This window comes from Juglans regia, chromosome 6 (genome assembly GCF_001411555.2).
Source record: "Juglans regia cultivar Chandler chromosome 6, Walnut 2.0, whole genome shotgun sequence".
Lineage (NCBI taxonomy): Eukaryota > Viridiplantae > Streptophyta > Magnoliopsida > Fagales > Juglandaceae > Juglans > Juglans regia.
Genome location: NC_049906.1, coordinates 38209660 through 38281748, shown reverse-complemented (window position 1 = coordinate 38281748; position 72089 = coordinate 38209660). Strand labels below are relative to the sequence as shown.

Below are 72089 nucleotides of genomic sequence, written 5' to 3'. Positions count from 1 at the left end.
ATACCGATACGTGAACATCTTCCATATGTTCCTCAACCTCGTTTTCCTTATTCAAACACCCCCATCTCTTGTCATGACTAAGAAATTAAAGCTCTGGTCCGACAATAACAATCACCTCTTCATTCGTAATACAATAAGTTCCTACGATTTGAGTTTCAGGAACCGAAGAGTTCTTCAAGTTCAATTTGTTCCCAGTAATCTCTTTGGCCACAATAGTCTCTTCCTCCCTATCAAGACAAACCTTAGAAATTTTAATATTCTTCAATAACAACACGAACTTTTCAATCCAAACAAGTTGCGTAACCCTCTGGAGAAAAGATTCCAAGGTCTCTTTCGCAGAAGCATCAAGTTTCAAAAAACGAATCATACTTGGCAAAAATAAGCGTAAACACGGACATGGTAAAACCAAGGGCAAGCCTTTTGGTACTCATCACCAATACCAAAACCACCATCACCACCACGAAAACCACTCGAGACTAATCGCAATGATTTTCACACGGACACTCGATACCTTCATCTTCGCTACGATGATCTTCCTCCTTGATTTCATTCCACGGCACTGGATCATTGTCTATGCCAAAGCTAGGCAACCCATAAAGTGTCAAATCATCTGGAACCAAAATGGAGAGAGAGAGAGAGAGAGAGAGAGAGAGAGAGAGAGAGAGAGAGAGAGAGAGAGAGAGAAATTAGGTAAAAGTAAAAAGTTAAAACGGTACGTTTTTAATTTTTTCCACGTCAGACATTTGCCCTGTGCTTGCACCAGCCGACTGCTTATAGCATTTTTCATTTTATATACAGTCGTACTTCTCTGTCATGCATGTTTTGACCCCTAGTCTTTTGTTAGGCGTATGAGTTTCATGCATAGCCATAGGTGCATCATGTAATGCCAAGTTTGGATTGCAAGAACATTCCATCTTATCTTAATATTGAAATACTACAAATACAAATATTTTTTAATTTCAAATTTTTATCAATTTTTTCATCTAATCGTTACAATTTTTTCAAATTTATAAACAAAACACAAAAAATAATTCAATTTTTTCAAATACCAAAACAAAAATAATATTAAAAAAATATTATAACAATATTATAACTTTATAATATTTTTTTTTCTCTCATTTGCTAAAACCCCAAAAGATATCTTAATTCAAACTATTTTATTACTATTCAAAAACTATTTTATTATTATTCACATATCATCTCATCGAATATTCAAACCATGCCTAAATCTCACAATTTACTTTCTTCCGAAGATTTTAGGGCTTGTTTAGAAATAGATCTCATTCCAAAATTCTCATCTCATCTCATCTTCTTCTCAAACATAATTCAAATACAAGATTTTCAAACTTATTACAACTTTTTCAAACTAATCATTACAACTTTATAAAAATTTTAAACAAAAAATAAAAAACAATTCAACTTTTTAAAATCTCTAAACAAAAATTATATGAATAAATTATATTCTAACAATATTTTAATTTTATAATATTTTTTATTCAATTTTTTCTTTCTCATTTTCCAAAATCTAAGAAATACTCAACTCAAACTATCTCATTACTATTCACAAATTATCTTATTACTATTTATAAAATTATCTCTAAAGGAGTCCTAACTTGTCAATTAGTTTTTTTTTTTTTTTTTTCCTTTTATCTCAAGAACTATTGTCATAATTAATTGCATGCGGATGAATGATATACGCCAATCTGCAATCTGCGGCCCCTCTTCTAAGCGATTGCTAGATCAAATGCGCTCTCTCTCTCTCTCTCTCCAGAGCACTAATGTTTGCTTCTCTAATAACAAACAATAATATCCTTGACTTTGGTCTATATATATATATATATATATATATATATTTATATATAATGTGCCACCACATTCGAATCCGGCCTTTTTGTATAGTTCACAACTGAATTCGAAGCCAAATCTTTCTTGCTACAAGAGCCACCAGCACAAGAAAATGGCCCTCATCATATGATCAACATTTCTGGATTTTCCTATATATTGCAGACAGTCCATGGCAACATCTTTTGTTGAAGGCCAGACATCGCCACATGATGAGGATGTGATACATGATGCATCATGATCTCCCTTCCCAGCTTTCACATGCATATATAACTTTTTATCAATACGTAATACTCCGCGCGCTTTAAAAGATTTTCTCTGTTTGCATGGCAGTAGTACCATATAATTCCCAAGTGTTCCATAAGAACATGATTTTCACATCGCCACGTTATCCTCATACGTACTCCATGCTGTCACTGATTAACAAAATCGGTGGCTGTTTTCGGTGGCCTTCATCTGTGGATTAAGCATTATCCATATAGGAATAGCTAGCAGCTTGAACAATATCTTTAGCTTTTTAGATAAAAACTGATCTTTACCAGCAAATATATATATATATATATATATATATATATATATATGCGACAAGAAGTACTTTTTCTTCCATTTATTCAACCTACTCGAAATTATCTCCTTTGTGATTTTATACCATAAAAGTTGTCACAACATTATGTGGAAGATCATGCACCCACATGGGAGACAATCCACGATGACTTTAGCTCTTTAATTAAGTGGATTGTTTGAAATTATCGGTTGCTCACAACATGCAATAACTTGAATATTATGATATAATAAAATTTGTAAATAATATATCATATATCTATGTATCATGTCTTATGACAGATTCGAGAGATCTAACCGATGCATATGATCTAATCTAATTAAGATTAAACAATTAATCTTTTGGTATAAGCTAAGATTATATAAGTTGTTGTTTTGAGGGTATATATAGGCCGAAATGAAGAACTTAGAGCACCAGTATTGGTTTCTCTATATGCATATTCAAAATCACATCTTTTAAAGATTGATTTTGCATATCAAGAAAAACTCTCACATTAGATTATACATTTTTTAACTAAATAATAAGAAAATATTATTATTTTAAATTTTTTTTCTTAAAATTATTATTTTTTATATATTTTACATTTAGTATCACGTGCTCAAAAAATACAAATTTCATATATCTAAATATTATCAATTTCATATACTAAAATGACTAATTTTATCAATAAATATTAATATGTATTAAAAAATATTTTGTATCATGCATCAACTAAATACAAATTTCATATATTAAAATTATCTTAATATAAATTTTATAAAGTTAATTTTAATGAGTAAGAGAAAAAAATATTAAAAAAAATATTTAAAAAGTAAATAGTATTTCTTTAAATTTAAAAAAATATTATTTATGATTATGTAAAAATTTAAAAATGTATAAATTAATATAAATAAATTTAAAAATATATTGTATAAATATAAAAATAAAGATAAAAGATGAATAAGCCATTAGTGCTCTTGATTATTAATTTGTAGAGAGCACAGTCAATTCAGGGGAAGTACGGGTCATGTGAGACAGACACAGTATTTATTATTGAATCGAAAGGGCAAAGCAAAGTACGTAACACCTGCGCCCATATATCGCGTGTTGTATAAACGATCTGGAAATCATAATCCACTGTTGATCACCGACAGCATGCAATAAAAGCACCTTTAGATCGATATATACATACTTAATTTATATAGTTTCAGAAATTAGTCATATCAACCAAAAGTGGTACGCATTAGAAAATAAAATAAGATGAAATGATACAATTTCTCAATCAAAAAAACCTAATTGATGGATATATATATATATATATATATGTTACTTTCAATCGGTCCCTGTTTTAATAATAGTCTAATGTCTCGTTAGTTTTTATAATTATTCTCATCTTATTTTATTTCATTATTTCATCTCATCATTATAATTTTTTTAAATTTTTATACAAAATATAATAAACAATTCAATTTTTTTAAATTTTAAAATAAAAATAATATTAAAAAAATAATATTTTGTTTAACTTTTAATAAAATATCTCATCTCATCTGAAATCATAACTAACCAAACATAACTTAAGGTTACGTTTGGTTGCAAGACTCATCTGAGTTCAGTTTAATTTTAAACTGAGCCTAACATTTAAACATTCAACTCTCAAATTACTAAACACATCTCAACTCAAAATCTCTTAACTTACACGTGAGATCCACCATTAATATTTTTTTAATTTAACACATCTTTATACTTATGATCCATAATCTTTTTTAATTTTTTATAAAAAATATTAAATTTATCTTAATATTTAAACACATTATAAATTTAATTTAGATAAATTCTATATAACTCCTACCGCTACTTAATTTACCATTATTCATAAACAAATTAACTCATTTCATCATCCTTACGCAGCCTATAAAGTTTTTGGGTTTTCAAAGCTAAATTATTCATTCATATTGCTGCATGGTGTGGGGGCATGCATGCTAGCTAGCTGCCTGTTAGAATCATTCGAAGTGACCGCCCTAGCTAACCTATAAATATATGGTCTCCTCATGATCTAGGACGTTACTTTTCCTTGTTACTACTATATATATATATAAATATATGTTCGTCTTCCCGGATCGAGTTTGATTCTTACTAATTGGTATCCGTCACTGACGTTCGGTCGACGGATCATGATCTTCTGATCGCTTTTGTTCTCAAAAGTTAAGAAACTTTTTAAAGCTTTGATCAGTACTACAGCTACTACTACTTTAACATGATATAATATACATTAAGAAACATTAACGTCCCTAAATTATTTTTTAATTGGAGCCACATGCATGCAGCAACCAAAAATAAAACATCACTTCTCCAAAAGTAGTCGGTACCCTATAGCTAGCTAGCTAGCTGTGAGAAAAAATATCATCAACATGCTAGCTAGCTAGCTAATTGTGTAAAAACTGTACGTTATAAATATGCATGGGATGCATATAGGGATATTCATCATGATCATGATCTACTAATTACTTGAAATCCCTTTTTTTTTTTTTTCATTCAAGATATTTAAGATTTTCCTCCAAATTAATATATATATTGTTAAATATCAATTTAATTGTGAATCGTAGCTCCTCAACAATATTAGATAGCTGCTTCAAATATCAAGCTTGTCTCTTACAGTCACTTTTATTATTTGTTTATCTCCTGAAGCTTCTCCTATAAAAAGAGATCATATTGTAAACGAAATAGTATCTGTGAGACATAAAAGAGGGTCATTCGTAGAGATATAAATAATCTTATTGGAGTTTATATATTTGTTACAAATACTTTGAAATCTATTGTTTTCGCTACAGTAGATGTAGACAAATTATCGAACCACTTATATGAGATTCGATACAACATATATGGGGTCTTTTATTATTCTATTAATTAATTTGACTTAGTTTTAAACAGTCATTACATGCTATATATCTAAGTTATATGGAGACCGATTTTTAACTAATTATTTATGAGAAAAATATATTTATTTTAACAAAAAATAATTATTTTTATAAAAAATAATTGATCATAAATAAAAAAGATTTTTTGTAGTGAGAAGCCTAGCTATAATATTTAACGATGCCCATCTAATTCAAACATGCAATTAATATATATTTTATGAGTACGTAAAAAGATTATCATTCATTCATTAATTAAGCGTCTACATGATCATCTTTGAGGTAATAATGCAACCGCAATAATAATGCCAACGACGAAGTCGCCATGATAATGATGCCTAGGGAAAAATAAACACTAGGAGAAAGTGACAAGAAAAAAAAAAAGAAAAAGAAATAAGAAATAATAGTACGTATGAAGATTTCAACAATATCCATGTTTGGTGGGGGATCTGCGACCGTATGTGCCAGCCACTGAACTTTGGGGCATGTTTTTTTTTTTCCTTTTAAACGGAATATAAAGTGTTGGCCTTTCTTCTATAATCATAGAAGTGCACGTCATAATTCACTAAAATATAGCAAGATATATTATAAAAAGAAAAGGCTAACAAAATTATCTAACAACAAAAGTATATATTATTGGGTTTGTGGAGTCTGTTTATTTGTTGTGGCGGCCCACAATGATTCATTATTATTTTTTAATATATTTTAAATATTTTTGTTATTGTTTTTTACTCAACAAGCACTAAAACAGAAAATTTGCTCGACTTTCAATTTGAGAGAAGATCAAACAAAAAGTTCGGTCGATAGTAGGCTCGAGTGAAGCTCAAATAGAGGGTTCACTCGACAATCACTTGAGCGAAAACTAGATAGAGTTCACTTAATGCGTGCTTGACACTCTGCTCGAGCAAATATTGTAAAAAAATGAAAATTAAAGTTTCTGCCGTGTAACCTTATAAATATGCTTATTTTATACAATATGACTATTTTTGAACAGTGAGAAATTGTCCCAAAAGTGTATATTGTGATTCCTTAACATAATAAAATCCTCTGCAATTTTATGAACGTAGTAGCTTCATGAACGTAGGCACGTTGCCGAATCACATAAATTTGTATCGTGTGATTGATTGTTTGATTATTTATTATTTACTTTTACTTTATTGTCATTTTTTTTCGCAAAATATACGTAACAAAAGTATGTTAACATCCTCCCTCAATTTTTGGGATCAACATGCTAGCTATATATAGTTGGAATAAGGTCAACTGCTAATCAGCTGGAAGATCCTAATTGTTTGCTCTCTACATATCAATTTCTAGACTGAAACAAATCAATACCTTAGAGACTATGTGATTGTGTTTACTTTCAGACCAAGTGTATGTTAATGCATTCTTCACGTATAAACTTAATAGAAACATATACTGGTTTGTAAAAACCAAACCATTTCTATCCAATTCTTTCAATAAGAACTTAGACGCTTGTGTTTGATGAGAACTATTCTGAGTCCGAGTACATGGACACACCATGCATATATACTAATAGAGTTATGTTATACAACCTCTCCATTGTAGCACAATCTCCACACACAATTTACGTGTATTTTTTTTTATAAAAAAAATCAAACGTGCGTTTTAACATTTGCAGTAAATCAAAATCTTGGCATTTTCCCCCACTCACTCACCCCCCTCCCCCTAGCATTCTCACCCCAACTCGGTTCTCTTCCGTACGCCTTCGTCGCATGGTCCGCGGTGTTGCTTCTCATCGTTCATCTTTCGAACTGCATCATTAGTGGCCGCCGACAATGGTCTATTTAGAAAGAAGGGTTTGTGTTTTCCACTCTTTCTCTCCATTCTGTTTCCATTTCCTAGCATCTCGTATCTAGTATGTTTTTGTGTTTCTATTTCCGTATCTCGTATCTATCTAACTACTGTAAATTGCTTTCATTAATTTGCCTAACCCCATGACTGCGAGAAGGTGAAAAGAAAGAGATGTTTGCTTTCATTAATATGCATAATGTTGCTTCATGGGTGAAGAATGAGGAGAAGAGTTTCCTTACAGAGAAGGGAGAGTGAGGATTGAGGAGTGAGGACTGAGAGAGAAGGGCAGCCCGTGACGTGGGCGACGAACCGGATTCGCCAGGTTAGGTGTGTGGTGTGTGACACGGTGATAGGCAGACTAGAGGTTGAGTATAATTTCTTATACTAATATAGTAATGTCAAAATGGGTAAATGAAGACTAGGCGCGAAACTACGAAAATCAGTTAATATATATAACATATGTAGCAAATGATTTGGGAAAAATGTGAAAGATTTACATTAATATTGACTTCATCAAAACTATTTTTAAAATTTGATAAAAAGTATATATTTTTCATAAATATAAAATCTTCATAACTATAATCCCATATTAGATTAGTCAAAATAATAATATAATATTATTTTTTTAATAATAATATTTTTATTTTATTTTTTTATATTTTATAATTATACTAACTATATGTTAATTAATAATTTAATTTGATATTTAAATTATTATTTCTCAACTAATTATTTTTCTTCAACCTAATTAATCTTAATTAGTACTTAAATCGTGATGACATTAATTTGAAAGTTGGAGAAAGTGGTTTTCTAATAAAATAATGGAAATATATCATAAACAATATATTTTTAAATATAAAAATAAAAATAAATATACTATAGCTCAAAATTGAAATTGGGTAGCTGACAGAATCCAATGCACGTATCTAAGTAGCTCACAGAATTAAAGTCAAACTTTCTTGAAAAATGACTATTATCACTTGATGGATCTATAACAAAACCCTGAAGATACGGAGGATCAGACAAATCTCATGATCATGTTGAGTCACGTACGTACAAGACCCTCGCCCTTGATCGAGATCTACAAAAACTGTACGTAGTATATATATAAAGATTTGCTAGATATATAGCAGAGATCATGTGCACGTACACATGCAAATTCTATATAAGCACGTACAAGAATAAATTATAGATATATATATCTCCAACACGTACATACAACTTAGACGTGACTACTAGGAAGTTGTTAATCACAAAAATTAGCAGGTCCATTATCATCATCGTCGACATCATCTCATAGCCCAAAAAAATAAGACATTTAGCACCTATTTGGATTTGAAATTCATCTCAATTCATCATTATAATTTTTTTAAATTCTCATGTAAAATATAATAAACAATTCAACTTTTTCAAATTTTAAAATAATAATAATAATAAAAAATAATATGATGATAATATTTTATTCAATTCATCTAAAACTATTTTAACTTATCTTAACTCATCTTTAAATCCAAACAGAGATTGTTGGCTTCCTCTCATAATTTATAAAATTAATTTATCTATTAATGACAGTTTCATCAAGTATTAATAATCAATTTCCATTTTCATTTATTTCCCAGGCCCATTGATCAAATAATCTGAGTTTTATTTTACCAACAGGCCGTCTTGGGCCCTTCCAATTTTTTTAAAATAATCCTCATCCCAAGATGCAGATACAAATACCCAAAACAACGCTTGATCTCCCCACTACCCCTTATAAAATTTCTAAAATCTTAATCTCCTAAATTTTGAAACATTTAGAAATTTTTTCATCTCATCTCATCTTATTATTATAATTTTTTTAAAATTTTTATATAAAATATAATAAACAATTTAACTTTTTCAAATCTTAAAATAATAATAATAATATTAAAAATAATAATGTAATAATATTTTATTCAACTTTCATCTAAAACTATCTAATCTCATCTCACTATCCAAACCGGGCCTAAAACAAAAATGGGTCTGGATCAAGAATAAGTCAATAATTATAATTGTCTAATAACTCTTTTGGTATGGCCTGTTAAAAGCAGAACAATTTTGGAACATAGAAAATGACCCCTCTTGATCTATGAATATATATATATATATATATATATATATATATGAAAAATGCTAAATGTACTTAAAGAAAAACTTACTTCTTCATATGTCAGTTATTGATATGTTGAAAATCATGTAATTTGAAATTTAAAATTTAAATTTCCAAAGAAAACTAATAAAATGAATCTTGTAAGTACTCATATATATATATATATATATATACACACACACATGTATACATATGTATATATAAGTACATGCTATGTGATCTGCTCAAATATTGGACATAGGCGGCCATGTATACCTTATTATAAGTACATGATCATCACGAGCAGTAGGAAGGTTTGGATAAGGAATGGTCTAATTTTAAATGTTTGTGTTCTCTATTTCAAATTGCCTAATTCCATGGGCGCAGTAAGTGTCACTTTCGAAGCGGATCATAAGGATTCTTTCTATTTTAAAAAACAAAACATCTTATTATATATAATTAAGTACCCCCAATTGATCTTATCTCTTTCACCAAGATTAGAAATATATAAATATGTTACGTACAAGACAACTTAAGTGACACGTTCGTCGGTAAGTAGATCAGTTTGGACGTCGTTGCACTTTTATGTAATTATATATATATATATATATATATATACATATAAATATATATTTATATGTATTGCCATATTGGGTTGAAGGCAGAAAAAGGAGCTAAGCTGTCCTATTGGTTACACATGCAATAGGATCCATAAACAAAAAAAGAAACACCGTTACAAAAAAATTACTTATTTGTAACATGTTATTTCTAAAAAAAATAATTATTTTTTATTAAAATGAATTTATTTTTATCGTAAATAGTCGTTATCATTACAAATGATCCGTCACAAATACTTGTTGATCTTAGGTACTGTATGCATCTATGGTTGCAATTAATTACTTGACCATTTTGTCATATATAGTTAGTCTTGCACTCGTGATCATCATGCTCATGATGTCAAGATCATATATATATATATATATATATATGAAGTCCCTAGTCATGTTTCCCATAAATTTATTAAAAATTGTAATTAATATTTTGAGGAAACCGATCACCCTGGTTAATAACTTGATTGGAAGAGTTATGATTTTAAATAAAAGTGCATACTAGGGTGAAATAGTGCAGATAATTAAAGTGTGCAAGGGCCTATGCTACATAAATTAATAAGAACAAAATGATCAGTAATGCAGCTGATATCAGACATGAGAAGATCATCATGATAAACATCATTTGAAACATGTTTTTTCAATATTTTTCTTAGTGATCATAAAATGTCTGCACTTCTAGATCACTTTCGAGAGGCGCTGTAAACGTCCTTAAGTTTCTGCATAAAGAGAACAAGGATTGATCATCTGGATCTTTGGATGATCTACCAGTAAGCTGATCTATTTCAGGTGGCAAAACTTGGACCGAATCTGGATCATTGAAACGTGCTTTTTAGTTTTTGTAAATTAGGAAATTAATGAAAAGCACAAAGTGGGTCATGATATGGGTGCTACCCGCATGGTGAGCGGAGGGTCCTCCCCACCCCCGGCCCGGCCAGCACCATGTGGGGGTGGGGTGGAAGAGGGCGGGGTAGCGGGGGGCGGGCCCTTGCTGCCCACCCCTAGGTCAGGATACTAACATTAATGACACTTTTTAATGGTTCTAAACGTGGCTCGTTTGTTTTCACAATATATCTTATCTAATTATTATAATTTTTTTAAATTTCTATACAAAATAAAATAAACAATTCAATTTTTTTAAATTCCAAAACAATAATATTATTAAAAATATATATTTTAACAATATTTTATTCAAATTTCATTTACCTCATCTCATTTCATTTGCAAAAATAAACGAGTCTCGTTTGGTTACACAGATCATGAGATGAGATGTGATGAGATGAAAGTTGAAAGTTGAATAAAATATTATTATAATATAATTTTTAATATAATTTTAATTTTAAAATTTGAAAAAGTTGAATTGTTTATTGTATTTTGTATTGAAGTTTGATAAAGTTGTAATGATCATTGATCCCGTTTAGATTCAGAGTTGATTTCAACTCATCTAATCTAATCTTATATCATCTAATTATTACAATTTTTTTAAATTTTAATACAAAATATAATAAATAATTTAATTTTTTTAAATATCAAAATTTTAATAGTATTTTATTTAACTTTCAACTCTTATCTCATATCATCTCAAATTACTATGATCCAAATCTCACATAAACGAGATGAGAAGAGATAAGTTTGTAAAACTAAATCCAGTACTTAATTATAAATAGATAAAGAGTATGTTTCTCTTTTAATAAATTGAACTTTTTGTCCCATCCCGCGTACAGTTGAGTTTGTCTTGCATCAACATGAAATTCATGAGTCAACACGTAACAGTTCGATGTGAGTTCGAGAGAGAGAAATTACTTGGTAACAAAAGGGTCATTGTCGTTGCAACTTGCAATGACGTACGGCTTACTTTTTAATATTATCATCAAGGTTTTCTTCAATGACTCCTGTTCTGTTTGTACCTACGAAGGGATTAGGCATCTAGCTTCTACGCCAAATTGCATAAATATATATATATATATATATATATATATATATAATGGTCATTGGCTGATCAAGATGATGATGATCAAGATCAATTTAATATTATTACCATAGAAATGAAATATTCAGACGTTGCTTAATTGATTTGAATGGAATTCATGCATGTAAAAGTACTCCCACACCCCACCATGTGGGAATCCAATAAAGTTTGGAGTCATGCAGGATAGGATGCTTCTAATTTTCCAGTCAAGCTGGTGCACATGCATGTCATGTCATGTCATGATATGTATTAATCAGCATTACCATTGGCTCTTTGGATTTTGAACGAGTCTGAATTTCGTCTCACAGAAATTAGTTCTTGGATGAAGGACTTGGTCTTGATGAATTTGTTTTGCATGGAATTATTGATCTCTTTAATTTGGGTAGAAAAATCGGCTGGTGTTAGATCTGAAACTGCCAAGCATATGCTAATTGGCTTGCTGTCTGTATCACTTTTGAGTCTTTGACTACTGGTTTGGTTACATAAAATTAAACTATCTCATCTCGTATAATCATTACAATTTTATCAAATTCTCATATAAAATATAATAAACAATTCATCTTTTTCAAAATTTAAAATAAAAATAATATTTTATTCAATTTTTAACAAAACATCTCATTTCGACTCATCTGAACTGCGTAACTAAACGATGCAATTCTCTTAACATAGGCTTTATATATGTAAATTATAATCATTGGGATAACAAGTACTGGAAAAGAGTGATTTAGGTAAAAAGTTTATCACCCAAGCATGATTGAAGCCCAGTTTCTGAACTTCACAAAAAGATAAAAAAAAAAAAAAAGGAGCTAAAAGTGCAGAAATGGCTGATCTGCAAGTACCTCTGCTATAATATTATCTTAACATGTTGTGATGCTGCCTATATCAATCCAATCTAGGGTTTCTCCCACCTTGCAGGAGCATTCCCGATATTAAATTCTTATATATGTCGCTTGCAACATTAGTATATAAGAGAGCTAACACCTGCAATTTTGCCTATAATTTTTTTTCCTCAAGTTCCTAGCTATAAGCAACCAAGCTACCATGAAGGGCATCTAATCTCACTTGCTAATCGTTGGCAAAATTCAATAAAAAGAGAAATTACTAAGCGATTAGGTATCTATCATATATAGATCGATAGAAAAAGCCTTAATTTACAAATATTCCTCGATCCTAAACAAAAACTAAGCTCTTCTGATTAAGATCTCTTTAATTTGAAGCTATGATATTCATGATGATGATCATCAAGAAACTGCAACCCCATGAGGAGTGCGATTTTTATTCATCAAGCAAAACCTGCTAGGCTTGGGCTGGAAATTCCTCCTCCTCTGGAGATCATGGCTGGAGGGCTTGATTATATGGAGGAGTAAGGCTCTCAATGAATTTGCCTTTGCAATCACAGCCACCTCCCACCGAATAGGTGAAGAAACACGTCGACTGGTGGCAGCCCTGTGGGGATGACAGCTCCGGTGAAAACTGCACCGGAATGAGCCTGGATGCGTGGTGGGTGCACACAAGCATGTCCTGGTTGTGGCCTGTGACGTCGTCCTAATCGGATGTGGAGCTACATTTTTTGAGGCCATGGAATGGTTCAACTCCTAAGAATCTGGTGTGAATGTGGACTTCTCTCTCTCTCTCTCTCTTTGTGTGGCGAATTAAACTATCTAGTGGGAGAAGGACATTTTATACCTTCTTTTGGTTCGTAATTCCGTTAATGACCTTTCTTCCATAGCTGTATATAGACTTAAATCATTGGGCAAATCGGTCTATATATGACTCGATGTGAACGATTACCAAAGTTTATATTTTTTTGGAGTGTTTATACGAAATTGCCTGGAAAACACCAAGAAAGTTACTTTTTATGTAAAGTAGATATAATACATCATATAAAATCACATTAATTTATAAGTTTACTTTTGTATAATCTTTTTTGTATCTATAATAATTTATATATATATATATATATGTATGGGGAGGAAAGGACTCTAGAAATTGGCAATGTGGTCCAAATGACAATGACATGTACACCAACTTAACAAGGAAGGTCAAGGTTCCCTCTTGCTGTCTATCAAAGAACTCGCCCACAACGTGCGTTGGGGATACGTTTTAGGCAGGTACGACCTGTCAAATATCAAAACCCCTATTGAAATGCAACATACAAAACAGAATATGTAGGACAAGATGTATAATATGTTATAAATAGTAATACGCGTGCGTGAGATTATATGAAAGAGTATATACGTGGTTGTACATATTTCCTGTGTCTCTGCACCAGCCCCTTGATTGGTCCCTGTTCATGAGTGCAGTAATTTCTTAAGACGACAATCACCAAGGATACCAGAAAGGCCGGTAATGGGGCCGTTTTCTTTATGGGGTAGGTCTTATTTTTTCAAAGTTCATATTTATTCAATTATTTTAAAAAAATTATACGATATTTGTGCAATTCATGACTGCAAATATTATTTATCTGATTTCTGGATTGCTTTCTAGTCATTGAGGTGCCTATGTCGTTTGGATTTGAAGATGCGTTGAGATGGATTGTGAATAGTAATGAGATTTATGAGTTAAAATTGTTGAATAATAATAAATAGTAATCAGATTAATTGAAATGAACCATGAATACAAATTAGGCTTAAGTGATATATTGACCTTCTCTTCTGGGTTAGACTTGGAGTATACAGTGCTCTCACTGAACCTTCTGAGATCTCAATGATTTCAAAGGTAGTAAAGTCAGCATGAGATTTTTTTTTTTTTTGGGGAGGGGGAAGAAACCTGCTAGTTGCATGTCCTTCTCACGGATGAAGATAATGAATGACAGCTTACCAACCTTGACATTTTGTATGTAGACACATACGTATACTTGTTCATGGTTTTACAGCCTCACCAAAATTTTACAAAGGGTTAGTAGCGTAAGTGAATGATTACTATAAAACTAATATCATCTATCATGCTTAATTAATTAATTAATTAATTAATGCTATCTGTTGGTTTCAGCTTGTACTTAACTCCAATCTTGATGCTCTGAAATTTTCTGGGATATATGGAGCTTTTGCCCCAAAGCCTAAGCAATTTTATTCACTTAATAGATGTGTAGGTAAGAAGAATCCATGATTACTTCCAACTTTGCTTAAACGAGCCAGCCGGCCTGCAAGCAACGCAACCTGATAATCAAGATTATAGTCAGATCCCCCCCATACGTTAAGATATTTTTTGTTGCTTCAATCGAAAGATTAACAAGATCGATCAGCTTATCTATTATGACGAATCAAATCCTAGATTCACAATACTCACCCGATTCAAACACAGCATTATATGCAATGAATGCGCCAATTCTTGCTTCTCTTACAAGGAAAACTCACAGGAACTCATCTAAGAACTGAAATTCAGATTGTTCTAATATTATCGGTAGTTGGGACACTAGAAAATGTAATATCTGCTAGTACAATCAAATAAATACCATCGAGTGCAATGACCTCTGCTTCAAGTTTATTACAAGAGTTGCAACAAAGATGTCAAATATTAAGAGAAATGATAGTAGTACGCAAACACTTTAAAAAAAATTGAATAAATACGAGACCCATATTTAAAAAAAATTAATTTTTTAATAATAGATCTCACTTTTTTCAAAATAACTACATCATACTTGCGTACTCTACAACTATATGTAACTTGAAAGAGTCATTTTCTTGTGTTTGAAGAGTCAAAAGCTGGCCCAAAGAGACCATTTCTCCTGGAAGCGGCTATTAAACATCAATAATAAAGTGCAATTTAGGAACAAATACTACAGCGCAGAGTCGTCAAACCTAAGGATCACTAGCATAATGTACAAAACTTTTACAGAATCGCTCATTAACTTTTTCACAAATACGTACATGAAAAGAACTTTTTTTGCCTAAAAGGGATACACCAGGATATCTCTATCTGGCCTTGCCTTCTTCTTCCAAGGATCTAGGCATGTGCCGTTTAGTATATACGCGATGGCGTCGCTCTCTAGCATAAATAACCCAGAAGATCAATGAGAGCATTACAGCAGCAGATACCATCACCAACCCAACATAGATCCATTCACTATATTTTCGCAGACCAGGGCAATGATCGTTACTGATTGCTGTGAATGTTTCTCGTACAAAAGTGCAGTCTTGCAAACCAACCAAGAATGGAGCGTAACGGTACAAGCCATAGCTCACATTTACAGAAGCTGCCATCTGATTGTAGTAGGTTGGGGTCACCCGGCCAGGCGTGGTACAAATACCGGATGCTGAAACTTTACAGGTATATTTCTTCCACACCTGCTTGAAACAAAGATTGAAACTCTCATTCGTTTACAATAAGCAAACAAGTGTTATGTGTGAAAGACAAGTAGATACGCTTCTGCCACGAGAGAGCAGCAGCGGGACTTTCACAAGAAAATCATTATTTTTTATCGGTAAGGAAATCCCCACAAATTTTATCTATTAGTTTCCAAATCCTTAAATAAATGGAAATCCCAAACTGCCAAAAGTTTCCGTCGACAATTATAGTGGGATTGTAGTCTATAAGTGTATGTGCATTTAAATGGAAATCCAACTTAGGCAAAAACCAGGGCATGAAACACCGTTTCTTTAGTACAGGCATTCAATAAAAATCTATATCTTATAAAAAAAATTCAAATACTTCCGTTATCTTACCTCTGTAGCATTGTTAAACTGCACCTCACCAGCAGCACATTGCCGATCCGTAAGATCAGCATGAAATGGGTTGCAAAGAACAGGCATCAATGGACCAGATTGATTGAAATACAAGGGCCCAAATGGGTAATTAATATTAGAGATATTGTTGATCATCGTGTCAACCACAACGACAAGCTGGTAGGTGACATTTTTGGATTGTAATAGAGTTTCTTGGGCAGTTGCATTGTCCACGCAAGGGAGTATATCATCTAAAGCTGTATGTGCAGTGGGGTTCTGGACCCACTCATCCATTGAGACACATGTATCTGCAGCCACACTAATGCATTTACAAAAAGAAGTTAGATCTAGAGATTAAATGTGCAACATGGAGCTGTTGCAAAAGAGTCATGAGATATGGTAAATAGTGCCGTAACCAATCCATCGGCTAATTGATTGAGCTGTGATTAGTGTTGATCTTTGGATATATTTCAGATTACTTGATGGACTAAATAGCACAAAGTTAGCTATAAGTAAGCTAGCCTTTGAACTCTGGACACTCAAGAAATCAACAAACAATTGAGAATTTGGCAACTCAATTAGCTGGAGAAAAAGGCTCAAAAAAATAAAAACAGCCGAACTAATTTTATGATAAAAGAAAGGTTAAACTTAAAATCACAACTTTCCAATTCTCATACAACTAGGTCTTGCTTTTCAAAAAAGGTTCTTTTGGCATGAATTTTTAATGCTTTTCTAAAATATATCTTGATGTTTTTGCTTCCTAAACTTCACTAGCTTAATATTTCGACAAAATTGTAAGGATAGTTACAGTCAAAACGGCTGGTTATAGGGAAGGGGTGGAGATGAGAAAAAAGCAGTCATTCTCGGGTCTATCAATTACATTGTAACACAATCGAAGGTATTTTACAGAATCCTATGCACATTAACATATACTAAAGTTTGGACATCCAACATTACAATCAACAAAATACCATAATCGTATGAGCTATTCTTATAGAATTCAAAAGGGAAGGATCATTAGGATGTCAGAGTGTCTATGTGATACCCCATATGATAAGGATAAGGGTAGGTGATGAATGAGATCCCACATTACTTGAGAAGGAAAAATTCTTGCTCTTTATAAGATTCCAATGGGACACCAATTGTAAGGTTCCAATTGTGTCATATGGGGTATCACGGTCTGAGGACCAACAAATGAGTCAAAATGGAAGTTTCAGGACTGCCTTATAGGCATTGACAAGTATAACTAAAAATTGAGCCACAATTACATGTTCGGAGCCCCATCTAAAAAATTTAACAACCATTGACTTCTATGAACCAACTGCAACACCAGTTGCCATTCAGAGTGGCTACTTATAACTCACAGCATTTGAGTTTAAATAAACAGAAAAAATGATAAATGACCAGAAATGCACTGGGTAAGGACTCTGAAAATCTCAGTGCTTGAAGGTGAACTGACTATTTGTGCATATTATTTGAAAAAAATAAAACGCTATTAAGGCCAGTAATGTGTTCGTATGCATGAGAAGACATGTCAGTCACAGGAAAGAAAACTGAGCCAAAAAAGAAATGTGGAACATTTTGCTTGTTTATGTCTCAATCTATTGTCAAGGCAATTCCATATTTGTTGCTAAATTATAGACAGCTCAATGAAAAAAAAAATGTACACGATTGCCCTTTTCTTGCAGAATGGAAACTGAAATGTCTGGTCCCATTCGTTTGTGAAAAGAAGTATTAAAAAAAGAGAAAGAATAAGGAAATGTCCCATTGTTGGTTCATAAAAGCCAAACATCAGCTGAACATATTAAAAACCAATACATTGATGAGGCAGCATAGATAAGAAAAAGAAAATAATGGACAGAAAACAACCGTAGCCAAGCAGAACTTACTTATGGAGCAGGAGAAAAACGCCACACAAAATGAATGTGCCAGTAACAAGAATCCACCCAATTATCACCAAGCTGTAGGCATCACATGGAAGTGTTCATTGACAAGAATAAGATGACTTGAACAGAACTACTTCCAAAATTATAAATTAACATGAAAAATTTTAATGTTGATATCACTTACAGGTATACCAGAGGTCGCATCCCAAAAATGGAAAATACTGCAATGAGTAGGCACAAATACAGTAGTAAGAAAAAGCCACAATTATTATAAGTCAAATATTGAAAATAGTCTGCCTACAGTCCAATAGAACAAAAGACTTACTAAATCCGATAAATACCAAAAAGAGCATAACAGCCGCAATAATAATAAGATCCCGTCTTCTGCAGAGCAAAGGAACAGATAAATGTTAACCAAAATCATTTCAAGTACCAGAAAAAGTTGATGAGATTATACTTACACACTATCCAGGAGATCTTGTATATCCTTTGAATTATCTGAAGTCTTCCGAGAAAGAGTGGAAGCAGAAGAGTTGATCTTTGTCCTAATATCGTCGATGTTCTTCTTGGCATCTGATGGCAGAAATATTGAATCCACCGTAATTCCCTTGGCTGCATCAAGATAACCTGACACATTCTTGAGGTTTTCGGAAACGGTATCAGCTTGATTCACAATATATTCAAGTGTGTAGGTTGTACTGCTGTGAAACTTCCCCTGACCAGTGTACAGAACTATGCATCCAGCTCTGTAATTGGACAAGAAAACATTGTGGGAGTTGGAAAAGATTAGTTTCAACAATTATATAATGGAGCATAAGAGTTTAATGAGTGTGCTTTATAGAGGGAATACAAGAGATATACATTGCTGAAAGGGTGAAGAGGATGAGAAAAATAAGGGATAGAGCATAGGCGATTCGAGAATAGCCATAAGGCTCTCTTGGACAACAGCAATGGCGGAGACAGGCGATGAACAAGGTTAGCGCAAAGAGGACAAACCAAACAACAGCAATGACAAAGAATGGCGCCGCAGTTAAACCCACAGACTGCATTATCAGAGTTAAAAAAACAAAGTTAATTGAACAAACTAATGACTAGAAGATCAACACAGGATTTGAGATAAGAATCCACAATAGTATAAGCAAATTCAAAGCAATAAGGCTAATGCAATACTTTTAACACAGTATACAATGGACAAAGGTCAGAAACAGAGTTTATCCAAAATAATAGAAATGCAAAGCACATAAGGACCCAAATGAGACATAGGCCATTATTGATTCTAAAACGACAATATCAATGATAGAAAAAAAAAAAAAAACAACAACAAAAGAATCCAATATGCACTCAAAGTGGGGAAAGGGACTAATATTTTTTTTCTGCCATGACGTATGGTGTGGGGATTCAGCTCTCAAATCTATTTATCCTAATCTCTTTAGGATAGCTAGAAACAAAGGGGCTGCAGTGGCTGAATCGTATCAGATCTCTAATAATCTTCTGCACTGGAATGTGGATTTTAATAGAGAATTACAGGATTGGGAAGTGTGTGAAGCTGCTGATTTCTTTGCAAAGTTATATGATATGAAGATCGATTAGAATAGGGAGGATAGGCTGCTGTGGATACATGATTATAATTCCAGATTTTCAGTGAGATCTTACTACAAGGTGTTAAATAGTCATGGTGACTCAGCATACCCCTGGAAATGTATCTGGAAAACAAAGGTCCCTAGTAAAGTTGCATTCTTTTGTTGGCTAGCATCACTTGAGAAAATTTTAACCGCAGATAATTCGAGGAAAAGAGGATTATTTGTAATGGATTAGTGATTTATGTGTAAAAAAGATGGTGAATCTGCTAATCATCTTTTTCTCCATTGTGATTTTGTGCCAGCCTTGTGGAATGAGATATTTGCAAGGGTTGGCATTGTTTGGGTTATGCCATTGCGAGTGGTGGATTTTAGTTGGCATGGTACAGTGGGTTGTAACTTGTGGAGGCAGTGCAGATTTTTGGAGGATGATCCCCTGTTTGTTTTGGTGTTTATGGTTAGAGAGAAATGGAAGGTGTTTCGATGATCGCGAACGTACTATGGGAGAATTTAGGGAGTTTTTCTTTAGCTCTTAAGTTTTTGGGTGAAGAACCTTGCAAGGAATGGGAATACTTGTAATGTTTTGTTTTAATTTTGTTTTTCTTTAACTTGTATTGAGGTATAATCACTTATATATTTCCTGTGTACATGGCTATGCCTATTTACTTGAAATTAAATTTCTTATTACCTATAAAAAAAAAAAAAAACTTGTTCCCGAAAAGAAAAAATCGGATAAAATTATGGAATACTAATTCAAGGAAATAAAAAAACCCAGATAAGAAAATATATATAAGATTAAAAAAAAAAAAACTCACAGCCCAATAGTGTTCATTACTGATATTCCAGCCACCAGTGTAACGCTTAAAGTGATCAAGAGGATCCTTCCTGTGCGTCCTCGTCTTGGCCAATATCAGAGACGAGTTCCCTGCACCCTCTTCCGCAACAGACCTCCTTGTGCTCCATTGCACCGCCCCGGCATATTCTTTTTCAATAAAAACCTCTATAACATCCAAAACCACACACATATGAAAAAAAAAAAAAGTCACCTTTATGAAACAGATTGTTAAAAAAAAAAAAAAACAGAGTTTCAGAAAACTGAAAATGGAGATAATAGCGAAGCGAAGCAAACTCATTAGTCATTACCTCGACTACGAAGCGTATGGTGGACCCAAGAGCTTCCAAAGGCAGAAGAGATGTAGAGGAAGACGAACAAAGAAAAAAGGAAAAACGATGGGCCTGATCTGAAGCATAACATTGTGGGTACGCTTTCCTTTGTTTCCACTAACTGACGCTGGAAACTCTGGTTTTTCAGATAAGAGAGATGGAGAGAGAGAGAGAGAGAGAGAGAGAGGGGGTCTGTATGGGTGTGATATTATTTCCTTAAAGAGCTGAGATATATGCGGCACAATGTACGGGAAATGGAGCCGACCATTACCATAGAAATGATTCGTGAAGAAAGGGTACCGACGTGGTGAAGGTTTGTCCACATTGTTGTGTAAAAAACCTTGATCTGGTGCTTCTGTGAAGGAGAAGATTTCCTATCGAATAATCTTTTGTTTTTATACAACAATATATTCTCTTCCAACAAACATTAATTAATTTAAAAAAAAAAATGAGTTTATATAAAACAAAAATTCAATTGCTTTAACATCAGGGATTCAGGATAGATTTGGGATGTAAGATAAAATATAAAAATTTTATTTTTTTATTTTTTTTTATTATTATATATTTTTTTAAATTTTTATATAAAATATAATAAATAATTTAATTTTTTCAAATTTTAATATATTTTTTTTAATTTTAAAATAATAATAATATTTTTAATTTTAAAATAAAATATAAAATTCTCATCTAACCTCCAAATCTCCAAATCTGTCCTAAGCAGTCTACTGGTCATTTTACGTTTTCATGAAAAGAAATGCCAAGAAAATGAAGTTCTAATTAAACCTAAAAATAACGGATAAAATCATAATAACGTTTGGAAACAAAACAAGTAGTCTTTTCATTTTCTCTCTTCAATCATGGGACTGTCAAAGTTCACGAGGCATATAAAAGAGGGTCTTTAATTCCATCAATATATACCCACATTTTAAACCTTCTCTTTTAACCTAACACAAAAAATTAAATAAAATATTATTATTTTTATATTTTATTTTAAAATTAAAAAAAATTATAATAATAAAATAAATTGAAATAATTTATAAAAATAAATTAAACAATTTATTAGGGACTATTCTCGTATATTATTAATTATTTTATTACTATTTATTATTATTTATAAATTATTAATTATTTTTTACTATTATTCATAAAGAATTAATAAATATTATGAGATATTGTAAACGAGGCTTAAAGATAGGCGTTTGGTTGGTTGATTCAGCTGGCTAGTACTTTACAAGGATAAGAAGCATATAAAGTAGATAGAGGATGGTCCACCTAAAATTCAAAGCTCATAATGTTTGATTTATGATTGAAAATTAGACTAAAACGGGTTGGGAAATTCATGATCTTCTTTCTGATCACTACAATAAACATATAAAAAAAAAAAAAAAAAGGCATGAAGTTGAGTTGGTGCGTGTCACATCCAAACAAGGAAACGATAATAATGAATTAATTAATATGTAATATCTTGCTGCTTAAGTTTTATTACTTTTAGCCTGATTTAGAACGTGCAAGATGGATGCTTTTGCTTCTTATCGATATGTAATAATTTAATTGTTGAGAATTAGGAGAAGCACATAAAATTTAAAAATAAAAAAATAAAAAGATAAAGGGAGGATGGACCAGCAAAAACGTGGATAGCTAGCTGGCTGTCCGTCCTGCATGAAAAATGAATTTTGTTTGTTTGAGGTGCCTGAGTTGTCAATCATTCTGAGACTGTCATGCAGTCGGCCAGCCTGCGTTCCCGTTTCCAATATTAATAATCACCTTATTTTTAAATATAATTTAAATATTAAATTTTTAATATAATTATTATGATTTTTTCAAATTAATTATTATAATCTCAAAAATATTTTGAATTCCAAATTCAAAATCTAAATAATATTTTGATTGATTTTTTTAATTTAGTGATTAAGTAAGTATTTTTTAATGATATTATAAATTTTATTTAAATATTTATGATTATTAAAAAAATATATATATAAAAAAAAAACTAAAATATACTATTCGGTAATCCTATTCAAGACATATTTTCGGTGACTCTATCACTATTCTTACAAATTTTTTAAATTTTTAAATAGAAAAATAAGAAATAATTACAATTTTTTTTCAAATTCTTAAATAAAAATATTTTAACTTTATAATATTTTTTATTTTAATTTTTTTTTCTTATTTTTTAAAATTTTTAAAATATTTAACTCAAACTATCTCGTTACTATTCATACACTATCTTACTAATATTTCATACTTGTGTTTGTGTTTGAGTTTTATTGGATTTCTTGTACTGTGATTTTGTTGATGCCCGGTGGTGACAGCCTTGTAAAATCATGCTAGCTACGTACATGTTCATAGTCAAAGATTAAAACAAGAAATAATAGTAATAACAAAACAAAACAAAAAACATTATGGGTTTTGAGATTTAACAAAAAATAAGAACAGATCATTACGTACGTTCTGGACATACACGTCGATCAATGAGATCATAAACCTGTTTATGTTACGTCTACATGGATTTGGAGTGATCCACAAAAAAACCTTGTCATGTCTGGCATTTGGCTGTTTACCTTTTTCTTTTCTTGTACGCTCATGTTCTCATGAATAAGCAAAGTCTTTGCTTTAAAATATTATCATAAAAATCTTAGAAGATCATGATCTTGGAATCTAATCACAGCAATGTTTCAGCCAATCCAATCCAGCCAAATTTCATTAATTTTTAAAAAAAAAAAAAAAATTTGAACTGGGATAGTTCCACCTGTTTCAGATATAATTATATTGTAACAATAGACACGTATTGGGAATTGGTGATTAAGTTCATTGACCAGCTTGGATCATCATATTTCCTTTTGCAGCACATGGCATGCATAGCCTTGATCAAGAATTATTAAAACTTTTTTAATTTATTCATACTGATAATAATGATGATAATAGAGGAGCTTTAAAAGGGTTTTGAAACAAGTGGGTGGGCCACTCATGAGGAGCCATTTGGCACTGTTCTACTGCACAATTTAGTCGGCAGCTTATCTACTTCAAAATCAACAGCATTTGACACCTTGCATGGCCTTTTGTCAACACTGCTTTTGACATATCTGTTTCTGTCTGTTCTATATTTATCAAAGTAGAAAAGAAACAAAAATCTACTCTCACCGACAGTTCGGTCCCATTTGCAGGAAACTTTGATTACTTAACTTTTTTCAATTTATTTTAATTCATCATTATAATTTTTTTAAATTTTAATATCAATTATAATAAATAATTTAATTTTTTTAAATCTTAAAATAATAATAATATTAAAAAATAATATTCTAACAATATTTTATTATTTCAACTTAACTTAACTTAATATCTAAATACAATCTAAGAATATCAATCTATGAGTCATGGTGATCTTTTTTTTCATCTCTCTTATTAAATAATTAAATAATCTATAATTTAATATTATATTATAAAAAAAATAGATAATAAATAAATTTTTTCATCTGTGTAAAAGAGTCAATTTCCTAGAAAGTGCACGATTATACCAACTCATAAAAAAAAAAAGGAAAAAGGAGAAGCGTTTGCTTTAAGGCTTGGGTTCTGACACAATATGCTGATCATGATGGTGTCTTAGATTTTTTAGGATTAGCACTTGTATGAATGCTTAGTTTAAGATTATGTTTGTGTTTTTTTTTTTTTTTTTATATATATATATATTTAAAAATAAGATGATATCTTAATTTTATTGACAGTTCTAATTTATAACAAAAGAAAATTATAATTACAATCAAATACATAAGAGTTACATATATACAAGAAAACCGAACCCATCCATAAAAAAAGATAAAACAAACCGACCACAAAACAAAACAGTAAAAAATATTCATAAAAAATTATATGCCCAAGAAAAATAAAAAGAAACGAAAGGCACCTGCAAAGAAAATAACCAACAAATATCAACTCAAATGAAACAAATAGAATTAACCAATAGAAACTTACTTGAATTGCAAGTAGGAAAACCCATTCTATCTATACGAAGAAGATCTTAAATGTGATTGATAAAATTCTCATTGTTTATGGTCCAATCCATATTCGAGCTCTTAGCTCTCTGCTTGGCTAGAAAATCGTCACAGTATTATCCTCGTAGAAAACATGGTTCAACGATACTCCACACCGCCTTTAATTTAAGTTGTATATCAATTATTTACTTAAAAACAGAGCTTATTTATATATGATTTTTTTTTTTTGGGTTTAGGATTATGATGAAATTCAAATTAATCTTAGTTAATGAACAATTGCAGCAGTACAGATGATGATTCCAAAACAGTAATCATGAAGATGAAGTACTTTAGTTGTCATTAATCTGCAAGTAATTCAAAATTCTGGTTAGTGAAAAACAAAGGAGTTTTGAGGAAAACAAGGGTAAATTTGGCTATTGCCCATATCTAATGAGTCAACTGACTAATCGATTACACAAGAAATTGGAGCAGAACTTGACTCATTTTTCAAAGCCTAATTAGTCAGTGTTAGGAAATTCAGTGCATCAAGTTGCTGTCAAATCACACTGAAACTAACTTGAAAAAGTTTTCATTTATGTAATTATGTAATCTGTGTATCTAAACTTTTTAAATGTCTCAGTTTCATATAAGAATTACAAAAGAAGAAAACAGAGTGATCAGATCCGAATCTTACCAGCAAGCTTGCAAGTTTGCAACTGCAAATCAAGGACTCTGGAAATCCAACCAAGCCAGCCCATGACTATAGCCATGGATATAAGATAAGCCCACATTCAGATTTCAAGTAAAATAGCAGCCAACATGGCCACCTGATCCAGTTTCAACCCAAACATCTACCAATATTCATAGCCCAAATGGCAAGTAGGAAAAGTAATCATGTCTTATCAGTCCAAAACGAGTGTTTTGTCTTTTGATTCAGAGTTAAGATCGTGCTCATGGATCGCTATGATCGATTCCTCTGATTCTTGTTCAAAAGAAAAGAAAATAAAATGCTAACCAGAAAATTAATAAATAATAAAAAAAAATGATATTTACAGTTATAGAGTGTACAAGCGCCGTATAATCATTTTAAAAAAAATAAGTAAATATGAGATATATATAGAAAAAAAATTAATTTTTTAATAGTAAATTCTACTCTTTTTTAAGGCGATTGTGCGGCGTTTATACATTTTTTACAACTGCATGTAGCATTACTAATAGAAAAATGATAGTTCTTAGCTAGATGTCAACCACATTTGAGATAATACTGTATCCTTGTATGAAAATAGAGCAAGACAATATGAGAAGCTTTCTTTTACTCAGATGTATTTCTTGAGAATTTTTCTGAACATAACTCTTTTCGTAGCAAGCTCTTCGATCATTCTTCCGCATCACGATCATAAGGTTGAGGCTATAGAAATCTGAATTGCAATTAGTCATAATTATTTTCGGCTCAAGGAAATTAAAATCTTCCTATTAAAGTAAAGTAAGATATATATATATATATATATATATATATATATATATATATAAAGGTTTCAAAACAGAAATGGAAAATTGAACTTACCCCCACATGCATGATCATCTATTATTTTGCAACATATCAAAGCTATCAGTACTTGTTGAGGATAAAGAACATTCACTGAAGCAAACCACTACACAAGAGTGGAATAGCAGCAATACAACAACAGAATATTTGCATGACAGATGAATGACAACAAGAGAGCAATGTAGCAGGACCACAAACTTAGATGATTCTAAAAACACAATACAGAGCAATGAAGAATATTCGTGTAAAGGTACAGATGTCATAAAATCATAGAATAGGTTGTTGTAAATTTTGTCTATATATACTGATTGTAAATGCACTGAGAACATTATGGAAAAACAGAGGAATACAACATACAGGTTTATTTCTGGTCTTTTGTCAAACACATTGTGGGCATGAATTTCTATAACTCAATATGGTAATCAGAGCCTCATAAGACTCACGTTTATAATTTTTTTTTCTCTTCTTCTTTTCATTCAATCCCTCAACTTCTTCATGGCTAATTTCGACTCTTCTGATATTTCTTCCGCTACCATGAATTCCACCACCATTAATCCCAACATCCCTAACTTAGCAAATCATTTTATAAATATAAATTCATCCATTGATAATTACCTCTTGTGGAAGGCTCAAATGGTGCATTTCCTCAAAGGTCATCAACTCTTTCATCATGTGGATGGCTCGTGTGAAATGTCTCCCTATGTTGTTGATAGACTCGAAAATTTCGATTATGTCAAATGAGTTTTGACTGACCAGCTTATTCTTTCTGCATTAAACTCCTCCATGTCCAAGCAAGTTCTAGCACAGGTGCTGGACTGCTCTACCTCACGTGAAGTCTGGTCACTTCTTCATAGTTTGTTTGCAGCACATTTCAGTGCACACATAATGCAAACACAGTATCAACTTGCAACTTTGTAAAAGGTCCCAAGTCCATTACGGCTTACTTTCACAAAGCCAAAACTTTAGCAGCCTCCATGGGAGCTATTGGCCAACCCCTCTCGGATTCTAAGTTCTCAGTGTTTTTACTTGTTGGACTAACCACCTAAGCTGATCCTCTTACTCCTCATCAAATATGTAGTTTCCTTCTTAACCATGAGTCTCGTTTAGCTCACCAAACAACTACACTTCTTAGTGCTAATCCTCTCACAGCTCATGTCACCACTACTAAATCCTCAGCCCCATCTTCACCATCATATTCACCTTCACATCGTGGCAGAGGGGGTCATTTGGAGGAGACGAGGCCATGGTTGTGGTTTACCATCCTTCTCTTAGAGACGTGGTCCCTTGTGTCAAGTCTACCACAAACCTGGGCACTCAGCTTTCAGTCCACCAGTTTTGTGAAGATAACAGTGTCTATTTTGAATTTCATTCCACTTTTTTCTTTGTGAAGGATTCTCACACCAAGGTGGTTTTATTCCGAGGCCTCGTTAAAGACGACTTGTATGTCTTTCTACAGATTTCATGCCTTCTTCCGTTCCTCTTCAAGCAAATATTGGTGAGTGCACATCCACTTATCACTGGCATACTCGACTAGGCCATCATTCCTCTCGCATCACCAACCTCACACTTCGGTGTTTTCAACTTCCTGTCAATTCCAACAAAAATATGCAGTCATGTACGACATGCTTTCAGTCTAAGTCACACTCTCTCCCTCACCCTTTGTCTTCTTCAAAGTCTAAGCAACCTTTTGATTTAGTGTTTCTAGATGTACGGGGTCCGGCCCCAATGTTATCCTTAAATAGTTGTAAGTTTTATTTTGCTATAATAGATGACGATACCAAATATATGTGGTTGTTTCCCATTCAGTCCAAATCGGATGTGTCGGCTATTTTTCTTGCTAATTTTATGCAATTTTTTTAAAAATTACTTTTCAACTAAAATCAAAGTTGTTCAATCCGATTTTGGAGGTGAATTTAGACCTCTTCAAAAAATTCTTCATAATCATGGAATTATACATCGCCTCACTTGTCCCTATTCTCATACTCAGAATGGGATAGTTGAGCGACGTCATAGGCACATAGTTGAAACGAGGCTTTCACTTTTTTCCCATGCTTTAATGTCATTTAAATAATGGTCAGAGACTTTCCAAACCTTAGATTATTTAATTAATCGAATGCCCACTTCGGTTTTACAAAACAAATCACCGTTTCAAGCCTTATTTCATAAAATTCCTGATTATAAATTTCTTCGTGTTTTTGGGTCCGCATGTTAGCCCAATTTACAACCATTTAATAGACACAAAATGAATCTCCGATCCAAACTTTGTATCTTTATGGGCTATAGTCCTGATCACAAGGGCTATGTGTGTCTTGATCCTTTAATGGGTCGGACCTATATTTATAGATGTTTTATTCAATGAAAATCAATTCCCTTTTGCAAATTAAACACGTTCGGGCCAATAAATTCTACTGACTACCCATATTTTTGAACCTCTCAGTTTTGTCCTCATTTCATTCCATTCATCTAACTCGGCCCGCTACACTTAGCCCATCACTAGTTATATATTCACTAAACTCGGGAACCCCTAGTTTTGATTTAAATCTCACTAATCTTGGCCCACCTCACTCCAGCCCAACCTCTTCACCGTCTCACTTAAGTCAACCCAACCCATCCCTCATTCAATCACCTTCATCTTCTAGGGTTCCCGAGTCTTCTCCCAATTTTAATGCGGCACCCATTGCTCCAACATCTTCCGTAGCACCCATTCACTAATCTTGGCCCACCTCACGCATTTCTACACAGTGATATCGAATAAGCTGTTTATATGCAACAACCCACAGGGTTCATGCACCTTGAGTATCCTTAATATGTGAGTAAGCTGAGAAAGGTAATTTATGGTCTTAAACAGGCTCTTAGAGCCTAGTTTTCAAAACTAAGCAACAAGTTGTTTTCATTGGGTTTTCAAGAATCTAAATATAATACATCATTGTTTGTTTATAGAAACACTTCTCATGTCATTTTTGTTCTCATTTATGTGGATGACATCATTGTTATGAGTTCAAATTCTAGCTTAATTTCAGAATTCATTTCGGCTCTTCGTGCTACTTTTCCTGTCAAACACTTAGGTCAATTACATTATTTCCTAAGTATTGAAATCTGTCGAAATAATGAAGGTCTGTTTCTTTGTCAATCTAAATATATCTTGGATCTGTTACAAAGAACAAACATGCAAAATGCGAAATCCGTTTCAACTCCAATGTCTATCACCACTAAACTTTCGGCCTTTGACAGTTCCTCATTTGAAGATCCTCTTACTTACAGGAGTGTAGTAGGTAGTCTTCAATATTTATCTTTTATTCGTCCTGACATATCCTTCACTATCAACAAATTCTGTCAATACATGCACAATCCAAAAAATTTACACTGGCAAGCAGTCAAAGAATCCTTAGGTATCTTAGACTTACCTCTCACTTTGGTTTGTTTTTCTCCAAATCTTCTTCATGTAATATCTCGATTTTCTCTGATGTTGATTGGGCTAGATGCCTGGATATCTAGATAGAAAATTCACTGGAGGATTTTGTGTATTTTTTGGTTCTCATTTGGTTTCTTGGGGCTCCAAAAAGCAGCCCACTATTGCATGTTCTTCAACTAAGACTGAATATAAAGCCATTGCTAATACCACTTGTGAAGTATTATGGATTCAATCTCTTTTATGAGAATTATGATTTTTTTTTTTAAAGATCCACCAAAGTTGTGGTGTGACAATTTGGGGGTGACTTATTTAACTGTAAATTCAATTCTACATGCACGAATATAACATGTAGAATTAGATTATCACTTTGTAAGGGATAGAGTTGCAACCAAGACTCTTATTGTTTCATTTTTGTTTCGCAAAGATCAGCTAGCAGACATTTTGACCAAACCTTTGTCTACTGCACGTTTTAATTTCATGCGTTCAAGCCTCACTCTCAACCCAGTGCCGCTTGAATCGTGGGGGGCTATTGAGGATAAAAAACACTCACTGAAGCACTCCACTACACAAGCGGAATAACAACAATACAATAACAAAATATTCGCATGACAGAGGAATGATAACAAGAGAGCAATACAACAGGACCACAAAGTCAGATGATTCTGGAAGCACAATACAAAGCAATGAAGAATATTCGTGTAAAGGGAAGATGTCATAAAAAATCTAGAATATGTTGTTGTAAATTTTGTCTATATATACTGATTGTAAATGAACTGAGAACATTATGGAAAAACAGAGGAATACAACACAAAGGTTTATTTCTAGTCTTTTGTCAAACACATTGTGGGCATGAATTTCCATAACTCAATAGTACCCTCAATTTGAAACATAATTACATTAATTTGCAAAACTCTCGATTGTTATCATGAATTGACTGTTGATTGCTGAAAATTAGATGACATTAGATGCTCTTAATGGAGAGGATCACAAATTAAGTAAGAGTCATTGTTTGGGGATAAAGTATAATTCCCATGCAGTATGAAAAAAGAAGGAATTAAGAAAGCTTCCGAGGCCTGGCAATTATATTCATAAATGATATATATCACAGCTAGGTGCCTTAGTTAATTTTCATCCTATTTTCAAGTCCCTAGCTAAAGTGTGGAGGTTTGACCGGTCAAACCAGTTTTCAAACTCTCTAGCTAGGTTATATACATGATCTCTTCCACCACCCCTTTCTCTCCCTTCAAGAAGATTAATTAATGGTGCTATATATGGCAGTCAAAGTCAAAGGAAGCATCATGAGAAGGCCGTGACAAAGATTACTGCAGGGTTTAGCATTTACAATATTAGTTAATATATCTCAGTTTCAGTAGTACTGTGCTCAATATGATAAACACACGCAGGGAAATTCACGTGTGTCCTCTAGCTACGTACTTGTATGTTAATTTGGCTGGCGTGTAGAAAATGCCTTGCACTTGTGTGTATATATGTATATAAACTTGTGGAAATGAAGCTAGCTAGCTAGGCAGCTTATTACGAGTCATGTGGGACAGGAAGACAAGTACTCTAAATTCACGACCCCTCATGAATTAAAAATAATTAATGTTATTCGTATACATATATGATCATAAGATATATATATATATATATATATATATATATATATATATATATATATATATATATATGAAGAAACCATAGAAAAATGTAGAAACCCATAAGTACTTGGAATTGGGAATCACGTGATGCCATTAATTAAAGACAAAACCCCCCGACCAAGTGATTATATTAACTTCAACTTTCCGAGAGAGAGAGAGAGAGAGAGAGAAGAAGTTTGTAGTGCTAGCTAGGATTCAGTCAAAGCTATCAAAACCGAAAATATTAATGTAGTGATAATTAATAAGAAGTTTGTTTTGTCTAACACAAAGGAGATCTATGAGGGATGCCCTTTCTTCTACTGATGCTGGTAGCCATGTCCTCGTGATGATCAGAAACCCTATTAATGGCAGATCTTGCACACAGATATAGCCCACTTCTTTTCTTCCTGACAATTTGGGTACTAGTCATGCAATATGCCACATTGTTCTCTGACCCTGATGAGCCAGAAGAGGAGCTCATCATCTGCTCTTCACAGTCTACGATTGTAGAATGAGGTGTACTACTCTCATTAGTTATCTCCTGATCCTCTCCTGTCATGTCTTGCGGCATCATTAACAAGTGATCTGGACTTAATTGTAAAGTGTTGCATGATCTTAGGTATGGAGAGATGTCCTTATGGTGTTTTAGCAAATAATCCACCTGCATCATTCAGAATACAAAACTAATTAATTTACATCTAATACTAATTTCACTAACAAAACTTAATTTCTTGGAACTTTTATGATATTTCTAGTACATATCGAATTATACATTAATATGATCATCATGTGCATGATCCGATCTCATCAGTTTGGTCTTGTACGGATCCATATACACTAATATTATAAGAAAATTATTTATTTATGGATCAGTTATTTTCTACGAAAATGATTATTTTCTGTTAAAATGAGTCTGTTTTGATCGTAAATAGTTATTATTATCGCAAATAATACGTCACAAATACTCTTTTTCTTACTGTGATAATTCTATAACTGAGCATCTGATCATGTTTATATATCCACTGCATGCACTAACGTTTGTATATATAATCGTTGTATATATATGTCTCAGAAATCACGAAAAACTTCAAATAATCTAGGAGTCAATATCAGACATGAGATAATTACCTTACACCCTAGAGAGCAATGGATGAAGGGTTCTTGGAGGCTTCTGTCGCAAGAAGTGCAATAGTTTCCGGATCCCTTAAATTGCCTGTTTTGAGGTCTCTTCTTGATAAACACCACTTTGGCACTATTGATCGTATAAGCCTGTTGAAGAATATTCAGCAAAATTATCAAAACATATTGGAGATTATAATAATTATAAAAGAACATGAGAAGTACTTAATTATAACCTTGTTTATTAATTTGTGTACGTACGTACGTACTAACCTGAACATTAGAGCAGTCTATGAGCTTCTGAAGATCTTCGAGCCGAACAACATCATGATAAACGTACCGACGAACCTGAAGAAGCCGATGGAATCGATGTAATGGTAAACAATGGGGGCAAATACTTGTACAACAATCCAAGCAGCAAATATTTTTTTCATTCTTCTTTGCTGTTTCATGGTAGGAGCATCCAACAAAAAATTTTTGCGTGTAGAGGGCTTCCAACCATGCAGGCTTCGGAATTCCCTATTAATAGACCATCATAAACAAATCAAAACACATAAATTTTGTGTATGTATGATGAGCCAAACAAGTATATAATTAAGATCTTTGTTAGAGAGAGAGAGAGAGAGAGAGAGAGAGAGCATACCATGATCACATAAACGAACAGTACTTCAGAGTAAAGGACGTACAGACCCCCTTTGGCTTTGAGCTTTTATCAAAGTATAGTGGTGTGAATCAGAAGAGAGGAAGAGAGAGGGACTAGGGCATGGAGATAAGAGTATTTATGGAGGTTCACAAGGGAGGAAAGGGATATATTTATTCCTTGGAGAGATACACAATATTTTATCATTTTTGTCATATGAGAGAGAGAGAGAGAGAGAGAGAGAGAGATAAATAAAGGAAGATATGAGGGGAACGTGGGCGCTGTTCCGTGTCTCCCATTGTTTATAACCATTTTCTTTTTATAATCTCCTAGGCTGGAGAGCTCTAATGCTAAACTAACGAAGCTCTCCTTGGAGGAGATGCCCTACACCATTTTTTTTTTTTATTTATTTACCACCTCCCTTTCTAATAATTTAACTCGTGAAACATTTTTTTGGAGCTAACAACTTGCATTTGGACTTTGAAATTAGGAACAATACATGGCTGTAGATATACGTTGTTAACCGGTATCACGAGCCAAGTTATATAAAATGAAAGATCCGCGTGTATTATAAAAAAATTACTTATTTACGATCGTTATTTTTAGTTAAAATAAATTTATTTTTATTATAAATAATTATTTTTATCGTAAAAAATATTATAAATATCTATTTTTCTTGTAGTAATGCTTGATTGTCACTCTGCCTTTTTTTTAATTAGTTACTTCTCATGATCTTCAGTTTCATATATTCAAAGCTGCAAAGTGTGGATGGAGTCAAGCTACTTTTACTGGCCACTTGTTCTTTTCTTTATTTATTTTTTTTATTTTTTGAAGTCCCACCTGCTAATTAATGTTAGTAATTAGTCCCCCAAGTTAATTAGTTAATAAAACACAACTTACAGAAATAAGAAGAGATAAGAAGAAGTTGCTGGGGGTCGGATACCTCTCACGTACTGAGATATGAGTGCGAGCCAGCATTTAGTTTATGTGTTGATGATATGTCAAAAAGATTAATATTTAAAAGCTTTTGTTTTGGGTCTAATTTGTACCCAACACAGCTCATGAATTAATATAGCTAGGCTAGGTTGGGTGTCCCTAGGAACCACTCCCCTACTTAATTCAGGCCTGCCCTTTGCGGGGCTCGATCATTAATTTGGTAGTACTGCAAATGCCATTGCCATGGTGCCTGCAGGTTCTGTACGTCCTTTGTCCGAGAAAACAAACCAGCTAAGTTATAATGTACGTACATTCAACAGTCTATATATTTTCTCTTCTGTTCATCCTTTTTGATTTCTCAGCAACCAAACAGACTTCAAAGATATGATATATATATATATATATTTATATGAAAGCTAACTAAAGCCTACATATATTATGGTGTGCTAAAGTGTCAAATGCCGGGCATCGGGTCAGAGTCACCAATGATCAGGCATCACCTAAACACTAACATGAAGACATGACGATAAGAAAGCCACAACAGATACATGTAATAAGAGGAAACCCGGTTTTTGGGGAATCAAACATGGCAACATATACAACCAACCACTCCACTAAGGAGATCAAGCTGTTGCCTAATTCACAATAATGTGGTCTTGTACCAAACATTTGACAGACAAAAACAACTCATTAAGCACTACTTACCAGAATTAATGACCCGATATCATTTATGGGGGTTTTAATTATTTAGTGCTAATTTTGAGGATGACCTCGCTTCTTGAGCCTCCATTCTCTAACTAAGCTCTACTCCCTAACCTTATTGGGGTCTGTAGTGTGTCCAATACATATATATATATATATTATGTTTGCATCATTGATTCCATTTATACCCTTTTACTCTCCCATCCAATTATGCACCTACGGTTCTTACGTACAGGACATCAATCTTCAAAGTATGCAAGTCACATGTTTTGGTAAAATTATAGAGTTTTACAAAAAATAACAGATAATAGAGTTACTTCTGATCTGGAAAAATGATGATCACCTGATATATGTATTTAGATGAGGAATTTGGATTTGAGTTGATATATATATATATATATATACACACACACAACTCGATCAAGTGATTGCTAGTTTTTTTTTTTCCAATAATAACAGATCGCATTCTATTAATTAACAAGCCAATTACAAATGTTAATAATTTCTTAGCGCACTTCCGTAATTGATATGGTCTAGTCCAGACAATAGATCTCTAAAGACTTAAGTCTAAGAGATAGCACAACTCTATTTACGACAGAATTAACCGTAACCAAGTAACAAAATCCCATGCCCGACTGATCGGAGTATAGATATAGCTAGTTTGTATTATATCATTTATGAACTTTGCAAGTATCATTTGTTTTCGGAGTTTAAATTTATAAGAGGAAGTAAATTTAATTATTTAGATTATAATCTAAGAGCATGCATGAATGCGTGAAGGAGCAAAGTTAGATCCCATGTGACAAGAAGAAGGAGAAAAAGAAGACGGTTCCTTCAGTGACATGAAAATAAAGGAAACAAAAGAAAGAACAAGAGGTAGCCAAACCCACGTTCCATGAAAAGCAGAATGGGATTATTCAAAGGAAGAACCTCACGTGCAAGCTGGATCGATCCTTTCAAGAAATATTATACAAAGCAAGAAACTTGTACCACAGCCCTGAAGCTGATCGAGGCTGGTCATGTACAGACTGACCAAATATATATATATATATTCCTCTTTTAAACTCGTTAAGTAGTTGAAATGGTTGTCTTTCGCTTGGCGGTCAAAGGTCAAAGATCCTGACGATCGAGCACAGACAAGGTGTTGGTTGGAGCTTAGGGGAGGGGCAAGTTTAGAAGAAGAAACAGAGGGTGTGAGGCTAGCCGCACGAGGGGGATCTATCTGCTTCTGCTGCATCAGACTGCGAGAGAGCCTCACTTTCTTTTAAAGCCAAATGAAACCCAACTTTGTCGGCTTTAGAAAGGTTGTTTTATGTCCAATAAAAGGAAAAGAAAAAAGAAAAGGGGTACTATAGCAACAACTATATCAATGAACGCCCTGAATTTTGAGGGCTATATATGTCACGTGGACGGCCTTTCCCCCTGACCAAAGGCCGGGGATAAGATCAAGGTCCAACATCTCCTTTGCATGACCTCATGTCTTGACTATATTATGCAAGAATCAGTTGTAACTTCATGGTCTGCCTATGATTTACACAAAAAATGAATCCCAATTTTCCAATCCGCCCTCTGGTTTTTCCTTTGTTAATGTATGAGAAAGAGCATTGTACTGGTTTTATCGACTCTGACTCAAAACTACACAAAAGTTCTGCGCTGCAGATCTTCATTTTACTACCGCAAGCAAACTGGCAAGAAAAGATATCCACCTCTACTTAGAAAGGAAGCACTCCTATCTCTTAAAGACACTCTTCTTACTATTGTTTCACCATTTCTCCATATTTGCATATTAAAAAAAAAAAACACTCTGACACACTATACTCGATACATTCACATTAGAATGGCCGGTATATGGTCAGCACAGGCTGATAACCAGGCCATTATCATATTACAAACTCAGACACTAAATTACTGTACTTTTTACAAGTTGTGGTCACTTTACCTCTGTTGTGCTACGTGTGGCAGTTATGAACAGTATGTAAAAAGAGAAAGAAAGAAAAAAATACATAGATTTAATTTGGTTCGGCAGTATGCCTACATCTACAAGAGCAAGGGCTGAATTTTCACTAACTGTCAAAAGTAGGGTTACATCATATGTATTTATACTAACCCTAGCCATATAGAGGTATTAGAAAATTCTGCTCCGTTCTGCTTGGTACGCTATGCTCCCCTCACTCCATTCCGCTTCACTCCCAGCATCAGCCTGCTTTCTCCGTATACTCGTTCCACTCGATATGAGCCACATAATACAACGTCTTTACCATGTCATTACCTTTTCAGGCCTGCTTATTTGAAAAGTATCATTCAGAGGAAATACATAATAGAAGAAATCAACAGAGGAACAAGATGAAAGGAAATTTCCATACATCAAAGTTAGTTTGAGGCTTTAAAAGTTTGCTCAGAGTATTTGTAAGACCACATGATGTGCACTAAGTCCTTGATCTCTTCCTCCTGTCAAGTAGTTATAGTTCTGCAGAATCCTCTGCAACTCATATTTATTTATGGTTTTTTAAAAAAGATGCTGTAAGAGCCAATCTTGATGGCATATAAGAGGAATGAATAAAGAAAAAAGAAAGGAAAAACCCATCAAAAGATTCTAAAATCCTATGACAACATGAACAGTTTTGTGATAGATCCAACCATAGACAGACTCTACTTAAGACAGACATCACCTGAGACCAGGAATAGTCTCTGACCAAAAAGTGAACTTTAGGTCTTGTTGGCAATTATAAGAAAGATGAATATGGGGGATATGACAATGTCCTATGGTGCACAGTCTTGTGATTCTCCATGGGACAAAAAACAAAGAACATTGTTGGGTTGAGATGATCATTTAGGAGGTGAAGAAATTTCAGACCTCAGAAAATTAATTTCTAGATTCTAGTGGAATTATACGGAAATTTTGGAACAACAGCCCAAGCATGTGAATCAATATTTTGCGGTAAAGTGGGGTTCCAATTATTTAGATGAACAGTCTTTTGGAGAAACTCAACCTGCTCCTGATATGGATGGAACATTTCACCATTGCAGCGAATGTAGCACATTCCATTCCAGATAATATATTGATATCACCCAGATAGATGGGATTTCTAGGCTCTATGACTCATCAGTCTCAAAAAAAAAAAAAAAAAGGTCATACTGAAAAAAATGCTATTTATCATCCTTCATCAAATGATTGATGGATAATTAAACAATTATTTAATTAAATTTCTCTTACACAAAACATCCTGAAATAGTGAAGTAGATGAACTCTAGTACAGCATAAGTGTGGTTCCTACAAAGAATCCACCACTTCATAATTTAAGAGTGATTGGACAACCTGACAAGAATATGCATTTGGAAACTCATTAATTCAAGATAAGTTGTAAATTAGTGACAACTCCATGTAAACAGAGCAATTACATTCATTTGGAGGGTTGTCATTTTGGATATGCTTCATATTTTGGGGCAGCCAAACCCAATTATTCTGGAAGATCTGAAGCCCTAGCCATTGACAAGCCTTCACAAGAAAGTAAGTGGGAGAAACTATTCTTATATGGCTTAGAAGGAGATGGCCAGTATATACGAGGTGTCAAATACCTAAAGAAAAGTACCATTCGTAAGCTATTCAATCTTCCATTCATTATTTATTTATTTCTTTTGCTAAGTTAAAAAAATTTATTAAGCACAATGTAATAGGCGAAACCCAAGTACACAGGAAGTATACAAAAGAAACACCTAGTTACATTCTAATACTAGAAAAGCGAAGACAAGAACTCGTTTACAGCCCCTCCTTTGAGTACAATAGCAGAGAACCATCTAAGTAGAGTGCTTATAAAAAACTTCCAAAATGCATCTCTATTGCGTTCCCTATCATTAAAGCACCTCTCGTTTCTTTCCAACCAAATACACCACATAATACACAGAGGCATCATTTTCCATGCAGCTGCCACTTGGGAACAAGTATGCATTTGAAAGTTGGTCCAGCTTGCTAGAAAATCGACCACTGCTTTTGGCATAACCCAGCTCAGCCCAACCCTTCCAAACATTCCATCCCACAGCACTTTAGCCATTTCACAATGAAGTAGTAGATGGTTCACTGATTCCGCTTCTTTCCTGCACATAAAGCACCAATCCAAAACAATCTTCCATTCATTATTTTATTCCAACTAGTTGATCTTCACCTCTCGCTTACTGGTGAGAGACCAGCATAATCCATGGGGCCATATGGTTGAAAATACTCTGCAAATATTCCCTTCTTTCGTTTATGCTCCTGTCCCATGTCTTTGCAGAACTGATCATTACACCAAATATTAATGCTCAGAATACATGACCTCAGGAAATAATTCCCTCCATATTGCTTCATGGTATTGTCCCAAATCATGACATCCTTTTTTATTTCTCTAATGCTAGGCAACGCAAAGTTCCCATCAAGGAAATATGCTAGCCATTGACTTCTAATTTCCCCGGAACACAGATTGAAGAGACTCTCTGAATATCCTATTATTGCTAGTTGTGGAATCTGAGGGTGAATAGTCTGTCTGCATTTTTTTATAAAGAAAGTTTTATCACGAGATGGATCAGAACGACACAAAACTGAATGGTCTAAGTAATCTTTAATCTCTCCAAAACATTGAAATGACATTGAATTCAAAAAATTTAATAAGCTGACAGACCTGAAGAGGGGGAACTAGTGAACTCGCTGCACTAAAAATGTACTTTTGGAAGATTTGAGATTTGAACATGTTCTTGAGCTTTTGGTCACCCTTGTATCCTGTTGCTAGAATTACAAGATCTGTTTTTAGTGCAGAGATTCTCCACTGATGACCAGACCTTCTTTACAGAAGCTAAAGTTTTGTGATTTCTTTAAAACGATGCTTCCTTCTTCCACTTTGTCGTAAAAATTTTCAGGCAGCATTCTGATTCGACATGAAGAAATCTCTTCAAAGAAGCTGCATTTAGGTATCATTCCATATTTCCTCATTGGGAGTTTCCATCTAAGATAGCTCTCAACAAATTTTGAGATTCCCCATCTCTGAAGAAAGTGCAACCTTCAGCATCATACATATAATTGGTGTAAGAATATGGGCATTCCAAGATGAGAAAAAGCATACCAAGGGTGAAAGCATGGTTGCCAAAAGCTTGAGCAAGAATGTTTCACCAGGCTTGTGAATCAAAAGCTCAGAAAACCGATTCGAGTACAAGTAGCCAAGGCTCACTCCCCAACAAGAGCCACTAGGGAGAAACCAATGAGTAGTCCTCTGAATCATTGTGTAAGGGTACTCAACTCCTATATTAAAGAAGGTAAGATATACAGGAATGTGAAAAGGGACATGTTAAGAAGCGTTGAATATCCTGAAATTCTCCATTCAGAATTTCCTAGTTAAAGTTGTCTAAATAATATCTATAAGTAAGATTTTCTCACCATTTGCATTTGCACATTCTGATGCAATGTCCAATGCAGATTTCTGTGAACCAACAACTGCAATTCTCTTTCTTCTGATCAATTCTGCAGCACTGGCCTTGTCCATATGAGCGTAGTCCATGGAATGGATAACCTTACCATTGAACACTTCTGGGCCTTGATCTGGAGGGAACTCTGGTATATTTGGGATGCCACTGAATCTTCCAATACAGAGAACCGCAAACTCCACTTTGTGCACCTGGCCAAATAAAACATAGTCGAGGCCCAAGGGTCAATTTATTCAAGAATGAATTCTTTCTCACCTTTTGGTCAGTGATTAGTTCTGATTGATACCATCTGAAATACAATTGGGACAATAAAGTCTCGGTTTTTAGATTAGGTGTACTATTGATCATGTGACCTTATCATGGTAACAATATCAATCTGAATAATATGAATAAAATTGAATGAAGGGTGAATTAATAGCTTACTTTTTCTTGAAAAAGAAATTGCAAAACTTAGAAAATAAACTTTTCCCTGAATTGAAAAATCTACAAGATTAACTACTTCCCAGATATGCCTTTCATAGTACAAAGAGTATTACTTTACTACCTGCCAAACATATATACAAATGAACCTTACCTCTGTGGAGAAACATTTGGTGTCTTGTACGGTAATGTGCCATTTACCTCTAGATCCAAAAGGCTTTCCGATTCCTCCCCATAGATTCCATGACCCCATCTCTTCATAAGACTCTCCAACATAGTCTATGTTAATGACTTTGGAGTTGAACTTGATGTAAGGAATGATGCCAAAGTGTTGAGCATAGGATTCAAGATATTTGAGCACTTGAGTATGAATTGGAAACACTTCTTGTAGCGAAGAAGGCCAAGGGAAATCTGAAGATTGGTAAGTTTCTTTGGCATTTTGGAGCTTGGTCGACTCTATATATAGTATGATTCCATAAACCTCCTACACTCTCTGCAGCTTCAAAAACAATGGGATTAAATCCCCTATCCAATATGTATTTGCAGGCAAGAAGGCCGCTCGTTCCTGGCCCAATGATCCCTACACGTTTCTCCATTGCTCATCTTTTCACCAACAAAACTTAAAATGAAGTTATACCATGGCGTCCAAGAATACCAAGTTTAGTTTACATAAGGAGTATAAGAAGCACGAGGCAATTTTGAGAATATTAAACAAAATGGAAGATCAATTCTGGGTTAACTCATGATTTTCAGGATAAATATATAACAAAACAAAACGCGTGATCCTTGTCTTGAATATCAAATATATCAATAGTTTATACCAAGTTGGAGGTGTTAATTATAACGCCGTTTGCTTGTTTAATATTTTTCCAAGAAGTGAATGGCTACCAAATTTACATAACAAGGTCAGAATCGTTAGATTTCAATCCACTCTTTTACCATTTTCTCAAGTCAATGACTGTTCATAGCCGTTGCCATTCGCCAAATGTCCAGATTTCGGGTTTTCTCGTTTTTTGGGGGGCATAGCTTTTGGCCTCTCAAAGGCTACTTTGGCCCCCCAATGAGTCATCAAACGAGAGCTTGTGGTCAAGGTAGAAAAAACAGATGTGCACTGCGAAGGTGTGTGCAAGTAAGAATAAGGATGGTCTTGTTCCAAATAAGAAATAAATACATATTTCTGCAGTTACACAACACTACCTAGGGGACAAAGTCACAAAACCGTCCTGCATGTCCAAAACAGCAAAATAGGCACATATATATATATATATATATATATATATATATATATATATATAACACAACTTGAAGCATGCATAACCTCCAACATTACCAAACCTGAAATGATCTTGCAGCCGTAACAAAACTACTTACAGCCACCAGGCTTCTTCAAGTCCAACCCAGCTGCTGGGAACCTCCTCATACCCTCTTAAAACACAACTAAACCCACTTTCTTCATTTTTCAAAAGAGGGTTTTTTATTTATTTATTTTTAACGTGGCAGGACAGCTTCACCAAGAGTTTTATTTAATTGCATGCCCTTGCTTTTTTTTTTTTTAAGGGCTATTTCACGTGGAGAGCCTTTTCCCAAAAACCACATGCTGAGGACAAAGTGAGAAGAAACTGATTCACACAAATCTTAATAGAATAAAGGATGCAAAAGTTCAGTTGCTACCTGATTCAAGTGCATTATTGACAAGCACTTTTTTTTTAAAAAAAATCAGAAGGCTTGAATATTAAAATCTAGAGGGAGCACCTGAAACTGAAAGCAAATGCATAAATCAGAGCGCACGTGTGCATTATTGACAAGCACTTCAAAAAAAATCAGAAGTGTTGAATATTATAATTGTAAGACAAGATAAGTTATACAAAGAATGGAAGAAAGTGTTGGCTCCACCAGCCGTTTTCCACGCAGAGCTGGTGTTTTGGCCCCCAGCCGTTTTCACGCAGAGCTGGTGTTATGACACTGGACAGGATAGTGATTATTCTGTAAGTTTGTTTTAACAGATAATTTATAGGGAAGGAAGACAAGAGAATCACCAAAAAATATAGAAAAAATGTCTCTGATGTTCAATTCAAAATTATCAATATCCAAGAATGACGAAATCAACCCACAAGCCGAAATATAATAGTTGAAAATCGATCGTATCAGAATTTTACTAAAAATAGAAAAATCTCAATAATCACACCAAAAATAAATACGTAATAAAAGAAATAATCTGCAAAAAATATGAGCCAAATCGAGTTTAGAATCACTTCATAAACGATAAATAAAATATTACCATAAAAAGAAAAAGTTAACTAAAAATAGGAATTCAGAAAGAAAAACAGTGGAATTTGGCTTTGAAAATGATGCACACTGAGCATAGCTGGGTGACCTCGACGTGCATGCCGAAAAGAGCTTTCCGAATTAGGGTCATATGCGCAATTATGATACACGTAGTCAAAGTTATGGCTAAAATACCGAAGCATGCCCAAAACAGCCCTCATCAAGGAAAGATCACGATTTCCTTCAATCTTTGCGCTGATTTGCCACCTCGAGATATTTTAACGTAATCAACATGCAATCTGACAACTCGGGATCATCTAACTCGGATTCTTCTACATCATGTTACCTTAATAAATTAAGAAGATCAGCAATGAAAAGGGATTCAATAGTAATAGTTGTTATCGCATAAAGAAATGCTACGCTGTTTTCCTAAGAAAGGTGAGGGAAGAGGGGTTGGGTTGTTTGTGATCTCATTGCAAATACCAATTAAGAACCCCAGATATTTTAAATTTAGAGAGTGAGCACTTGAAACTGAAAGTGCAAATGCATAAATCAAAGGTGCACGTGTGCATCATAATTGTTGTAGTATGTGGCTCATATTGAGTTAAACACGTATATAGAAAAAGCAAATTGATGCCAAAAGTGAAGTGGAGTGGAATGAGGAAAACAATGCCGAATCATGTTAAATCTATGTATTTTTCTTGCTTTCTCTTTTTTTTTTTTACTTACTTTTTATCGTAATTACCGCACATAACACAACAATGACAGAGATTGTAGTTATGACTTCAAAAATTAGGCTATAGTGACTGGTAGATTGCTTGCCCTTCAACAATACAAGTGAAAATAGAACAATAGAATAATACAAAAAAACGCTTGCTTATTGGTATTCTTTTTTGGAATCATGAATCTAGTAGAAGATGGTTTCATTTGGTATGTTATGTTTTCTCAGCAGTTTCATTTGGTCTGTCAACCCAAAAATGAACCCAATTTTCCAATCCGCCATTAGTTTGCTTCATGTATACAGGATACTGGTCTATCAACTCTGATCAGCACCTCATATTCATCACTTTTTTACACCCTAATCAACACAATCTAACATTTTCACAGTTGTTCTCTCTTTTTCAGAATAAGACATGGAACTACTGAAAATTACTTCACATCTCCCAGCGTAATTACCTTTTGAGGCCTACTTATTTATACAGAAGAACTAAATTATAGAAAAAATCAACAGAAAACTAGTTTTGAGGCTTCTGAGCAGAAAACATAATGAAAGATTGTTGAACTTTGCTTGAGTAGTTCGTAAGACCACATGATGTGCACAGGTCCTTGATCTCTTCCTCCGTCAAGTAGTTATAGTTCTGCAGAAACCTCTGCCCGAAAAAAAAAATGCTGTCAGAGTCAGTCCGAGTTTCGATGGCATACAAGAGTCAATCAAAATACCCATCCAAAGAACCTAAGATCCTATGACCAAATGAACAGTTTTGTTATAGATCCGCCCATAGACACTACATCAGACAGACACCACGCAAGAACAATCGTAATCTCTGACTAAAAAGCTAACTTTTGGATTTGTAGGCAATTCTAAGGAAGATGAATTAACGCATCGGTTACAAAACTAAAAAGCTATAAGTTGAGAAAAACAAAAGACAATACTCCACAATGTTTGGGAAGACAGACGTTTATCTTACATCATATGGGAGAAAATAATATTTGATGAATAGGAGCGAAGCCCTCTAAATGCTAATGCTTCGAAAACTATATATTGTAGCAGATAATGAGTTGCAACATTACAGATGCTTTTCAACTGGTCAAATCGTACAAGTAACCTAACATCTGTAGGGAAAAATACATCTTGCACCCACATCTTATCAAGTTGCAACCAAAGCTACAAGTCTGTCAATTTGAACCCCATACTTGAGACCTTTTTTTTTTTTTTTCTGAAAAAAAAAATGCAATCTTAGTTTAGATCTGACCATTAATATTGGATTTAGACTGCAAATTTCCAAAAAAAAAAAAAAAAAGTGGTAGTTTAGGATGAAAATTGCGGCTCGGTTGTTTTGGGTAGAAATTGAAAAAATGAAGGTTTACGGGTAGGAAATGTACTAACACGACCCATTTAATGGGTCGCAACCAATTAGAAAATTCACCATGACAATGGGGCTAGCACATTCCATAAAAATATATTAAATTGACCATAAGATTTATATCTACAATAGATTAGACTTAGAAAAGATTGCACAAGTATTACCTCCCTCAAAGTGCGTAATATCCAAGGAGTAGATGAGTTGTACCGCAAAAATGTGGTTCCTACAAAGACTCCTCCACTTCGCAATATACGAGTGATTTCGGCAACCTGACAAGTTTGGAATCTCATTAGTTCAACCAGGTTTTTTGAATTAGTGAAGCATCCATGTACACAAAGCAAAGAGTACAATCAAAACACAAGATGAAATGTTTTTTTTTTATCTTTCCTGACGATGCATCTAGACTCTTAAGTTGTAGACAACTGTTCTCTAGACACTTTGTAACACCCGAATGGAAGGCCCAAGCCACATGACCCATACTCCAAAATGACTAGTCAATGATACAATTGAAGCCCCATTGAAACATTATAAAGAGTAAAAACTTTTCATTCTCAAGCAATATGGAATCTCATACACCACCTACCTTATTCTTTTATTATATGGGATATCACAATCTCCCCCCTTTAAATTTTGGATGTCCTCGTTGGGCCCATCCATCGCAAGCGGCACTAGGGGTGTAAACTTTTCGGTCCAGACCGGAAAAACCGATCGGACCGGACCGAAAACTTGTTTGGTCAGTTTTGGTCCTCCATTTGTGGGACCGAATGGGTTTCGGTTTGGTCCTGGGGTGGGATTTTTTCACTCCAGATCAGATCGGACCGGACCGACCGAACTACAAATATATATTTTTAAATTTTTTTTATAAATTATATATATTATTTTATATAGTAGCTATATAAGTGAATTATGTAATTTTCATCTAACCTATGACTATTGACAATATAAATGTTAAATATATAATTATTAATTAACTAATATCAATTAACTAATATATAATTATCAATTTTGATAATTTGAACAACTTTTTTTAGACTATTTTTAAGTAAAAAATGTACAAATAAAGTTAAATAGTTGAATTATTCAAAATTATAAATAGCGTGAGCTTTTTTTTATACCAAGGGGCTGAAAATACACATTGTGGATTTTTTTGTATACTTCAAGAATGATGGGCTTTTTTGTAAGATTGGGCCCCCATTTGACACTGGCCTGGACTGATGTGGACCGACTGGACCGATAGCTAACGATCCGATCTGGTCCGGTCCACTAGGGGTGATCGGTCTGGTCTGGTCTGATCCGGGGGAGATGATGGCATGACTCAAGTCACACATTTCTAGTTGGGATAGGCTTTGATACCATTTGTAACGCTCCAATAGAAAGCCCAAGCCACATGGCTTATACTCCAAAAGAACTAGTCAATGATACAATTGGAGTCCCATTAGAACATTATAAAGAGCAAGAACTTCTCATTCCTAAGCAATGTGGGATCTCATACACCACCTACCCTATCCTCTTATCATATAGGGTATCACACACTTGTAATAATCCGATTCCACACATAATAGGTAGTTATTCCAAAAAATCCTTAGCCACTGATAAACTTACAGAATAAAACCAGAGGAAGAAATAATACTTACAGCATTGGAAGGAGATGGCCAGCAATGTAAGGCTGCGCCAGCATGAACAGCATCGACTGAACCTGTTGAAAAGGGAAGCCTAGAAACATCTGCCCTTACAAGAGCAAGATTACTGCACATTATCCAATGCAAGTGTCGATAAGGATAGCAGTGAGTTCTCTTATAGAAATCATAGAAAGGAAAAAAACATCAATATTGAAAGATTTCACATCACAGAAGCTATAAATTGATAGTCTATTAAAGGATTAGTTAAACTTACGTAGTTAAAAGAGTGCCATCACTCTTAATGAAATCATAACACTGGCGAAGCATATTTTCGGAAAAATCCAGTGCTATAACTCCAGAATAGGTCCCGGATTTGGCAAACTTTCTGGAAAACAAACCACTCCCACAGCTAACATCTACCAGATGACCACCTTCAGCAGATTTAAAGTATGCCTGAGCCATTTGGAACTGCATCGGACATGAAATAAGAAGTATTTTAGAAAATATAAGTGTAATTTAACCCCTAGTAAAACAATGAAGCACAAGGATAGAAGTAGCTTGAGATTAAGTAATCCCATTAGATGAAGATACAATTCAAAAATAGATTATCTCCAAGATCATAATGAGACTCCACAAACCAACACATAATAAAGATGCTTCTGCTGCAGGATCATTATTACAGAATCGCCCTCATGAAGCATTTTGCAAATATTAGTGCATTTGAACCACACAAAAAGCCAAGAAAGCCATACCTCTTCATCAGGCCCAGGGAACCCGCTTCTGTTAAAATTCTGACGCCAGCCTCTTTCATACAAGAATGAAACAAGCGGACTCCTACAAAGGTGCAAGCACCAAAGTAAGATGTATCCAAACAGCTAACGATCTTACGATATCTGAGATCTCATATGCAATGCATGGTCTACTTTCAGATTTGTAAAAATATTGACCAAATGCAGCAAGAAAATAACCAGTATAAGATACTCTCTCTTTAAAAGAACAATATTTGGAGAAATATCTAGAGGAAGGTATCAAGCACTGGGTTTGTTGTGTTTTTGTCCATATGTCAGAATTGATGGCTTCTATTTATCATGAATACATCTAAATGTGCAGATAAGAATAAACTTTATAATTATCACGAAAGTATCCGGCAAAAAAAGAAATTTAGGTATACCGAAATAGCTCTGTCCTAGCTGGTTTGACTTCAGTGTAGTCTCTCGAGCCAGCAGTAACGGTGAGATCCAGATAGATGTCTTTGCTGGAGTATGCCTTATTGCATCCTTCACACTTGAAACCAGACCGATAAATTGCTGGCCTGCAGGTTTCAAAGGTGTAAAGTCAAACTTGCAGGACAAAAGAAAAGTCAAGTTGTAACCAGCTAATAGAATCAACCAGAAAAATGAAACAAAGTATATGCAACTGCATGTATCATTATATATTGTAACTTACAAGTTAATACCTGGAGGGCCCTTTCTTATCAGTGGTTGATAACATACTGGGCATGCAAACAATTCTACTTCCAATTTCTGATTCTGTTGTGTGCCTAAATCCTGAAAGCACATTCTTTTATTAGTTTCTATACACTATTGAGAAAGGTAATGAGACAATTCAAAACAAACATCTCATTCATAATACTGAGTCAACCATATCTCTGTTTCCCAAGAAAACCCTTCTACTCTACGTTCGGCTTAACTTCATGATTAAGAATAAGTGCCATGTTAACTGTTGTGACAAATGGGGATTTTAGGATCACCAAGAAGTAGAAAATACAAGAATAAATTTCAGCAATCACACAAGATACCAAAATTTAAGTGGTTTGGTTTAAAGATGCTGGCGGAGACAATCATGAAGAAATTCACTAATCACAAAGATGGATTATAAAAGAGTGGGAACAAATAACTCAAACTCAAAGTCTCATGACGGAGAACATACCAAGAGAACAACTATCTCTCCTCTGCATATTTTCCTTCTCAATGTTCTTCTGCACCTTTTCAATATAAGATGCATGTTTTTATAAATGAGAGCTTGTGTACTATTTTAGACACAAGGGGAGACAAAGCATGGGAAGCATTAAATTGCTAAAAAACCTTCACACCCATAAGGACCTAGACATCAAACTTGGATCTTTTCTTTATATGCATTTAATGTCTTCAAACAATCTAGTAAGCAAAATTCTTCCCCATGTGAAAAGAAGCAAAGCCACTCAACATTAACAATGACAAACATCTTTCAGTGGAATAATGGAGAGGCAACATCTTTGTTGATCAAGCATATGCCCCTTCCCCGATATTGAATCAAATGAGTCACTTTTCAAGTCACAGGAACCAAAATATTGTAGCCACGTTAGATTAGCACAAGAATGTCGGCATTTTTTTAAGACCAAGATATTTACACAGTCCTTATCGAATTGATGGAGCAGAATGCGATAATCTTCTTGGGTTCTAACTTTAAAAGTTAATCAAACAAAGACTATATTATATAAGAAAAAAAATGAATAATCTTTTTCAAGGTCCGGTTTGTCATCTTTTAAGGAAAAAAAACCTTGCCAATCAAACAAAGCCTTACCTTAATTCAACAGATTATATTATATATAAATCAGTCTTGATTACCACGGATATGGATAAAAAAACACTAGCATAAGAGATTATATAATAGGAGAAATAAAATGGAAAAATTTGGAACAACTAAAGGGATTACCTGTTCTAGAGCAACTGCGGAGCTCGCACGTATGGTGGAAGAGGGGAAGTGGAGGCGGGGACGGAATCGAGCATTGTTAGGAAGGTACGGGCAATTCGGGAATGAACTTTGGCGAAGAGGGTAGTGAAGGGACCAGGAGGAAGCTATGGCCATGAGCTCCGACACTTTCTTCTTCGTGTTTTTCAGAGTGTTGTGTTTTTTTTCGGTGGATTTGTCAAATGATTAGAGCCAAGTTGACCGTGTATTGTTTGGCGTTGTGGGACAAACCAAGTGTATAAATATACTCCCCAAAACTCTTACATCTTACTTTGCTGCTCTGCCACACAGTCTTCAAGGGCTCCAAGGGCTTCCCCTCCACTCGCTCGTACTGTTATACGTTTTGAATAATTTGTTTCATTGACAGAATAGAGGAGAGGAATGTTATGTATTATCACAATTTATTTTTATACACTACACTTATAGCTTTTTTATAGTTTGTGAGGGTATTTTTCATATAGTGTTGGGATGTTTTTCAGATGTAAAATGGTGAATAGTGGAAGAATTTTTCAATAGAGTACAATGGCATATTGCTATTTTCCAAATATTTTTAGTTCTTAATATTAAGAAAGAGATTGCCAATTGAAAAAGGTCTGGAGTGAGGTGGATGGGCATCCACCAATATCTAATTTCACTGCCATAAGGCATAGGCTAAGGCTGCTTTTATATATATATATATATATAAACATCATGCATTTCATCAAATAACAGAATTACAAAGAATTTTTATCAACCCAAACAGCTTAGGCAACAGACTGGAACATGGCCCCCCCACATAACAATATCATCAATATTCCATGCAGCCAACTTATGTGCTGCCTCATTACCCAACCTGTTTACATGTTGACAATTACACACTAAAACGTGTCATCAAAGCTTGGGCTTCTTTCAACAGATTCCTCACCTTTGAAATAGAAGTTGCAGCTAGTCTTTGTAGCTCGTTAATCAACACCAAACAATCAGATTCCAGAATTAGTCTAGAGATACCTGACTGAAGACAAAATTGAAGACCTCGAAGCATAGCAACCAATTCCACTGTTTCTGGATCATCAACCTCGTTCTCAACTTTACTTGGCCATTATAACACAGCCCCTTTCATCCCTAAGTATAGCCCCCACACCAGCTTTATCTTGGCTAAGGCTGCTTTTTTAGGTTTGCATACTCTGTCAATCTTAAAAGTTCATAAAATAGCCTTAGAACCGATAGAAATCCAAACAATAGACTGAGTTCGGAGAACATATTTTGAAAGGGTAAAACTACAGACGCTTAGCAAATATGCAAGTTGTTTGGTATTGAATACAAGTAAAAAAAAAAAAAAGGACAAGAGAGGATGAGACACATGCATCAAGCTAGCAAATGTGTTTATTTATTTCTGATATTCATTTCTTGTTATTTACTGAGGAGACCTGCATAATCCAACGGTCCATATGGTTGAAAATACTCTGCAAATATTCCCTTCTTTCTTTTATGCTTACATCCCATGTCTTTGCACAACTGATCATTGTACCAAATATTAGAGCTCGCAATACCCGAGTTCCGAAAATATCTCCCATCATATTGCTTCATGTTATTTTCCCACATTATGATTTCCTTCTCCATGTCTCTTATTCTAGGCAGTTCAAGATTCCCATCAAGGAAATGTGCAAGCCATTGACATCTAATTTCAGAGGTACCCAAATTGAAGTAACTCTCTGCATATCCTATCACTGCAACTTGTGGGATCCGAGGATGAATAATCTGCCTGCAGATTTATTTAAGAAAGCATACCATAAGAACTAAGGAGCATCAACAAGACACAGCTCCAAAATTAGAACTAAAAAGACATTGATAAGCTGACAGACCTATAGAGAGGAACTATTGATGTTGCTGAACCAACAATGTACTTTCGGAAGATTTGAGATTCGAACATGTTTTTAAGCTTTTGGTCACCCTTGTATCCTGTGGCTAGAATTACAAGATCTGCTTTTAGCTGCTGAGGTTCTTCTCCATTAATGATCAAACCTTCTTTATAGAAGCTAAAGCTTTGTGATTTCTTTAAGACAAGGCTTCCCTCATCCACTTTGTCATAAAATTTTTCAGGCAGCATTCCAATCCGACATGAAGAGAAATCTTGAAGAAAGCTATGTTTAGGTATCACTCCATATTTCTTTAATGGGGATTTCCATCTAAGATAGCTTTCAGCAAATTTTGAGACTGCCCATCGCTGAAAGTGCACCTTTCGGCATCAAAAATATTATCGTTGTATAAATATGCACATTCAAAGATGAAAGAAAACATACCAAGGGTGAAAGCATGGTTGCCAAAAACTTATATGGGAATGTTTCACCAGGCTTATGAACCAACAGCTCTGAAAAGCGATTGAAGCACAAGAAGCCAAGGCTTACACCCCACAAAGAGCCACTGGGGAGAAACCAGTGAGCAGTCCTCTGAATCAATGTGCAAGGGTACTCAACTCCTATACGAAAGAAGGTAAGGTATAAGCACTCATTTAGAAAAGGACAGGTTGAGAAGCATTGGCATATTCTCAAAGATATCTTCTGTAGAAACGCAGCTAACGAGGAAGTTCTACTCTAAAAGTTCTATACATTCTCAAAGTATAACTAGGAAGTTCTTACTTCATGAAGTTTCCTCCAACTGATATCCTTAAATAACTCAAAAAAAAAAAAAAAGATATCCTTAAATAAACTTTTCTCACCATTTGCATTCGCGCATTCTGCTGCAATGTCAATTGCCGATTTCAATGAACCAACAACTGCAATTCTCTTTCTTCTGATAAGTTCTGCTGCACTCACCTTGTCCATATCAGAGTAGTCCATGGAATGAATCACCTTACCATTGAAGACTTCTGGGCCTTGATCTGGAGGGAACTCTGGTATATTTGGGAGACCACTGAATCTTCCAATACAAAGAACCACAAACTCAAATTGGTACGCCTGGCAGAATAACACATAATCTCAGGATCTATGTATTCAAAATGCATTCTTTCTTACCTATTGATCAGCACTTGGTTCGAGTTGAATCTGTTGAAGACTAAAGTCTGGACAACAGTATCTATATTTTCGGGTTAGTTTGTTACTGACTATGACCTAAGAGCATGATTTTAGTATAAAACTGTATGACACTTTATAGGTCAAATGAGGCCGGCATATATGGCCAGGTTACTTTTTCATGAAAAATAACTTTGCAAAACATAAAACGAAATAATTTCCTTGAATTGGACGTTTGTGAGATGGGTTTAAGAAGAATAGCAGATCCTTTGTGTTCAGAATGCTGAAGTTTACAGTAACAGAGCATTTAGAAAATGAAAACTACCTCTGTGGAGCAAGATTTAGTGTCTTGTACGAGAATGTGCCATTTCCCTCGAGAGCCAAAAGGCTTTCCGGTTCCACCCCATTGATCCCATGACTCCATCTCTTCATAAGACTCTCCAACGTAGTCTATGTTGATGACTTTGGAGTTGAATTTAATGTAAGGAATGATGCCAAAGTGTTGAGCATAGGACTCAAGATACCTCAGCACTTGAGTGTGAGTAGGAAACACTTCTTGCACTGAAGAAGGCCAAGGGAAATCTGAAAATTGGTAGGTTTCTTTGGCATTTTGGAGCTTGGTCGACTCTATAGTATGAGTCCATAATCCTCCTACGCTCTCTTTAGCTTCAAAAACAGTTGGGTTAAAACCCTTCTGCAACGTGTACTTGCATGCGAGCAGGCCGCTGGTTCCTGCCCCTACGATCGCCACCCGTTTCTCCATTTTCCGAAGTACTTCTTACTCTAATTAAAAAATTACAGCTGAAGCTTGGCTGTGGCTAACATGAATACCAAGTCTGCGTTATATAGGAAAAATAAGCAGCACATGATCGTTTGATTAAACATATATCACTCATTGGTAAGATTAAAAAATAAAAAAAAGCTTGGCGTGTGGGTGGGGATTAAAGTATATAGTGGGTGATCGTTTTTTTATTTGTTCAAAGATTTTCTAGATCTAAATTGACGTCCACTTTGGAATATTGTGCTCCTCATTCGTCTTATATTAGCTACGGATTCTATGTATACGTATAGAAACATAGCACAATAAATTAGAAATGAAGAAAAAGTCATTTCCAGCCCGCTACGACGATTCGGGCCTCGATTGCCGATCGGTGTGGTCTAGTGCTCCTGACAATGATCTGGTGCAACATTACGGTATCGGTGCATACATCCATGACGGTGTATAGAAAACAAATATAGAAAAAGTAAGAGATTGAGACAGAGATTTACGTAATTCGGCATAATACCTACGTTTATTGGGCATTTGGAGAGAAGAAATCAACTATAATACAGTCTTCCATAGCTTCTCATTTCTTACTGTACAATAGAGATATTGAATATATTTGCTGGAAAAGATCCCCTCGCTAGAGCTCCCCTTCAAGAGTTTGAAGAAGTCAAAGTCCCTTAGTCGTTTGGTTGCTTGTCTTTTATTTGACCTTCTTCTCGCGTGCGCCTCGGTAGTGGTGAGGAATGTCCACTTTACGTGTCTGACTACCTCTCTATTTCTTACTTTTCCTGACACTGCCCCTCTTACGTCCTGACACAGTCTTCTCCTTACCTTCCTTTTTTTTCTCATCTCCTAGTGGTGGTCTGGTCTTAGGCCTGAATATTTTATCCCTTATACATAGAAAAAAAGTTTTCTATTTTTTGGAAATTATATGCATCAGCCACTATTCACTCCCACACTCCACACCTATAATTTTTTCATAAGATGTGAGAGTATTTTTCATAAAGTGTGAGGTATTTTTCATAGAATTTGAGATGTGGGATGGTAAATAGTAATTGATGAGAAGAATTTTTCTACTATTTTATATATAAAAATCACCAGAAAACTCTTGTGGTCAAGAGGCTATATTTGTCCATGCCTGTTCTGCTTTCAAATACGAGGGATTAAACTAAGCAGTGAGGCCGATTTGCCAACTGCCCCTCTATTAAGAATTCTTTAGATTTCTGTCGACAGAAAACACACGAAAATGACTAAATCCTTATATATAGCAAGTGCCATCGATCGAGGAGCTACCTTTACAAACAAAAACGAACAAAGACAGAAACATTATAACGATATTAACAGAAAAATCCATAAACAAAAAAACATGCATGCATGGCACCTCATGACCTTATTCATGCATCTAATTAATCTTATCCATTTCTTTCTCTCTCCTTATCCATTTCTTTCGGCCAGTAATTGGAGAAGAAGGAGAGCTCGGGAACAATACATATTCGAGTTTATGTGCTTTTGTTTATCAGATAGTCAAACAATCCGATCATTTCTTAGAAAGAAAGAAAGAAAGATTTATGAAGATAAAAAGCGGCAAAAAGGCAACTACTTTTACAGCATAATGAATGAACCTGAATTAAAGACATCTTGAATATGGAAGCCGACTCTACTCACACTGATCATATCATTTGATAAAAAGAAACATCTTTCAATAAAAATCATGTGCATATACTGTTTGAAATTGATGTGAGGAAACAGTAGTACAAAAATTCAAATAAAACAAGATGGGTGATCATGGATACGGGCAGCTGTGTCTCAAAGTCCAAACCACTTTTTTTTTCTCAACGAATGAGATTTTTTACTTATTAATAGAGTTTTAAGTACACAAGCTTACAAAACATTTTTTTTAATAGCATTAGAAAAAAAAATGGAAATAGCATCAAAATTCGACCAATACCTGAACGGCTTTTATTTTTTCGATACATTTGGAGAGGGGAGTTTTGAACCCAAAAACTCTATTTTTTAGGCTAAGAGATTATACCAATCAAGTCACAGACTTTTGGCAATACTTGAATGACTTTTATTATCGGCCAAGACTCCAAATAGCAAGGGCTAGACATATAAGGAGATTTTGATCATGTTGCGTTAAGATATAACATAAATAATAAAATTTATCTCTTTTCAAAAGTTTAAGCTAATGAAAATAGATAGATTTTATTATTTATTTCATATATTAACACTCACTCTCACGTGTAGGTCAGGCTCTCTCTTAATGAGTGACCCAATACGTGAAATATTTAATTAATTGAGATAGAGTGTAAAGTCAAGGTTCAAACTCATGACTTCTACTCTAATATTATGTATAATTATTATTTATTTTAAAATTTTAAATTGATAAAAAAAAAAATTTTATTATTTATTTTATATTTGGTAGAAGTTTTTTCTTTTATGAATATGAGATGAAAGTTTTGCATTATGGATTTTAAAGGCCGAAGGTCGATATTTGTCATTAAATAACCCAGACTTGATGATCTTTACATGGGCCATCCCCAAGTTGGGCACAGAGCAATTTTGGATAACGGGTATGAGGTTATACACTACAAAAACCCAGATCCGGATATGGGAATTGAAAACACAAGGCCACGATAAAATGCAGATAAAACTTGAGCAAAACGAACAAAACTTTCATCAACTGTCGTCTCGGACCCTATCCCAAACACACGCACATACAGATACAGAGCTTGAAACATTCAATGGATATATCTATCAAACCTATACTTCCACTCTCTCCTTCACTAAATCAGACCATTTCCTCTTCCACTCCATGGATGTCCTGCAAACCCATCTCAGATCCCATGGCTTTTCTGCACATTTCACATTCAACTCGGCCCCGTAGAGAAGTGGCGGCCTCAGTTTCCTTCAATCCATCTGGGAATTTCGACCTCTCCTTATATGATGATGAAGAGGGTAACACCTTAAACTTATATGAAGTAAATTATCAGTTATTTATCAACCCTGTCCGCTATTTTCTTATAGTCTTAGCTCAATCTTGCAAAAGACGTCAGTCGGATTTATGAGTACAAAGAATGGCACATTAATTGTGTTTGAATAAAAACTTCAGCTTTAGAGCTGTCGTATGAAGTTGAGAATAGCCAAGCTTAGTATTGAATACATAAACTCCCCTGTCCTCTACCAAAATAAAGCAAAAAACAGAGAACTTGGAACATGTCCTTAGCTGGATTTAGGAAACGAAAATACCTAATAAGATAAAACATCATGCACATAAATGTTTAAATCTGCATTTACTCAAATTCAACTTTAAAAAAGAGTTATGGCTGTAGTTGAATACACTACTGCACAAAAGCTGCATTAAGCAACCTTCTCATAGTTTGAAGAACTTGTTGAACAGTATTTTTGACAGATTTTGATTGACAGATGCATCAAAACCATCACCCCCAATGCCACCAAGTGAAGGCAGATTTGAGATAGTTATTGATAATGATATCATTCGCCGTCTTGACTTATCCCCATTTCAAGCCACAACAGGAATCAACTCACCACTATCCGGTAAGCACTATGTGAAGAACCTAACTATTTTTGGATATAACAAGATATCGTTTCATATATATGATCCTCTCTGTTGATATTGCTACAGTGGAGCCACAAGAGTTCCTTGAACGTAAAATTGGCTTTGCCATCAACTATACAAGAGAAGATCCACGTGATCCCAGAGAATTATCAGAATTTCCTGATATAAGACTCTGGTTTGTTAGACTCGATGCCACTTATCCATGGCTGCCTGTCTTGTTGGACTGGAGAGCTGGCGAGCTTGCTCGTTATGCAGCCATGCTAGTCCCTCACCAGGTAATGACTAATTAAACAGTAAGAGACAGATAGAGAATAGATAATTCTTTAATGTTCTAAGTTTTGAAATTTTATATTGGCAGATGAACATGAGAATGGGTATTGTTTTTAATCCTGAGGCACTGGAGCTGTTTATTATGAAGAAAGTCTTCATTGTCTATTCTTGGTTGAAGCGACATGATATTCCAAAGCCTAGACTGAAGACGAGTGACATGGCCAGGATGCTTGGATTTATTATTGGAGATGAACTATTCGATCTGATCGAAGAACACCCACTTGATCCATCATAAGCAAAGGAGCCAGCTTTGACTCCAGTTGCAGTTCAGAATATAATCTCAAACACCACATATAATGATAATGGGCGTTTTTCAACATCTAAAACCAAATGTAGTTGCCCATGATAGGATGAGATTCAGCAGATCAAGGGTATAATTTTCCTTGAAGAGTGATGTCAATGATTGGTTTAGAACTTGAACATTCTGCTCATGTTGCAACAGTGTTATGCCAGGTAGGAATGAATACGAATACTGCAGCACTATACCTGTTATTAGCAAAGCTTCTAAACTACAAATTGTAAGTTTAATGATACCAACTTTTCAAGTCATGAACCAAGATTAATTTTTTCTGGATGAGAGAGCCAAAGGACTTCTACAATTTGAGTCTCATTCTGTACACTTATTAGCATTGGAGGTGGTGGAAGCTTGCCTTGTTGAGAGGTGCAGGAACTCGCTGTTTCATGGTGCATATGCTCGAACGGCCTCAGGCTCGACTTAGGAGTTGGTTGGACAGTGAGATGAGATGAAATGAGATGGTTACATATGAAAGTTAAATAAAATATTGTTAGAATACTATTTTTTAATATTATTATTATTTTGAGATTTGAAAAAATCGAATTATTTATTATATTTTGTGTGGTAGTTTAAAAAAATTATAATAATAAAATGAGATGCGATGAAATAAAATCGGTTGAAAGTGTTTTTCAACCCAGATGGCTTGGTTAGCACCAACAAAGGTGAAAAATATCAGCAATTAAATTCAGACCTGTTATATTTCCCATTAAAACCGGCTTATACTGGGCCAGAACTAGCCCAAAAAAGGCTTGCACAGTATCAAGGAAATTTATTTAATTCGGATCTCATTTAATTACTTTCTTTTTTCTCTTTTTCTAGAATTTTCAGTTTTTTTTTTTTCAGATTGAAGCCAAGGCCGTTCTTATCATGATTTACATTTAGCTACGCATAAATTATTCTTCACTTCATTCAAAACTACCATTCTTTTTCTCATGTTTTGGGATCTTCTGTCAAATTGGTAATAATAGACTGTACAGTTAATAACTAGGATCAGCCATCAAAAACTTCCAACTGTTCAGTAGATTTGCTTTCCATTGAAATCTGAAGAGCACCACAACAATTCTAAACACTACCTAGAGAGTTGTGAATTTCAACATGCTCTACTCTGAACATTATTAGTAAATTTTCATGAGTCTTTGCTCGTTCTCCATTTTTTCGTTTTTATGGAAAAATAACCAAATTAAATAGAATTGACATCAATCAGAATTTTCATACATACATATATTGTGGCGCCCTCAACTCCCACTTGGGCTCAGACAGGAGTTGCGACATCGGGATGTTGTCCACTTGGGTCAAACACCCCTCGAATAATGTGAAAGCATAGTGTGCGCTCGCATGCTCGATAAATATGTACAATTAATTTGCAGCTGAAAAATAAAAAGAGGGAAGTCTAAATTGCTAAGAGTGCCAGAAATTCAAATTTACAACTCCAACAAAACAATCCATAAGCCACTAGTCTCTTAATCTCCAACATAAAATTTATATAGTCATTCGACTAATTAAAAGGAAAACACCAAACACTGCTACGCAAGGGAAAATGTACCCAAGTTTTCACTTCTTAAAAGGAACCAATTCTCCAAGTTCATGACTATCCTCTGCATCAAAATTACGGTTTTGCAAAGTGGAACTACAGGTGAGAATACCACAATGAGATTTCGCAATCTCATCAAGTAAAGCCAATAGAATGACACCCAAATATATAAACACAAAAAAAGTATACATATCACAGCATTTGAAAAAAATGAGATCTTTCAACAGTGCACGAAACCAATATCCTTCTCAACAATTTACATAAAATGTCACGCATACCAAAAATCCACATTTCCATTTTTAAAGCATCATTTTAACTACACATGCACCATTGTCTCCTCTATGGACCATCAGTACACCTTGACTCCCTTCGCCACACCACGGGTAACGACCGTGCATGTGATTTCGTAATAGTAATGCCCTGCTCTGTGCCAGGCGCGTACATGACCAGGCATCCTCTAGCTTTCGCCAACAGAGAGGCTACATAGTCGGCACGAGAGTATTACCATCTTATCCAAGCCCGTTGTTGTCCAGCGGCAATCCAACTAACGTCACTCAGTTTTACACACTCCTGAGTAACCAAAGGAACTCCACCGAGATAATGCCCTATCTCGACTTGTGGTCGTGATATGCACCCACCCACAAAACACATTTTTAATAAATGACACTAAGAACGCAGCTTTCCAGTTTCACAGCACAGCCACAGAACATAGCACAATTAACAAATTAATCATGGCATAGCCATAGATCAGAGCACAGTTAACACGAACAAGATAATTAAGAATAATAATAATGTAGATGTGTGAACAGACAGATATTGGATGACATGGCAATAATACATCAACCAATGACCAAACAACATACAGATTCACATATTCACAAATCACAACTACATGTGATTCCCAGCATTTCACCAAGCCCTCAGCCAACAGTTCATCACCAACTACAGTTATTATCCCAACGCTCCATAGGCCCTCAACCACTTAACCAATCACAACTAGACTATAACAAAAACACAGTTTTTCAATGTAAGTATTCTAAGGGTCAGTCTAGGGTTTTACTTACAATGCGGAAGGCAATCTGGGATGATCGAGTGTGCTGCCTAAGGTATCTTGTGTGTGAGCGCGTGTCACAGCGAGATGAAAAAAACAGTTAGTTAAAACTGACGATGCTTAAAATTAAAACAAAAATAGAGTGGTACACAACTTACTGTGGTCGCGTCGGGAGAGGTGGAGCTCGGCGGCGACAGTGGTAGGGCACATTGAATAGTGGTGATCTTTTGGTAAAACGAGACTCATGTGGGAAAATTTAGGGGTGATGGATCTGAAAAACTCAGGGGATGGGGAGGGGACCAGCAGTGGCTGGTGGCGGTTTGAAACCCTAAGGCCTCGTTTGTTTTCGCATATGAGTTTAGATTAAAGTTAAAAATTGAATAAAATTTTATTACAATATATTTTTTTAATATTATTTTTGTTTTAAGATTTGAAAAAGCTAAATTATTTATTTTATTTTGTGTAAAAATTTAAAAAAATTGTAATAATGAGATGAGATGAGATGAGATTTGTTGATATGAGTTTTGAAAACAAACGAGGCCTAAGAGAAAGAGAGAGAGATTTGGTTTCGGTGTTAGGGAAGATCTGAGAGGGGAGAGGCCAATTTGGAACTGGAGGGGGGGTGGGGGGTGGTCGAATGACCTTCACTAAGCGGCGGAGGAACTATGAGAGATAATGGTTGACATATATGAGAAAGGGAAACAATGATGACCAGTGTGGATGATGACATCGTGCAAAGACAGATCTGAGGGCCGGCTGAGATCCATGGAAGATCTTCTCGTCCTTGGAGTCAAACGGCGGCGAGCGTAATTGGTGGTGGCAACACCAAAGCTAAGGGGGAGAAGAGAGAAGACGACGAAAGAGGGTCAAGAAATGAAAGGTGGAAATGGTCAAGGGGGTTTCGCAAAGCTTCTGGAACCACATGAGTGATAAGGGAGGGGCGGTCGGCGACGGGGCTGGTTCCGTGATTGTGAGCACAATCCAACGGGAAGCTTAATATGATTGTGGGTAGAGAGAGAGAGAGAGAGATAGATAGACGAACATAGGAAGATTGAGGGAGATGGTGCGGAGGAGCTTATCAGCGAGGAGAGGCTATGGTGGTTGGATGGTGGGAAAGGAGGCAGTGACAAGGTTTGGGTTGCAGAGGAGAAAAGAGAAAGAGAAGGGGGAGGGTGCGGCGGGAGGGAGAAGGGAAAAGAGAAATTTTTTTAGGGTTTTCTTCCCTTAGGCTAAAATGAGGTAGTTTAGGAGAAAGGGCTGGGTTTACTTACACGGGCTGGGCTGGCTCACACACACACCCATTGGCTGGGCCCGTCTCTCACACTCACACAATAAAATCCACTTAAACAACATGTTGGGCTTCATCTTACTAAAGAAAACACATACAGACTTGGGCTTCACACACACACACACACACACACACATATATATATGAAAAATTCTATATACAGTCGATTGTGGGGAGTCGAGACACAATCGTCTGACAAAACTGGTCCCACTTTCTCCATTTCTCTCTCTCTCTCTCTCTCTCTCCCCTTTCTTTTTCTCTGGCAATTTTTTTTTTCTCTCACCCATAACAGCCCCTATTACCTTCTCCAAATAGGGTGCAGTTGTTTTTCCTCTCTTTTAAGGTTTTTAATGTGATTTTCTCCGATCTTCTTTTTCCGTTCAAGAATCTATTTTTCCCGATTACGCACCCCGCGTTTTTTCTCTCACCCACAATGTCGCCTTACTCCATTGCCGATAGCTAAGGATCTTGCACACTTTTCATTTCAAACAACCCCTGTCTGTATTGATGTGGATGATGGGAGGGCTAAGATTACCAACGAAGGGTTGCAACAAGGCTATTGTGTCGTCTCCAATGCCATGAGATTTATTCTTTTGTATTCATTTTTAAAGAGTAATTTGTCAAAAAAAAAAAAGTAATGGTCTTCTTCTTTTCATCTGATTCAATCAAATTCCATTCTAAACTTCTAAGACACATTAAGCGATTGAACTGAACATTCCAAGTGTACAAAAACTCAGTTGAGTGAACTAATTTTTGGTGTTAAAAAAAAAGGTGTAGTTCGTATTTTATTTTGGAAAAGAAAATTGAAATTTCCTTGTTAGATTGTGGAGGTTGTGTGCGGCAAGCTCTGCTTCTTGTCATTTCTCTTTAAAGATCTACCCACGAACAAGAGATGGAAATGCCGTCCGGCATCAGCAAGATTTACCCACGAACAGAAATGGATGAGAGACCCAACACCGAAGATCTACCTACCCACACAAACTTCAGTTGGACGAGAGACCCACGAAGAACTAGACTCTCTTCTAGATTTCATTCAGCTCCAACAATTCTTCTGCAGTTCTTCCAAACCCATGAAGATGAAGACCCACTATTTCTTTCCTTTTCGTTTGTTTTTTTTTTTTTAATATCTCAGCTGATGTGGCCAGCCGATTTCGCAATGTTTGCGCGTCCCGACTGTCTATAGAAGAATATATACACACACATAGCTAAACAACAAAAATGAAATAATGATCGAAGAGTCGAAGACTTTGAGTTGACCCTGCCATCAATCGTTGTTTGCAACCCTACTAGAGTAAGCGGCCTTGTCATTCAAAAGAGGCTCTTGTCGAAAACTGTCGGGTATTTCTTTATATGCGAGTCATTGTTCTCTCTTTGACATTGCCACCGATATTACTACATGTACACAATACTGATCAACACTTGGAAATTATGATTAGAGGCGGGCCGGATCAAGATGGATCATAAGTTTTTCATTAAACTAATAATTTATAATCTTCCTCAACCGAGATGCATGCAGGCAGGCCAGTGAAGAAAACTCATATATATTATTCAGATGCATGCATGCATGTATTCTCAATTAATGTTTAGATAATTACATTCACCAATCTTTTCTACCAACATTTGGACACAATGCAATACTAATTATCAAAGAGATCAGTGAAGTAGTACTGCCCGTAGCAGAACTTGAAATGAAGGAGATCAAAATTTATTGATCCGGCCTATTAAGGCTACGTTTAGATAGTGTGATGATCTATAAATAGTAATAAAAAAAAATAGTACTGAAAAATAGTAAACTGTTTGTGAATATATAGGAATGAAGTAGTATGATACTACTTTACTCAATTACCAAACATATGCTAAAAGAAATTCACGATGCGAAAACAAATGAACCCTAGCTAGTAAAAGCAGTACTGATCATCTTATCTCACACATGTACATGATCGATCTTTTGCTGATTTATGGTCGGTATATAAATCGATCCAACCATGTTTGGCCGACACATGCATATATCGATGATCCAAAGTGCATGGATCCCTTAAGACAGGCCAACAGTACTCGTGTCAATGATGGACTGGTACATGGTGGACTATGTTGGTTAGTCTGTACCCACGTGCTCCCATGTGCCAGTGTACCAGTAAACATGTGAGGGTTCATGTAGCACATCATGCATATAGGTATGAGAAGATCAGAGGGCAAGTTACACTTGCAATCTGAGGCCGGGACCATTAATATGTATATCGAGATCGTTGGTACACTAACACAAGAGAAAGAAAACACATGGTCAATTGTTTCTGCTGGACAAGTCCACAAGAAATTCAATGCATGACTCAGTTTTTGTTTCTTTTTGTGTGAACAAGCTGCTGGCTGGGTTCCTAATCTTGTTGACAAGCAGTAGCTTGTTCATGTTGTGAGGCTTTGTGGGGTATATAAGACTTAGAATTGTTTATATGACCCACGAAGTACTAATTCAAATCCAATACAAACTTATGAGTTGCATTGGGTTGAGAGGTCTAATCGAAAAGTCTTCTTGCAAGTGAATTTGCACACCAAATCGTGTGTACCGATGCTAACATATAACGCATCTGTTTAATGAAATGGTGCGAATTGAAGATAAAAATAATTTTCGTGAGACAAATGATCTTCTTCTTCTCTCAAAAGTTTTTTTTTAATAAAAAAATTATGTCAATGTCGGTACACAATTTAGTGCACCAAACTACTTGCACCTAACAAGACACATACTTAATTAAATAAGTAAAGTTATTATCTCTAATATCATTTACAACGTCTAAGAAAAGTTAGCTATATATATATTCAGAAGAATTAATTCAATGCTATAATTAAAATCCCTTTTAATCATTAAAAGGACAAGAAATTGTCTTCCAAACAATTATGTAGGATCCTAGTCACAGTGGAAGACTAAATTGAAATTAAAACAATATGAAAACACGAATCCCTATCGTACGTAGGATCTGTGAAGTTCATACGTACCATCCTCCTTACAGTGAGGTTTATTTCAAAGCTAGTTTATGGATCGAACACGATCAGGCCTGGTTACTGCAGATGTTTTTCGCATGTGATAATATCATATTGTCCTCATGTATAAGTTTTCAATCATTTTAAGGAATATTACTTGTTGATTGCCATGATTTGGAGAAAAACGTCACACTTAAGTGATTTCTTTCCATCTACAAAATTCCTTTATTCTGCTGTGATTAGGAGAAACCTTTTGGTCTGTTGCACAGTTGCATGAGTTCTCTTCCCTGTCTATCTGCGGACAGCTTAATTTAAGTGATTTTGTACGTGATTAGTACGTAATTGGCTTCTAGATGCATTCTATGGGCCGGTTCTAAAATTGTGTTTGAGCAGTGAATTATTATCAGATATTACGCGAATAGTAATAAAAAAATAATATAAAATACTAAATAATAATACAAAATAAGTAAAAATTAATAATAAAATCATAAATAATAATAAGGTATGCCTTCACGGCTAGCTAAAAGACACTTTAATTCAATGTTTTACATCTAGGGTTCAATGATGATTGATTGTTAATACTTTTTTTTTTTTTAGAATAACTGTACAAACACAAAGATATTACATAAAAATAAATCTATAAACTTACGTGAATTTACGTAATCTATTAAATTTATTTTATACTAAAAATAATTTTATAATCTGATATATTATATCAAATCATTTTAATTTATAGATTTATTTTTAGGTAATTTTTTTTTTGTGGCTAAAGCGTTTGTCAACTGTTAATATTTCTAGAGAAATGATACTTACAGTTATGAGTGTGCAAATACCGTGCAGTCGTTTTAAAAAAAAATAAATAAATATGAGATCTATATGAAAAAAAATTAATTTTTTAATAATAAATCATATTCATTTTTAAAATATATACGATACTTATACATTTCATAATTTTACATAATATTACTCATATTTTTATATGCTACTATAGTGTTTCAGTTTTTGTTCTTAATAAAAAAGAAAAGAAAGAGCACTTCCCTTGACTGGGAAAAAAGCCTTGATTCCACAATATTAATGGTCGCGTCTCCGCCTTGAAATCTGAGGGGGCATTGAATGGACATCCATCGATCATTTAATGCCTCACCCAACCCAGCATTTACTCATTCATGCACGACGAACACGAAATGTCCATTTTCCTGCTCCAATGACCCATACATCAAAAACACATTTCCATTTTTTTTTTTTTTTGTCAGGTTAGTCCATGCATGGTCCAAATCAACCAGCAGACTGATATATAATTAATTAATTTAGTATATATATATAAAAAAATACCCCTGCGCTTAAATAATATGATCTTTGTGGCTATGAAAAACTACAAAAGATCTAATGGTTGAAAGACATGATATAATATATGATCACCTCATCTATATTAATTATGCTTACGCCTCCATAAACTTGGCATAAATAATATTGTTTCAATTTTTTTTCTTTTGCTTTTCTATTCCGGGAATCTTTTCAAGGCAGGATCTTTCGGATCCATTCCTACAGAGTAAATATCGATCCTGTGCATCGCACTATCAAAATTTTCTTATAAGAAATTGATTAAATCGCTGACTTTTTGTCAGTGAGTGTGGCCGCAAAAGATTTTTGCACATATGAGGTATTATTGAACATTGGACGTTGAATGAAATGATACCCCAAAACCATGCAAATCCTTCGCCTTCAAGGGGTTTTCTACGGCTCATGTTATACTATAGTTTACATTTGTAGCGTATTGGACTGTAGTTGTTAATGTAGTTTTTCTTATATGTTTTGTTCAGTACAGGAGTGTATATAATAAACTTCATATTACTGTTGTATAGATTGATAATATAGTTTCAGTTTAATTTTTAGGACTTTGGTTTGGAATTTTTGTAATCCTCAAATTCTTTCTCATGTATATGGTATTTGTCTCTCGAAAGAGAAGTCTATTAAAAAAAATTGAATACGGTCTTTTTCTTGAGAAAAAAATTGGCATAAAAAATGGCAAAGATGGATAATATAAAGCAAGCGACAGTACCACAGATAACCACACACCTATCATCGATCTGATGACATTAATGGTCATAAATTCAGCATTCTGAGGAGCAGCTTTTAAGGAATGTGCCGAACACCGAAATAAATCGATCTTGAGAGAAAACATCTGTTACAAAAGTCCCAAACACTGAAACAGATTATGTGGGATGCAGTACTGCTCATGGTTTTAATTAGGAACTAGGTCTGTCTATTTGTACGTGATCTGTAGTACCTTTGTCGTGTATTAATTTATGATTTATAATATTATTTGTACATTCTTTCGCATGGAAGTTCGAAATGAATGCAACGTCGTCTAAACATAGCCATTAATTTGGGGTGCATGCCACAGCTCCTGATCAAGTTTTCTAAGCTTAATGTATCTGATATCATGACTTGCAGATCAAGATCCTCGTCATATTCTTTACATTCTTTTACTGTTTATGCACCCCAAACGTATAGGACTGCCATAATTTTCTGGAGGTTTTGGTTGTAGACATGATCATGAGTCATGTTTAGAAACTGATCTCAATCTAATGCAAAGTTTAAGGGTATACTGTTTGATTGTGACCAGACATGCACAGATCGTCACAAAACATTAAACCCCGAAAGAAAGAGATCAGGGTTAGGTTACTAATTGTTTATTTTGTTTTTGGAAGAAATGGAACGATCTATTATGGTAAGTCTAAAATAATGTCTCTTTGTCGGCCGAAAGTTCTTCATAATTCCCGTACTTTTAGTTTTTGGTATCTTGGACTCATTCGAACATGTATATATAATGTTTTGTTTGATCCGGCCAGAAGTCAAATTCTTTGGTCGTTTTACGCATGTTTTCAAGATCAAGAAATATATTAAAAGGATCATGTTCATGTCCATGCATACAGCAAATGATCTCTGCAGATCGAGTGATGGAACTAGCTAGCTAGTTTCAAGAAACGGCCAAGTACTACATTTTCAAAACCTTATTAATTTACAGCTTCTTATATACGATCGAGGGTTGAATATTGTATAATATAGCTGCTACCTTAAATTTCTTGAAAAATAATATTTACAATCATAGAGGGTACAAATTCTGCGTATTCATTTTGAAAAAAAAAAAAAAATGAATATGGGACCCACATGAAAAAAAAATTATTTTTTTAAAAAAAGAGTACGCTGAGTTTGTGCATTCTAAGATTGTATTTAGCATTACTTGTTACATATAAATAAATATATATATATATATATCATACATGATATATACCATATTGCTTAACTAATTACCTGTCTAAATTAAATTAGAAAATATGTAATTTTAAGTGTAAATAAAAAATTTTGGTAGCTGGACTTTGGAGAGTAAATTGAGTGAAGCAATAGTTTAGTATGCAAAGTAAAAAGGGTATTCTCTCTAATACACAGCACTCACCATTAGAGATAAATAAAGCATGAAATAAACATAGTTTCAAAACAGTATTTCCAAAGTTCAGATCACACATGCATGCCACTATTATATATATATATATATATATATATATATATATATATATATTTATAAGAAACAGAATTCATTCAAATGAAATGACTCAAATATAAAAGATCAGTCCAAACACATTAATATAACATATATCAAGATTCAATTACAATCCAACTTCCACCGATGCTTTAACAATGACAAAGTCTGAACATTGATGCCACTTCGATCAACTGAGCATGACGAGCAGCTTCATTACCCTGACGCCAATATCAAAAATCTCAAAGCTTTGAAGTAGATTCGATCAGTTTATATTATATTATATTATATTATATTATATTATATTATATTATATTATGAATAATAAATATAGATAGAAGTCATTATTAGAAATATTCATTTTGTATACATGATGTGTCATTATCTAGACCACACATCTTCCCAAATGATGAGTATTAGGAACAATTAACTAGAATCAGTCACGTAATGAGTGTAAAATATGCACTGTTATAATGACTTCTCTCTAGTATTACTCTTATATTATATTATTTATTTTATATGTGAGAAATATTGCAAAAACCCAGCCAGCCAATTTCTGGTTGCATGATTTACTAATTATCATGACACTATCCCCACATCCTTTTCGTACTAATTTATTAAAAAGTTATTAATTATTAAGTAAAAAATTAAAATACATAAAATATCAAAATAAAGAGACAAAAAGAGTAAGTAAAATAACTTTTTTCTTATTTATAACGTAAATTAAGAAAATGGAGGAAAAAAATATTAATTATTTTGATATCATCAGTTTTCACATTTAACGTACGTGTTGGAAAACCAATTTAAAGGGTTAATAATATAATTTATATTATTAAAAAAGAAAAAAAAAAAATTGCACACGGCCGACATAGTTGTCATGTAAATGTTATATCTTGCTGGGCAGAGCGCAAACAGCCGCGTGATTAGGAGGTGCCCACGTTGTCAACTTGCCTGCCACGTCATTTCTCCGGCGGACCCCTGGATATCGACTTCCACGTGGATCGGCCGCTTCCATTGGGGGCAATTTGTGACACCAATTGGTGAGCAATTAAATATTCCAAACTTATTAATTCTGTCACTTTCAAATTTATTTCTTCTCGTGCCCCCACAACTATTACTTCTATCAATTCAGACTTACGAGTTCCTTTATAATTTGAAATATTTTAGTCATAAATTTCACTATCTATAGGCTATATAAAAAGATATAATTTTATTTTTTTATCCCATACTTTTGTGTAAAATATAAAATATAAAATATAAAGTATTAGCGTAAAAAAATAAAATTATATATTTTTAAAAAGTATGTAAGAATGTATAATTTTTGTGTAGCACTTTTCTTATAATATTTATCCCAAGTACTATAAGATTCGAATCATTTCATTCTCAAAACATGTCAAGGAGCATACAATTAACTATACATCAATCTAATAATAATTTAGAAAACAATCTAATTTTTTCTTAAAAACAGTAAACTTTAGGCACTAGACTACTTCACTATTATTTATAAATAATTTATTATTATTTACGGATGATTTGAAATATTCTTAACATTCAAATGAAAGCATTAAAAAAAAAAGCGGCCTTCTGCTAATTTCCTTGTACAGGGACTTGTCAAACTTATCTATTTGAAATGTAGAAATCATTTTTCATACCATATATTTGCAATAAGCATGTATTATAACTATGGTGATCTGAATCATTTATAATTTTATAGTCCCTGTAGGCTGTAATATTGAAAGCGCCATTTGATCTGATGAGTTATATAAATATATGTAACAGTACTACTACAGTACGTAGTTGACGAATAGACTATGATGATGATGATCATGAATAATGATGTTCATGATGTATAACTCAGTTGTAGTACTACTGATGTTTTAGCACTTGGCAAATCAAATTGTCTAATCCTTAGCTAGCTATGGAGATCTGAGACCTCGGCGTGAGCTTGCTAGCTATCTGCATGGTATGATCGCATGAAAGGGGACGAGACAAAGGGTAAAAAGCGACTAATAGTGCAAAATCTGAAAAAGGATTCAGAATATATATCCTTATTGCATAAAAAAGAATGGGGCAGTTAAGGAAATGACTAAAAGCAACCCTACTTTTGTGATCTTTTATTTCCAGCCTTCTTTCTTTAGCTTGAATCTTGTAGAGATATGAGGTGAGTAGTCATTTCCTTTGACAAATAGAAAAGAAAAGGAAAGTGGAAGAAATTAAAACCCTACTCTCAGTTTCTGTCGGAGAACTTAAGCATGTGGACCCTATGGTTCTCTCTATATTTAAGTAGGCTTTCCCCATGCTAGTTAGCAACCAGTCAGAAGCTACACATTCAAAGTTTTTAGGAAGGAAAAGAGCTGAGAGAATCCAAGTTACACATTCAGAACGCCTAGTTCTCTTCCTACAATCTGCATATCCTTTCTGATAATTTCTTCTTCAAAACCTTTGCTCCCATGAGGCCTTATCTAGCAGTCTCTCTTCTTCTTCTTTGGTCCCTCCTCCTTTCTGAGGCTCAAGGTAAGCAATATATATATCCACCTCATAATGAGTATTAGGGTAAGCTTTGATCTGTTTTGTCATGATCATATGTATAAGCTTCTGTTACTTATGTGAAGGTATTCGCTTGGATAAGAAGTACTACTTCATGTCACAAGGGCAACAGAAAGTACATCATGATGTGGGTATTATTAAGCCTTACTAGCATTTTAGTTCGTTTTGCTTTCATAGAAATGGTATTTAATTAAGACATGTCTTCCTTTTCTGATGTTGGATTTCTTGTTACTGGACATTACAGGAAGATGGAAGTGATTTGATGAAAAAAACCAACGGTGGTGCTGGAGAACAGCTGATGATTCTCTGCAAAGATGGGCACTGTTCTTCAGGTACCGTGAAGAAAAGAGTAGCTAGTCATGTTTCCAAGAAATCACATCACTGGTTACCGTTCATTCATGAAGATTACAATGGACCTAGGAGTCATAGACCTAGGCACCATTAGTTTGGTTTCTACCCTCTAGACTTCTATTTTTTCTTTTCCATTTCAGACAGTAGTTTATCTTCTAAAGTTAGTGAAGAAGTTGGGGTTTTCAGAGTTCCAAAAACCAATGACCATCATGTACTACTCTACAAATTAGACACTTTGTAGCAGACCCATATTATAATTAGCACAGAAGTCACATGAGAATCTAAATGGGTTTCCTAATGTTCTATTGTTGCAGGAAAGAATAGAAAACTTATTACCACAACCACTTCTACCACCACCACCACTTCAAAGGTTGGTTTTTCGTTTAAGACATTAAGAAAATTGAAATGAAAATGAACTAATCTCCCTTTGTTCTTCATTCTTCTTCTTTATGATTATGTGATCATACATATATACTTCATGTATACAGAATGAGAAGAGTGGTCAAGATTACTACTACAATAAAGCCGACCCAATGTCAAAGGGCCAATCGGGTAGTGGGGAACATGGGGAGAAACAGACTTTCATGGTTAGTGGGAAGCCTACATCTGATGAGCATCGTGAGAGTACTGCCCTCGAGCACTTTCCGGACAACGCTGATATAGTTGATATGGACTATTCTCCGGCCAAGAGAAAACCTCCAATACACAACTGAATGTTGGGAATAATAAAAACAAAAGTAGAAAGTATTAGGATAATAATAAAAAGAAAGAATAGAAGTTGGACAGCATTACCGAAATGCTGCAGTTTTTGAGGCTTAGGAATATTGATTTTGTACATAAAATATTTTACTATTATTCTTAGCTTAAAGTATCATTTTGATGATTGAGTGATAAACACTTTGGAACCACAAGCTGCCATTGTAACAATGAAAAGTGAAAACAAAATAAATAATACCAGTTATATGCAGGATAATTAGGTGTTGGCTTTTGTATTTCTGCTTCATGTGCATCATATGATCAGGAGAAAGTAAAGCAAAAATAAGACATGGATATATATATATATATATATATATATATATATATATAGCAAAAGTTGTCCTACTTTAATTTGCTCCTGAAAGCCCCATGAAAGGCGTATTCATTGCAGATGATTTTGACATAAATTAGCAACATAAACATATGTTAAATTGCTTATAAAACAAACTCTCCTACACTGTTATCTTTTGTGGTAAAGCCGC

The 72089-nt window shown here is 34.3% G+C and overlaps 6 protein-coding genes and 1 pseudogene across 8 annotated transcripts; 2 read left to right on the top strand and 5 right to left on the bottom strand.

Annotated features, from left to right (window-relative positions):
* Positions 1-15499: 15499 nt before the first annotated feature.
* LOC108982179 lies at positions 15500-21490 on the bottom strand. Its single transcript, XM_018953480.2, has 9 exons — positions 21065-21490; positions 20737-20921; positions 19206-19387; positions 18806-19090; positions 18670-18728; positions 18529-18565; positions 18348-18419; positions 16459-16777; positions 15500-16080 (listed from the first exon to the last, which is right to left on the bottom strand). The coding sequence occupies exons 1-9, from the start codon at positions 21174-21176 to the stop codon at positions 15709-15711; spliced, it is 1623 nt and encodes a 540-aa protein (XP_018809025.2). The 5' UTR covers positions 21177-21490; the 3' UTR covers positions 15500-15708.
* Positions 21491-31742: 10252 nt separating this feature from the next.
* Positions 31743-33510, bottom strand: LOC108982188. Its single transcript, XM_018953492.2, has 4 exons — positions 33411-33510; positions 33041-33286; positions 32777-32917; positions 31743-32309 (listed from the first exon to the last, which is right to left on the bottom strand). The coding sequence occupies exons 1-4, from the start codon at positions 33411-33413 to the stop codon at positions 31929-31931; spliced, it is 771 nt and encodes a 256-aa protein (XP_018809037.2). The 5' UTR covers positions 33414-33510; the 3' UTR covers positions 31743-31928.
* A 5235-nt stretch (positions 33511-38745) lies between these two features.
* Positions 38746-41509, bottom strand: LOC108982098 (annotated as a pseudogene).
* Positions 41510-44165: 2656 nt separating this feature from the next.
* Positions 44166-49952, bottom strand: LOC108982171 (uncharacterized methyltransferase At2g41040, chloroplastic). 2 transcript variants are annotated; one of them, XM_035690956.1, is made up of 9 exons: positions 49576-49952; positions 48811-48865; positions 48338-48428; positions 48053-48193; positions 47634-47715; positions 47156-47349; positions 46897-47008; positions 45427-45531; positions 44166-44548 (listed from the first exon to the last, which is right to left on the bottom strand). In XM_035690956.1, exons 1-9 carry the CDS (start codon positions 49726-49728, stop codon positions 44414-44416), a joined length of 1068 nt encoding a protein of 355 aa, XP_035546849.1. In that variant the 5' UTR covers positions 49729-49952; the 3' UTR covers positions 44166-44413. The 2 variants fall into 2 exon arrangements, with proteins under 2 accessions (XP_035546849.1, XP_018809012.1); XM_018953467.2 differs by lacking the exon at positions 48811-48865 and having other exon boundaries at positions 48328-48428; positions 49576-49947.
* Positions 49953-50306: 354 nt separating this feature from the next.
* On the bottom strand, positions 50307-53414 carry LOC108982154 (probable flavin-containing monooxygenase 1). 2 transcript variants are annotated; one of them, XM_018953459.2, is made up of 5 exons: positions 52924-53414; positions 52307-52544; positions 51891-52066; positions 51453-51814; positions 50307-51352 (listed from the first exon to the last, which is right to left on the bottom strand). In XM_018953459.2, the coding sequence occupies exons 1-5, from the start codon at positions 53359-53361 to the stop codon at positions 51001-51003; spliced, it is 1566 nt and encodes a 521-aa protein (XP_018809004.1). In that variant the 5' UTR covers positions 53362-53414; the 3' UTR covers positions 50307-51000. The 2 variants fall into 2 exon arrangements, with proteins under 2 accessions (XP_018809004.1, XP_018808998.1); XM_018953453.2 differs by having other exon boundaries at positions 51453-51826; positions 52924-53385.
* Positions 53415-56019: 2605 nt separating this feature from the next.
* LOC108982145 (protein CHLORORESPIRATORY REDUCTION 6, chloroplastic) lies at positions 56020-57783 on the top strand. Its single transcript, XM_018953446.2, has 4 exons — positions 56020-56322; positions 56791-56922; positions 57011-57219; positions 57303-57783. The coding sequence occupies exons 1-4, from the start codon at positions 56109-56111 to the stop codon at positions 57507-57509; spliced, it is 762 nt and encodes a 253-aa protein (XP_018808991.1). The 5' UTR covers positions 56020-56108; the 3' UTR covers positions 57510-57783.
* Positions 57784-70262: 12479 nt separating this feature from the next.
* LOC108982086 lies at positions 70263-71824 on the top strand. The gene is made up of 5 exons (XM_018953368.2): positions 70263-70467; positions 70566-70627; positions 70745-70832; positions 71166-71221; positions 71340-71824. Exons 1-5 carry the CDS (start codon positions 70404-70406, stop codon positions 71562-71564), a joined length of 495 nt encoding a protein of 164 aa, XP_018808913.1. The 5' UTR covers positions 70263-70403; the 3' UTR covers positions 71565-71824.
* The last annotated feature ends 265 nt before the right edge of the window (positions 71825-72089 follow it).

Excerpts from the sequence above, each read along its gene's own strand:
- LOC108982179 (XM_018953480.2), bottom strand. The coding sequence starts at position 21,176 with ATGTTATGCTTCAGATCAGGCCCATCGTTTTTCCTTTTTTCTTTGTTC. Across the intron at positions 19,388-20,736 it reads GTAATGAACACTATTGGGCT|TCTGTGGGTTTAACTGCGGC; the intron begins GTGAGTTTTTTT and ends CTGATAATGCAG. Across the intron at positions 16,081-16,458 it reads AGTTTAACAATGCTACAGAG|GTGTGGAAGAAATATACCTG; the intron begins GTAAGATAACGG and ends TGTTTCAAGCAG.
- LOC108982188 (XM_018953492.2), bottom strand. Across the intron at positions 32,918-33,040 it reads TAGACTGCTCTAATGTTCAG|GCTTATACGATCAATAGTGC; the intron begins GTTAGTACGTAC and ends ATTCTTCAACAG. Across the intron at positions 32,310-32,776 it reads ATTGCTCTCTAGGGTGTAAG|GTGGATTATTTGCTAAAACA; the intron begins GTAATTATCTCA and ends TGAATGATGCAG.
- LOC108982145 (XM_018953446.2), top strand. The coding sequence starts at position 56,109 with ATGGATATATCTATCAAACCTATACTTCCACTCTCTCCTTCACTAAAT. Across the intron at positions 56,323-56,790 it reads CTTATATGATGATGAAGAGG|ATGCATCAAAACCATCACCC; the intron begins GTAACACCTTAA and ends TTTGATTGACAG. Across the intron at positions 56,923-57,010 it reads AATCAACTCACCACTATCCG|TGGAGCCACAAGAGTTCCTT; the intron begins GTAAGCACTATG and ends ATATTGCTACAG.
- LOC108982154 (XM_018953453.2), bottom strand. The coding sequence starts at position 53,361 with ATGGAGAAACGGGTGGCGATCGTAGGGGCAGGAACCAGCGGCCTGCTC. Across the intron at positions 52,067-52,306 it reads AGAATGCGCGAATGCAAATG|GAGTTGAGTACCCTTGCACA; the intron begins GTGAGAAAAGTT and ends TCTTTCGTATAG. Across the intron at positions 51,353-51,452 it reads TCAATAGTTCCTCTCTATAG|GCAGATTATTCATCCTCGGA; the intron begins GTCTGTCAGCTT and ends ATAAATCTGCAG.
- LOC108982086 (XM_018953368.2), top strand. The coding sequence starts at position 70,404 with ATGAGGCCTTATCTAGCAGTCTCTCTTCTTCTTCTTTGGTCCCTCCTC. Across the intron at positions 70,628-70,744 it reads AACAGAAAGTACATCATGAT|GAAGATGGAAGTGATTTGAT; the intron begins GTGGGTATTATT and ends TGGACATTACAG. Across the intron at positions 71,222-71,339 it reads CCACCACCACCACTTCAAAG|AATGAGAAGAGTGGTCAAGA; the intron begins GTTGGTTTTTCG and ends TCATGTATACAG.
- LOC108982171 (XM_035690956.1), bottom strand. The coding sequence starts at position 49,728 with ATGGCCATAGCTTCCTCCTGGTCCCTTCACTACCCTCTTCGCCAAAGT. Across the intron at positions 48,194-48,337 it reads GATAAGAAAGGGCCCTCCAG|GCCAGCAATTTATCGGTCTG; the intron begins GTATTAACTTGT and ends TGAAACCTGCAG. Across the intron at positions 47,009-47,155 it reads GATGGCACTCTTTTAACTAC|TAATCTTGCTCTTGTAAGGG; the intron begins GTAAGTTTAACT and ends GATAATGTGCAG.